At 37.4% G+C, this 72,089-nt stretch overlaps 1 long non-coding RNA gene across 1 annotated transcript; it reads right to left on the bottom strand.

Moving 5' to 3' along the window:
- Nucleotides 1-47,535: 47,535 nt before the first annotated feature.
- Nucleotides 47,536-69,608, bottom strand: LOC136768102 (uncharacterized). The gene is made up of 3 exons (XR_010821941.1): nucleotides 69,497-69,608; nucleotides 47,841-47,936; nucleotides 47,536-47,651 (listed from the first exon to the last, which is right to left on the bottom strand). It is a non-coding gene; the product is annotated as an uncharacterized LOC136768102 (long non-coding RNA).
- Between the last annotated feature and the right edge of the window lie 2,481 nt (nucleotides 69,609-72,089).

Below are 72,089 nucleotides of genomic sequence, written 5' to 3'. Positions count from 1 at the left end.
GTAATTGTTTGGTGGCATAATAGCAGGTCTTGAGCTGGTTATTTTTAAGTTGTGAATTTGAATAATGATGTGATGAAAATGGAATGACCTACAAAATCCTCCCATTTATGCAAGAGAATTCCTCAGAGATGTAAAGCTGACAAATAGATGTCTATTTGACATGTTTATACTGCTCTGTTCAGTGTACCTGTTTTTATTGTTATTATTATTATTGTTGTTGTTTTTATTATTATTATTATTATTATTATTATTATTATTATTATTATTATTAATAATAATAATAATAATAATATGTATTTCAAAGCTGATGCCCTTATCCAGAGTGACTTACAGTTTACAGTTTACACAAGAGACATTTCAAAGCATTACAAGGTGCAGTATTACAATCAGTATAAAATACAATAAGCATATATCCTACAGACAATTGCTAACAAGTACAGACATAATATAGCAAAGTCCTAGGTATGCATAGAAGTTGCAGCAAAATGATAGATGTGCCAAGAATACAGAAGTAAGCAGGAGTATAAGGTAGGATAGTTAAAAAGTAAAGTGCATAAATGTAATTTGTTAGCAATTTGTTAGCCAACAAATAACTTTTACTTTTGTGTAGGAGTAAAACCTAAAGATTCCCATCATGTAGCCCACTCAAAAAGTGTCTAAAACAAAGGTATTTAAAAACCCACATGGTTACCTTTTCATATTTTAAAACTACGGTGTTTCTGCAGCTATCAGCTAAAGAGAGATGGAAGTTTTTGATGTCATGTTTTTATTGTGCTGAAAAAATAATAACTTTTCACTGGGGAAATGTCCTATTACCTTCGCAATAGTTCTTCATTTACAATTAATGTTTTGATTTAATATTGTCTTTATTTTAATATACAATATGGTAAATAATGGGCAATGATCAAGGGATCACTTAGGCCACTGTGAGCCGAAGGTTTACAAGAAAACCAAATGGTGTTTTGTTAAGTATTTTGATTCTTCTAATGTCACACAGTTGTATGAAGATAATTAAAACCAGTGACAACACATTAAGGCCAGATTTGATATGAATAAAATGAGAATGAATATACTTCTGAAAACATTAACATGTAGGCCCTACTTGATTAAGCATTACTTATATCAATGATGTCACAGGAGATGACAAGGGCTCAATTTACACCAATTGATTATTATTTATTATTATTACTATTATTATCACTTTTTATTATTGTTAGTGTTACTTTTTTATTTCTGCTTTTTCTTACACTGATTACTGTTATGTATTTATTTAGTTATTTTCTCTTTTTCCTTTTCTCATTTGTATTTGATAATTGAGTTTATTATTCATCCCTTGCATGTTTTGTCTCTCTTCAGCTCAGATTACTGACTGGACACTGCTAAGCTGAAACCGGGCATTGCCCTAGCTGATGCTGCAAAGGTTTCTACAGGTTTCCAATGAACTCCCCTGGAACAAATCAGATGTTTTGAAAAGGGAGCAGCTTAGATAGCCAGCAGGACACAGAGAAAGCTAGGTATTGTGCATTTTGACTAAAATTGAAAGCATCTGTGTGCCCCCATGTCTTTGAATGTAAACTAATATGTGGAGGTTAAGAGAAAAGCATTGATGCAGTAAAGTATTGGAGAGTGACTGTTACTGCTCTTTCTCTTCATGTATTTGTTCAGCAATTTTTCAGCTGTTGATACCTAGCGAAAGAGAGGAAGTATGAAAAGGTATACAAGAAAATAAACCAGTAAAGTTCTTACCTGCAGATTCTGGTGATTCACATGATCTATCTCTTTAGACAGCTTCGAGAAAAGGTAAATTCATACCCTTCCATTTTCATTATATTCTTATTTGTTTCAAAACGTGTCAAAAACAAAGGTATTACAAAACCCACAATGTTACCTTTTCACATTTTAAAAACTAAAACTAAACTATGCTATCAACTAAAAATAGATGGAAGTTTTAGATTCAATGTTGTTTTCATGCTGAAAAAATAATGACCTTTTATTGAGGAAATGTCATTACCTTCTTACTTATTTTTTCATTTTAAATTGGCCTTATCTTAAACAATATATTTATTCAATATGTTAACACCTCCTACAAACTTCAGCAATCATTCTTGGGAATTGAATTCATAGTTGTTTCTGTTGTAGCAAACCAGGAACTTCCGTCTGGGATATGTATCACTGAAAGCATTACTGCATTATAACACATTGTGAACAGGAACATACAAGGGGTTTACTCACACTTAGCCTAAACCTTTTATGTTGACTGTTCATTTCAGGAAATTGAAATCCCTCTGTGCCGTCTATATTCTCTTGTTGGGCAACTGAACTTCCCCGACTTTGCATTACTTACTTGATATTAATAGCAGTAGAAGGCAATGAAGGAAGCTTGAAGCAGTTTGTTTGCAAACAAAGCCATAATACAAAGATATGGTATGATGTATTTTACATAAAGGAGCTGCATTTGTAATTTTAACTACAAAATGAATTGGCCATTATAAAATGATGAGGTAGAAGAATCTTAAAAGTTTATCTTGTATAGGGTTATTAAAATGTTCTCTCCTATTGAGTTTCCAGAAATTAATATGCCCCTTAGATCTATAAATAATCCATGTATGTGTGTATTTTACACTGTGTATTTTGCCGTTTCTTTCTTTGAAGTACAACCAGCAGTAAGATTACTGCTCTCATGGATTCTCTGGAAGTCCCTAAAGGCTGACTAAAAGATCTGCAAGACAGACACTTGATTAATTTAGATGCCAATAAAAATCAGAGCATAATTAATTAATGTCGAATACAGATGTCAACTATGAGCCATTGGTTTACTTGTGCTTTGTCTTCAAGTTTGCTGCCTTTCAATTTCTTTTTTGTTCATTCATAATTATCCTGATACACTATAAGTCAAGTGCGTTGTATCCCTGCTATGAATTCTTATAGTACAAATATATAAAGCATTAGTTCTGCTTCCAATATGTGACTAGTTCGGTCAATGCTCATTTAATAAAGATTTTCTGTTTAACAGATGTTGAAGAATGGTAAAATGGGTTGTTCAAATTAAATAATAATATACCAACCGGTACATTTTCAGATTGCAGTTATTGTATTCTTGTTTTTTACAGAAGAACATTCTGAAGCTATCCAATCTTGCATGAATTCTAGCCATGGACGAGAAACAAACATCTGTATGATACTTTCTACCTTCTGCAGTAGAACAATTATTTCCTAAAAACAGCAGTAGGTGGCAGCATTATGAACAAGTGCAAAAGAATTGGAAACCCAAATACGCACTTGAAATACATAATGATGTGAGCAATAATTCTGGGAGCAAGTTAATACCACTTTATGATGAATGAACAAACAAAAAATGGATGAAGCTTACATGACTGTGCTATAGGCTGCATATAGAAAATTGATTGTTGTCGACAATGTAAATATACGAAACACTTGTTAGTCTTATTGCTCACAGCTCAGAACATAAACATATACTTATTCTGAGGATTCTTTCAAAACAATTGATTTTCATTGCCTTAGTTAATGGATGTACAACTCATTAAACAAACCCTGAAACGTACAGTTTGACTAACTGCAATTTGTCTATCTTCATAAAAGTTGCACACAGGGTAGCTGGAGGAATTGGAAGGTCCTACACCATTTTCAATGTATAAATATACCTATATTTCAAGCAATCTGTTTGGATATAAAGTCTCACAGCTGTCATTCAGACAGCATTGACTAGAGCTGTTAACAAACTAATGTCATAATAGACTAATAACAGTATTACCATAATTAATAAATAATAATAATAATAATAATAATAATAATAATAATAATAATAAAAATAATAATAATAATAATAACATTGCTTATGGGTCAGAGGTTAGAAAATGTGGTTTAGAAGACATTAATAACTTGGGAGGCAGGTCAAAGTACTACATTAAGAACATAAATATTTCCATTTTAGAGACAATTTGCTATAAACAAAAAGCACTATTTCAGCTCTTAACATGTAAATATAATGGTCATCTAAAGCACAATTGTATCCGCTCTTTGTGTGTGGTCCTGTAAGCCTCTTGCTCACATCCTATGACTAATAACTAGCTAAACAACACAGATATTAAAATATTTTCTTCCCTGAAAATCAATTTAGATAAATGGATTAATCTACAATAAGGGTTGTTTTTCATGTCTAAATATAATTGTTTAACAACTGATCGCCAAGTTACAGCTGTGTAGGAATCGGAAAAGATTATGCCCCATAATGTTTATTAAATACATCAATCAGTTAGCCAAACAACTACATTTATGTTCAAACAAACATGCTCAACAAATTATATTATATAACAGATTATATTAATATTTAGAAATATATATTTTAGCATTTTAGTTTCAGATTAGAGTAGTCACTTCAGAAACTACATTATTGGGATAGAAAGGTGGTCTGTCAGATATCTAAACTGCCTAGATTTAAAAACAGATTCACAAAGAACATATAGTATAATGTGCAATGGATGAAAATTAAAGATCGGAACATTTCAGACAATATACATTTCTTCTGTATTATTGCCAGTGTAGCCTGTTCTGGGATGCACCTGTGAAGTGGAAAGATGGCATCCCTGTGTTAGCCTGTGCAGTGTGAGAGTGGTCTGTGTAAATTACACAACGAGGTCACAGGATTTGGCCACACACCACTGCATGTAGAGGCACAGAGATAGCATCCCTTCTGTCAATAATGATATGTCATCAATAGGGGCATTTAACCCGGCACAGGTGATTTAAGGCTCACTTAGCCCTTGGCCTACTTTATTGTAGCAGAACTCATCCAATATCAGAAGCTTGATTCTCTCATTTGCTGTATTAAAGCAATTCCTCATTATTTCATATTTATTAAATATCTGTGCCCAACAGTTTATCATAAGATTCACATCACATGTATGAAACTGCTGGGTCAATTTGAGATTTCCCATAACTATATGGGTAAAAAGATGCCTGGACATAAAGACAGACTTTTACATTTGAGACTACTGCATTACTTAAGGAACAACCATATATTTCATACACTTTACAATAAGTCTCCCTAGTTACAGTGTATTTACATAGTAAGTACTCAGTAACTACATCTGTAGTTACTCATAAGTACAGGTTAATTATGCCTTATTACAATGTACTAAAAGTGGGTCATGCCCAGTATAACTCCAAAGGTAGCTTCCCAGTGGGCATCCTTACACATTAAGTACATTGTAATAATGCATAATGGCACTGTTCTTATGAGTAACTACATAAGTACATAAGTTACAATACACTGTAACTGGGAGACTTATTGTATAGTGTTACCAAAAATGTATTATAAAATGAACATTAAAAAATTAAAAATACAAATACATCAACAATTGATCTCACATGGGTTAAATATCCTGTGTGCAGTTGGAAGAATTTTCTTCTGGCAGGTTCATGTCATCTCAGAATGATTTCCTTGCATACCAATCAATCTTGTCTTTACCAGCAAAACAGATCTAGTCAATTTGCAGATACTGACAATATTATTATTGGAAACACAGAAGAGATATCCTGCTGGATTTCTTCAACTGCCGTGTGGACAAAAAAATTACACTAACCATTTCTGGCCTGTGGCTGGATTAAATCAAAACATTGACCCACCCGCTAATAGCAAACTATGTAAATCCTAGCAGTTACACTTATGATTAGAAGAAAGTAACATCTTACTAAAAATGAAGCCACAACTGAGTAGTTTTGTCGTTGTAGTGGGTGGGTCAAAGTTTTGATTCCCAGCCCTGCTCTAGGATATCCCTGAAGCTTAGAAAACCAAAGATCTACATAATGGATTCATTTCACAAACCCAGATTAGCACAAGTCATGGACTGCCAAATATTAATTTAGGTAGGGTAGTGCTAGACTTGAAATAGTAAGAACATTGTGTGGATTTTGTATTATTCCTTCTCTGATAATTTATTGGATCATAAAGTTTAGATGTCTGATCCTGAGGGAAGGGCACTAGGTTCACTGTTCTTCCTGGGTCATCTTTAGTATGTGTAGAGTGCTGTGATAGAGATCTCATTTTTAAGTATGTATCAGCTGTACTGAAATCTAGACAGAACTACTTTAAACTGTCCATTTTAATGCCTCTGGGACAAACTGATGACAGGGGACTTCACTATCCTAAATCACATCTTAAATATGTCCTGTAACAAAATACAATAATCTTTTTTTTCTCTCTCAAAGATTCCTGTCAGAAGACTAAACCAAAAAACATATGTATACATAAGCTAAATGACAAGAATTACACTACAAAATGTAAAATTCAATGTTAAAGGGATTACTCTCCTCATAAATAGGTATTTGAAGAGTATAGATAATCCAAGAAAATGAGTGAACTTTATGAGTCACTTTATGAGTTCACACACATATACAGTTGAAATGTTTGTATCACAGATGTGATGAGGCTCATTTACAATCACTAATCATTTCATTGCTTATTATGTACTTTTATTTTCCGTATTCATTGCATATATTTGGTTTGTTGTTATTATTATTACATTCATTATTATTGTCTTTTTCATTGCCTATTGTATGTACTATTATGGTTTGTGCTGTAGATGAATTATCTACATGTGTATTGTTTCCTTTGAGCCGAATCACTGCCAGACACACCTGCACCTAATTGGGCATCACAAGTGGGACTTTGGGCGCATTGACGTCCTGGAAATATCCACACAATGGCTTGGATACAGGGAAGAGGATTGATGGCTCTTTAAGAGTGATGAGAATGACAAGTAAATTGAGGCAACAAGGTTAAAAATGGTGAAAGATTTCTTTATTGTGCTGCCAGTATAGCTGAGGTATGTCGCTGCAGTCTCCCGAGTCTTCTCCCCAGCGTAGATCTCCTCCGCGCTTCCTGTAATGGAGAATAATTAAAGCAATAGCGAAAGCTACAGAACTTGTATACACACCGACCTGGTGATTCATGTGCTTGCAGCGTCCTCTCCCTGATGGCGTGCTGCGATCTGGCATGTCCTGTGCACCGTGGTACTCATGGTACTAAGTCTCTTAACTTTGCACACTGGCTTGGTGTGATTTTTGCCAATTTGTCAGATTTACTCAAGCTCTATCAAGGTGCTTAGGGATCATTTAAGGACAAGAGCTTTCCAGGCTTTCCACAGATTCTCCATAGGATAAAACAAAAAATCCAACTTGTCTTTTTGCAGCCTTTGTTGCAAACTCAAATTGGGGCTTTGAGATGGCTTATTATTTGTAATTGCTTCCTTCTTGCCACCCTGCCATTACAGGCTAGTTTTTTTAAGTGTTCTGGATATTGTTGACTGATGCACATCTTCTCCCATCTCAGCCCCGTGTAGACACCCAAACCCCCCACCCCCGGAAAGCACTTTGTCAGCATGCTGAATCACACTTTGGCAACCCACCCCGAGAGACCGCACTTTAACCGGCCGTCGCCCCCCTGTGTAAATGTCCAGGGCCGTTTTTTTGTACTGCAGTATACAGTGTTGAATCTAAAGTAAGATGTAGAAAAGCAAACTGAAATCATGTTAAAGCTTGAGGAGGTATAGTAAACCATGATACATATCTTTGGAAAACCATGGCAAAGCAAAGTAAATATGGAGCCAAAGCTTGTGAGCAGATGGCTTAATAAGGCAATTGGACAGGGAAGCATGAAGATTTTTTTTCCCATAAAAGATGTTTTGAAGGAATGCTTGTCTTATTTTTTAGAACTGAACATTGAACAGCTTACAACCAATCATTATTATTTCTCTTGTTGAAACTATGGTAAAACCATAATAATTTGTTTAAAAAAAATAAACATGCAAATGTACTGTGGTAAATACTCATAAGGCATATAAGTTTGGATTGAGTGACACGTTTATACAGGTCTCAATGAGCTGCACCTGTTTTCACTTAACTTCCAATTCTGTGTTCCTGAAGAGCTTGAATAAATCTGCAAAAATTATATAGTTAATCATACATATTGTAAAAAAAAAAAAGCCTTAACAAAAACATATACAGTGAGGGAAAAAAGTATTTGATCCCCTCCTGGTTTTGTACGTTTGCCCACTGACAAAGAAATGATCAGTCTATAATTTTAATGGTAGGTGTATTTTAACAGTGAGAGACAGAATAACAACAAAAAAATCCAGAAAAACGCATTTCAAAAAAGTTATAAATTGATTTGCATGTTAATGAGGGAAATAAGTATTTGACCCCTTCGACTTAGTACTTGGTGGCAAAACCCTTGTTGGCAATCACAGAGGTCAGACGTTTCTTGTAGTTGGCCACCAGGTTTGCACACATCTCAGGAGGGATTTTGTCCCACTCCTCTTTGCAGATCCTCTCCAAGTCATTAAGGTTTCGAGGCTGACGTTTGGCAACTCGAACCTTCAGCTCCCTCCACAGATTTTCTATGGGATTAAGGTCTGGAGACTGGCTAGGCCACTCCAGGACCTTAATGTGCTTCTTCTTGAGCCACTCCTTTGTTGCCTTGGCTTTGTGTTTTGGATCATTGTCATGCTGGAATACCCATCCACGACCCATTTTCAATGCCCTGGCTGAGGGAAGGAGGTTCTCACCCAAGATTTGACGGTACATGGCCCCGTCCATTGTCCCTTTGATGCGATGCAGTTGTCCTGTCCCCTTAGCAGAAAAACACCTCCAAAGCATAATGTTTCCACCTCCATGTTTGACGGTGGGGATGGTGTTCTTGGGGTCATTCCTCCTCCTCCAAACACGGCGAGTTGAGTTGATGCCAAAGAGCTCGATTTTGGTCTCATCTGACCACGACACTTTCACCCAGTTCTCCTCTGAATCATTCAGATGTTCATTGGCAAACTTCAGACGTGCCTGTACATGTGCTTTCTTGAGCAGGGGGACCTTGCGGGCGCTGCAGGATTTCAGTCCTTCACGGCGTAGTGTGTTACCAATTGTTTTCTTGGTGACTATGGTCCCAGCTGCCTTGAGATCAGTAACAAGATCCTCCCGTGTAGTTCTGGGCTGATTCCTCACCGTTCTCATGATCATTGAAACTCCACAAGGTGAGATCTTGCATGGAGCACCAGACCGAGGGAGACTGACAGTTATTTTGTGTTTCTTCCATTTGCGAATAATCGCACCAACTGTTGTCACCTCCTCACCAAGCTGCTTGGTGATGGTCTTGTAGCCCATTCCAGCCTTGTGTAGGTCTACAATCTTGTCCCTGATATCCTTGGACAGCTCTTTGGTCTTGGCCATGGTGGAGAGTTTGGAATTTGATTGATTGATTGCTTCTGTGGACAGGTGTCTTTTATACAGGTAACGAGCTGAGATTAGATTTAAGAGAGTGCTCCTAATCTCAGCTCGTTTCCTGTATAAAAGACACCTGGGAGCCAGAAATCTTGCTGATTGATAGGGGATCAAATACTTATTTCCTTCATTAACATGCAAATCAATGTATAACTTTTTTGAAATGCGTTTTTCAGGATTTTTTTGTTGTTATTCTGTCTCTCACCATTAAAATTATAGACTGATCATTTCTTTGTTAGTGGTTAAACGTACAAAATCAGCAGGGGATCAAATACATTTTCCCCTCACTGTATATCATGTGAATCTATTTAAGATTAAATAGACCTATAATGTTGTGAAAGAAATGGTACATGTTAGATGAGGAAGGTTGGAATTGTGCAGCTTTCGGGTTTCAGTGGTATGAAAAGCGTGTCTGGTTCTGTCCAGATTCAATTTCCAACAAAACATGTTCGATTCCCAGCTTGTTTGATTCTCTGTAACAGCCCCCTGGTGCTCTGTCATCTGCTGTAAAGATGGGACAATGCTTGCAGCAAATAAGTCAGATTAATCTTTTTTGTGTTTCTTCTCCTCTCTCAGTAATATAAGTATTTCTCTCAACACTGCATCATAAGCATCGTTCACCTTCCTCCACTTGCCCAAGGGAGGTCAAGCTACTGGTTTAAGCACAGAACCAGGTTTTGCTGGGGAGCACAGCTGTGATGAACTTCATTCATCACTCTCAATCTCACAACCTACCTGCTCCCGCTATTCATTTGTGTAGTGAAGGGTGTGGGATAGAAAGAAAGAAATATATTATATAGCTGATTGTATTTAAAACACGAAGTCATCAATCTCTATACCAGCACAAGGAAATGCATAACACTCATGTATGTCAAAGTCTTTGCTGATTTGGCTGCCTGTCCACTGCTATATTTGACACCTAGAGCAATATGATTGTCAGCCTTTCCAGTACAGTTTGCAATCAAAAACGGAAATAATAATAATAATAATAATAATAATAATAATAATAATAATAATAATAATAATAAAAACTGCATATCTTCTTGATATTACCAATTGGTTATTAATTTCTTACCATAATCTCATAACCTTTAGATATCAAGTAAGTAACAAGTAACAGTTGGAAAATTTGTCTCGGTAAAATGCATTACCATATGGGAAGTTCTACATCAGAAATACAAACCCATGCCAAGTGAATATGACTGAGAGGAGATGTCTGAAAATTCACCCAGATGTGTGATTTTTTCAGTTTTTAGCGAACGTTTCCAATCATTTTCCCTGCTCTGGTGGATGCAGAATATAAATGTAGAGCTATTGATGTGGGATCTTATGACAGGAACAGTGATGGAGATGTTTTTGCAACATGAGTCCTGAGATATTCAATTGACAGCAAAACTCTGCACATCCCTCCTCATAAAGGACTACCTGGAGCACCACAACTGGGAGCAATGCTCCATTTAATAGTAGGCAATGAGGCTTTCCCACTGCATTACAGTTTAATAAAGTCATACCCTGGAAGGAATATGTCCATGGAGAAACAACAGATATACAACTACAGTGCTACAAGTAAACCATGTAATCTTGTAAATTAACATTTGCCTGTTCAAAACTCTAATCAAATGTAACACTTTTATATGTTAAGGAGGTTGAATGTCACCAAATCCTTTACGGATTGTAAAAGTATTCAGCTCACCTAAGTCTGTTCTTGGTGGAGGCACCTTTGTCAGCAATTATTGCCTGCAGTGAGTCTTTTTGGATAGGTTTCTACCAGCTTTGCATTGTGGGATCATGCAATTTGTGACCATTCTTCCTCACAAAATTGCTCCAGTTCTGATACGTTCATTGGAGATCATTGATGGACTGCAATCTTCAAGGCTTATCATACATTTTCTATTGGATTAAAGATTGGACTTTTTCTAGGTCACTCAAGGACAATCACTTTCTCCATTTCAGACCATTCCAGTGTGGCTTTGGCCCTGTACTTTGGGTTACTGTACTGCTGAAATGTGATTTGTTCAACCCAGTATTGATTCTTGGCTGACTCAAGAATGGATATCATCTTCCAGAAGGATCGAGTATGGATAACTGGCCTGCCCACCATTATGCACATCTAAATGAATAAAACAGAGCTGGAGAGATTTTTCAGAGATGCAACTAGCATATCTCACAATACCATTGGACAAAATGGTTTTGATGTTTAAGCTCAAAGATTATGAGCATCATGTGATGAAACAATTTTTGTAGACCACAGTCTTAACAGCTAGTAGCTCTTTAATTAGATTAGATCTATGTACTGTACAGATGTCACCTGGCATGTGTTAAATGTAATTATACTGTAATTAAAACTGATCTATATACTTTAGGAAGCTTTTAGGTTACCAGCTGGGGTTTTCTGTACACATTTCCACTCATGATTAATGTGTTTATTTATGCTACATATCAGCCATCTTGGATGTTGGGTCAAATCTGAGAGGGCTTCTTGTCTAGAATTAGTTATTAGGACAAAATAGATCCACTTTCAAAATAGATATTAAACTGGTACCAATAACATCAAAAATAAAAACTCTAAATCGACTGATTATATATCCTTAAACTCTGCTCAGCTTAGGAGTGATGACATGATTGGTAATAAGTATTCCAACATGAGTCAAACTACTGATACAAACCAATACAATGGTAACTAGATGAATGTTAGACTGTCAGAATGTGTAAAGCTTCTGAAACACCTTCAGCACTCCCATCTACATAGTGTGCGATTAAACTGCTTAAACTGAACTTGACAGATTTGTTGTAGGCAACACACAGATGGATCCATAGCATATTTTCATTAACCTCTCTGCATATATGTGTATAAGACAAGGAAATATATTTGGATGTATAACTGGCTGTGAAATAAACTGTCATTGTGAAATATGTTACATTGCCCACGTATGTACTACACAGCCAACATGAACTCTGCAAAATTATCCTATTTTATATGTTCTTTATTCATGATAGGTAGACAGACTGGCACGTAAAATTATGAATGACTGCAGTGTTATCATGATGATTTATATGTTAAACTACACAATATTACATAACCTCAGCAATTACATGGAATGAATATGTGTGAATTAGTAAACCATGTGCCATAACGATGCAAAAGAAATGTTATTATTCCATTCAATTGTTGAGAATTACATTGGATCCACCATCTAGATGTTTTCACTTGAAATAATACTATTCAGTTTGTAATAAGAATGAAGTTTGAAAAATGGATTCCATGAAGCACATGTAGGTAAACATGATAATTTTTGTATTAATTAATGAATTACCATAAAATAAATACATAATTGACAACTTAATATGTAATTCTAAGCAACCTTTTTTTTGCTTTCAATTAATTGATACTAAATTAGATAACTAAATGAGATATTTTATAATTCGATGAAATATATATTGTTTCAGAGATAACATGCACACATACTTATCGAGCGAGTGATGCACTATTTTTAATTCAGATTATTAATCAGCATAGTACAATCGTCCATATGTTTGCTTCAAATGTTGATAAATAAGCATATTACATTTTCACTTCACTTCCTTTTTCATGTCTAGTTTAAAATACATTTTTCAACAACTCTATATATCAAGTTGGTATTTCACTTTGTGTTCTGAATAGCAATACCCAAAAAATGTATTTTCTCTTCACTATGCCTGCACTTAATGCCTTGCTTCACTGTCTGCCATATTTCACTGTATTAAGATTAAACCACAGTGCATCAAAACTGACTTCTGCAGTCTGCAACATTCAAAATTAATTTACAAGTTATTAATAAACTTTCTCCATGCTTCAGTTTTTGATGAATTATTATTGGTATTGTAAGTGTTTTACCTAGCGCATTCAAAGATAATGGCAAAACACCTCTGCTCATATTAGATGTACTTCAGATTTTAATGAGTTGCTCTCAGATGTATAACATCTCATGAATAAATCACCATTGAGAAGAAATTTAAATATACTTTGTGAGACACAATCTGTTAATTCAAGTTTTCAAAATTGAAACTTTTACATTTTTAGACAGTTCTTGTGGCATCCGAATCTCCAAATGTGTGTCATGGCTGAGGGGGTTCAGTGTGAAACATGCAACCACTACGCCACCTCAATTGATGAATGAGAGAGGAACTCGCAATCCCCTTTGAATTCTCTCCCCGGGCAGGCTCGATCAGACCCCAAGACACAAAAGCAGGTGGTAAGTAATAATTATTTTATTTAAACAGTTTTGGTTTGACACGCACAGAGCATGAAGGCTGTGCAAAACAAATGGCAAATAAACACAATCAGGGAAGATAACAAAGGCAATAAATACACTAGATTAAACCTAACTAAAATCCGCCTTTAATAATTGGGGCGCATAAACTAAAATACCCTAGCCTAAAAAACATAAAGAAATAATAATGGATCTAATAAAACACTATATATCAATATAAAACTAATCTTCCCATGATGTCAGCATTCACAGTAAGCAGCAACAGATTCAGAGGTGTCTCTCCCAGAGATGTTCAAATATAGCGAAAGATACTCGCCGGTAGCCATTTTGGGCCAGGCATAAGCTCGGACCTGCTCGGCACCGGTTCCCCGGATTCTAGTAGAGATATGGGTCAGTTGTGTTCATACAAAAGCAGTCTGTGCAAAATAAGCAAATATGAATGTCTCTTCCTTTTTCTATTTCAGATTTTAAATCCTGGGACAGCCACCATAGAGGAGTGAGGGAAGATAGCAGCAGTTAAACAATGCAATTGCAATTCCAGTCTTGGTTCCAGGAGGACTCTGATCGTCCTTTGCCACTTTCTGTGGTATTTGAAATAAAGTGCTCTAAGTGCCGTGTTTTAAATCTATTATGGTCTTAATCACTTCTCCATACACAGGGAAACAAGGTACTTATCCACGCAGGGCAGCTCCGTCTTTCCCCCACGGCCTCCAAGCGTCACGTCTCTGATTCACTAACACTGTTAGTCGACTCTCACGGCTCTTCCTCCAATCCAAACGATAATTAAATAAAAGATTAAGGCCAGTCACACCCCACTCATGAGATGTGCAAATGAACCAAGCAAAGAATCAAGACTATAAATACATAATACATAAGTACGAAACAAATGACTCCTTTGTGTCAGACTCATTGGCATGCTTTGAAGTTCTGTGGCCAAGCTTTTAAATGAGAGTTTTGAACTGTATGTTGAGTAACAACCAATTTGTTCTCACATCCAGGCTATGCCTAAAAAAATTTCTTCTGCAAATCCTAGGCGTGAAGAAAGGAGGTAGCCAGTTCATGCAGTTCTGAGTTGATGAGCATTGCCTTAAATCAGTGTTGTGCAGACAATGGCCCCATTTTGATGCAGTCTTGTTTTAAATTGTATTCATTCATTGTTGTAATTCTTTGTACGTGGGGATATCAAATACATTATTATCACGTTTACAGTTAGTGCAAAATGCAGCAGCTAGACTTTTGACGGGCACTAGGAAGCACACAAGTATTTCTCCAATTTTAGTCTATTTGCATTGGCTTCCAGTTAAATACAGAGTTCAATGGTACCTTTAATGGTTTTTAAGGGTTTACATGGACTGGCACCAGATTATATTTTAGATCTCTTACATCAACATCAAACCGCTAGACTTTTAAGATCTTCACAGAGTTTGCTTTTAAGTGTCCCTAAATCCCGTTTGAAAACTAAAGGGGATCGTGCATTTTTTGTTGCAGCCCCTCGCCTTTGGAATAGTATGCCGGTTCATATTAGATCATGTGATAGTACTGAGTCTTTTTACTCTCAGTTGAAGACTCATTTTTATTCTATTGCGTATAATTGTTCTTAGATTTCCTGTTATTGTCTTGTTTTATATTGTGTATTTTTTAAATTGTGACTGTATCTTAAATTGTGTTAATGTAAAGCACTTTGGTCAACATGTGTTGTTTTTAAATGTGCTAGACAAATAAATTTGATTGATTGATTGATTGTTTATTTTTGTAATTTGTGTAGCAACCAGGCAGAAACTATGATCTCTGCTTAATTAAATGAAACCATCATCTCTACTCCAAAAAGAAGTTGGGCTAAATAATTGTTCAATGTATATGGTTTTAAAATACTTGAACATAATTAGAAAACAACTAAAAGTGACAAATCCACTTTTCAAGTGAGTTGTGGTTTGTTTGTTGTTGTTTTTTTAGCATGGAGTATTAAGTAAAACAAGAAACATCAGCCCTAATTATAACAGATTACAGATCTGTTAAATGCATTAAACAGACTTATTTCAAAAGCATTAATTATTTATTTTTATTAAAAGTTTTATGATGATGAATCAGACTGACAATCAGTGTCACCTTGTTGAATTCTTTATCCTTCAGTTCCCTTAGCAACAAATCGCTGCAGGAAGGAACAAGCATACAAAAGCATTGCGGCTAGGTCATTACTCTCTGAAGTTCAGGGAGGAATGCTCCAGGCAATGGTTTATCCAGAATTGATGAATTCTAGTGACTTTGTAAACCAATCTGTATCACAAGAACAGGACAAATAAGGGCATCATACTAAAAGTCAAGACACGATGTTTGTCCAAAATGAGGCCATGTGTTAGCTATCCTTCTAAAAAGTCTGGGAGATTTAACTGAAATAGTCCTTTTCAAATAAAAGTAGTATTTGCAATTGCAGTTTAGACCTTGTAAAGTAAATGAGGCATAATTAAGGTTTGCTGAGATCTGAGGAACTTAATTAAACACATTCTACAATAACTTTGGTTAAATAATTACATGTAGTTGGTCATATTTTTTTCCTTTAACTCAGAATTCCCTGAGTTGCATTTAGCAAATATGTTATGTGTTTGTTCTTTGTAATTAATAAAATACACAGAGATTTGGATAAGTAAGGGATATGTTATTAGAGTGGCTATTTTCTATTAATAGATATGTCCCTAATCAACAATGATATTAGCAAAGTGGAAAATAATAATAATTACAAAGTGTTCTCTTAATAATCTGAAATAAATGTTATATCTGTCCTCTTTGTTAATTTTCTTTTCATATTTTAATAATTACTTCACTGGAGCATCAAAGTGACTTTATATGTATTTTCCTATAAGTGGAGACCTACTTATCTTTACTTCTATTAATTGATGCAAAGTTGAGCATTCTTCTACAAAGCATTTTCACTTGTATCCAATTATGCAATGAGATTATTTTAGAGCTCTGGAAACATGCCCACATGGTAGCTGATTTCAAATTTTCAAAATATATTTAAAAAATCAATATAAACTTGCATGTTAAAATGAATAATGTCACTGTTAAAAATGACTTGTTAACCCAACTCCAGTTCAATTCTTCTGGCTGCAATTTTGTTTTGGGTGATAATAAAAAAAACATCCTGTGTAGATAATTGCCATTTTCTATCAGTTGATAATAAGTGTTTGCTCCACTGGCTTCATTAATACATATAGATGTATTAATCATGTGACACCTCATCACAAAGTGTTCAACAGAGTGTGTTGTTTACTTTCCAAACAATTATTTGGTGTTTCAAACCACTTGCCACAGTAAATGAAACCGGAAAAAAATATGGAATATAGTGTATAAAGCCAACATTGCATTTGTATACAAAATATTTATAGATTTTTTTTAATTGAACATATAAATATTTTTGGAATATGATAAGCACTTAAGGTTTAATTTGAAAAGCTTCCACTTTGTTCCACTTCACTTTAGATGTCAAAAATACATACCTGAGAGTATAAATACATGAACCATTGGTCAGGATACACTGTCGTTGGTTAAGACATTAGAACTCCAAAAAAGTAAGTCACAATGCTCACAAAAACAAAACTAAAACTGTCAGTGAGTGGGTCGAAGGTTTGATTTAATCTCATCTAAGGTTTCACATATACTGTACTCTCTTATTTTTCTAAACATGAGCATTTGGGATAATGTACATGAATGTGGTTTGTGATTTGAATGGCAATTGTTGATAAATACTATATTAAACTGAGAAACAAAACTACTTAATGATAATTATTAAAATATACAGTTTAACACTTAAGACAGGAATTTGTGTTTAATTTAGAATGTGATTTTTTTTTTCCATCTATGCAATTCTGTGAAACATGGTAATACATTATTTCTTGTTTTACATTGACTGGCTTGTTCAAATTGAATGTAAGAGCATTATTGTTTGATACGGAATGACAATAATATGTTTATGCATGGTTATTTCTTCAAACTTGTTAATCTGTTCAAATTAAACAGTAGCCTACCATTTATTAGCAGTAAAACATGGACACTTTGAAGCATAATTAATAGCAAGAAAGTAGAAAGAATTCATAAGGTTGCATAATTAAGGTATACAATCAACGTTGTTGGTTTGTAATTAAGAAACAGTAACAACGTAATAGAGATAAATGTATCTTGTAAAGGAGAGTTGAATAGTATGGAAAAGGTGAAAACCCCTTATTTACAGTATGGGCCAAAAGTGTGAAAGCAGTGTTTTAACATATTGTGGCACAGCGCTGGGCAGGGTGAGGAAAAGCCACCCAACCTGGCACTACATCCCCCAGAAGCCTCGTATTTGGAAGATGGATTTGGATTACGATTTTCATGCCTTTTCATGTTTGTGTTGTTTATTAGGTACGTGTTTAGTCAGGGATCTGTTGTATGTTTAGTTTAGCTCAAGAAGAGGCTACGGTTTTATTTGGTTTGTGTATGTCTCTTTGTTGTGCCCACTTCCTCACTGTATATAATAAACCTGCACTTCCTTCACCACACTCCCCTGCTTGTGTGTGCCTGTCCTGTTTCCTAGACCCCACCTATAGAGCCCCAAACAGCATGTCCAACCCCACACAGTGTAACAAGTTATAAACATTACTTCAAATATTTCCCTCTCTACTTTCAAACTTTTGGCCTGTATTAATTAGTAAATACTCTTGGGTATTTAATTGGGCATCAACCACATGGATGAATAGGTGCATGGATAAATACATAAAAATAAATCATAATACATGCATAATTAAATATCAACTGTAAAATAAATGCATTTATTAAACATATCATATCAAGGAGTGAGGGTATCTCGGAAGCAGAACTCTGACTGGCAGTGAAAGACTGCAATGTCACATTATTTTTTGAAAGATGTATTAGAGATGTTCTCCAGCATGTTTCTTCATATTGCACTTCATATGTTATTGTACACTGTTGGTATGGTGTATTTTCCTACCATTAAAAAAAATGTACTTGGATATACTGCTCAAAAAAATTAAGGGAACAGTTAACATTGATTTCTCAACTTGGAGTGTTCCCTTAATTTTTTTGAGCAGTATCGTTTGCTGGTGGTTAGGCCCTTGTTTCAAAGAAAGTCAGATTGCTATACTACTTCAATTGATAAATGCTTAATTCTTCTTGGTTATTCTTCTTTGATTTCTTGGGAAACTCAGAGTTTGACACTCCTAGATCCACATAAATTGTCCATAGTAGTCATATGTTGCAAATAGAATAGGGTGGAAGCTAGAACATCTAGGGCACTGTGGCAGGTAATGTATGGCATAGCAGCAATTAAAATTAGTGTAAGTACACAATATCAACTGATGCTCTGTCCACACATTTGAGTGTAAGATTTAAAAGCAGCAGGGTGCAAATTTGAACTATAGCTAAACAGAATGCAGGTCTTTGATGGCTACAACAAGTTCCATATAGGCATAGTGCAATGTTCAGCATCATAATCCCTGCTGGAACAAACAACAGTTGACCCGCTATGATTTTGTGAAGCTTCAGGGAGTTAGACTGTTCAAGTCCGTTCCTAGAGAAATTGCAGAACAATGCACCATTGAGACCATTGTTGGCAGAGGAACTTCAGGCTATGTATTACTTTGCTACTCTGCTTCATAAAGAAATATGAATTTGAAAAGCCAAACCGCTATCAAGCTTGTCAAAATAAACCTACTGGTCAAAAATGTGAAAACTAAATATGTGTATCTTGGCCTCGCTACAAAGCTATAGCTTAAGTACTTGGCTTCATTCAGGTCATGGTTCATGGTATGGGTTGGGCAGAATGCCACAACAAAATTAGAACGACTGTTCCAAATTGCATTTCATTATGTACTGCTACACAATGTGATGGGATGCATTTTTCCTCACCAAAATATATTCCGCAACGTTGGCCAAAATAATTCAGAACCTTCTAAAGCTGATTAATTATAATGATTCTGACAGCCCTACATTTTTTTTCAGATTGTGATTCATTTGTAGTTAAAGATGCATGTCCACCTGCATTTCTTTGATAAATCAGCTTAAGTTACACTTTATCAAGGTTATGAATACACTGTCCTCACACATGTATGTACACGTGTGTGTGTGTGTGCTTGTACATCTGTAGCCACAATAAAGCTGTAGACGGGGGTTGTAAAATTGGGACTGCCACTCCTTTTTTATTAATACATTTAAACATTTGTTTTTAAACCACATGATTCATAAATAAGAGTAGCTTATATCATATTTATTAAACTATTAATCACAGAAACATGTTTCAAATTAAGGCTGTGTTGGTTTGCACTATAACTACACAGACACACACAACTAAATGAGATTAAATTAAGGTATTTTAAAAACATTATTAAATCTAAAAAGAAAATGTACTGTATTATAGCAAATGAAGATGCATAATCAATTTCAGAAGTTTAGTTATTATTATTATTATTATTATTATTATTATTATTATTATTATTATTATTATTATTATTATTATCAACAACTCATGTATGAATGAAGGGCAGCCTAAAAATCATTCTTGAAGATTTCCAAGAGTTTTGCTATATATTTTGAGACAATTATATGTGTAAAAGGAGGACTCAATAGGTAAGCTTGTGGATCATTGAGAAATGCATCAGAAAAAGCTTCTAAACCAATAATTCACTTCAAATTCACTCAATGTAATAGTTTGACCTAATCATATTACCCTTATATAATTGTAACGTCTTCTGCCAAACTTTCTAAATTGTAGGATTTTATTTTATTTCAGAAATTAACCAGTGTTAATGCAAAGCAAATACCAAATAATATACCAAAATGTTAAAGAGGTTCAAGTTTGCATGTCAGAGTTCCTTGCGAGAATCTTTGCACGTCTTTTCATATTTCAACATAAGTAATTGAAAAAAGCTCACTAACTAACTGAAAATATATTTTGTAAGTTAACTTTTACCCAGATGTGCTATGAGTGTGCTTCATATCAAGTGTTGTGAAAAATATGTGTCCTTGTGATTTGTAGTGACGGTAAAATATCCTGTTAAAGTCATGCATTAGCAGTTCAGTAGAAACGGGCATATAAATTGTCCATCCCATGTTCCATAAAGGTTGACCTTGACTTCATTATTTGCATTATCATGAATTTTACTTTCTGGATCATCTGAACCAGAGAGTGGACAAGGTTAGTCAGACATTACAGCCAGTGGTCAACAATATTCAATTTTTCTGAGACATTGTACATGCTGTACTAATTAGAACTTCACCAGCCATAAATATGTGTAAGTAATTGGAATATGTATGTAATTTGAGTGTTACTAATTAAATTCATTATAAAGTACTGTATCTCAAATACTAAAGATTCTCCTCCTATTGGTCTGCATGTCTTTTAAAAGCATAGTGCTGCGGCAGAACAGGGGAGGAGGAAGTGACCTTTTGTGAAAATGTTACAGCACAGTCACAAAAACAGAGAAGAAGGTGGAATGGAGACTCTCACCTTTGACCTCTGAGAGACAAAGAGGACAATGATTGACCTACCTTTGTTGCTGAGTGTGGTGCCTTGGGGATTCTGCATCATGCTAGTGGAGAAAAGAGGTGACAAAGTTCAGCTGCCCTCTCCAAGCACGTGTTGGCTTAGTTCAGCTACACAAATTCAAACCTATTGTGAGCGGGGCCATCCTACACTCATGACATTAGCAGCACCACATGCACACACAGGTAAGGGATCTTTGTGGAGGGATACCTCCCTTCCTACCATGACTAATGCACCTAACTATATTTTCTCGAAGCAGAATAAATTGTTATTGTTTCTCTCTGTGGTTTCTAACTGCAACAGCCCACACAAAACTTCACTGCCATCAAAGAAGAAAAGAGAAGGAGGGATACAAAGGCAAAAAAAAAAAAACATTCCTTTCTCCTGTTGTCAATGAATGTCAATAAAAGTCATTGTAATTTGCTTTGTTTTCAGTCTCTCTTTTTGGTTATACCAGGAAAGAACAGAGTGCCACTCATTTACTAATATAATGCTGTTATTTTTAGTTCTCTTTGTTATTAGTTATTTCGGGGCTTCTCTTCTGATTCCCTCAATTCAGTGTTATATCAATCTTCCTCTCCTTTCTCCCCCAACTATTGTAAGAAAGAGGCATTTCTGAATATAGAGGAACAATTATATTCTCAATTGTTTTAAGAACACGACAGTTAAGCACAGCAGTATATTGTATGCTTCAAATATAATCACGCTGACTTCTTCTATAATGGTGTCTCCCCTGACCTCTGAACTCTAACATGCAAGCAGTGAATCCACACAACAGACCCTGTACAAGAAGCCCACTAGAAGGCACTATTTAACTAAGATAGTTAGCAACAAAATTCTAAGCTTCCACTATGTGCTAAAATGACCTGCCTACAGTAACAATTTAAAAAACTGTACAGCAACTGACCCTCAGCACCCGTTCCATCTTGTGTTCTGCATTGCTCTTCCTTAGCTGTGTCCTGATTTATCTCCCTGCTCTTCTACTCGGCACAAGGGCTACCTTTTTATAGACAGGTGAACAAATAGGAATACAGGTGTGCATATAGTTTATACAACAGGTCTATCAGGTGTGCATGGTATGTTATGTATATGTTATGATGTTTTTGCATCAAAAGAATAAAAGTGTTTTTTAACTCCAAAGAACTGATAAAATACAAAATAAATGTGAAACATATCAAATCCAAAAGGTAATTAAATAATATATGTAAGTTATATTTGTGAAAAACAAAGTAAATAAAAAAGGGTAAATAATACAACAAGAACTCTGTGATAATTAAACACTTAGTCACCATCTGTGACACGTACTTGTCTGGATCTAAGCCAAGCTGTTCAAAAAAGGATAATGGAAAAATGGCAAATAGCTCATCTGTTCATGGGAGGTATAACTAGAAGCTAAAATCCCAGACTGCAATGTGCCAGGTATGTTTTTCGAGGGACCTTGATATACAAGTTCAGTTAACTGTCTCAAAAGGGATATTAAGTCATTCAGTGCTGCAACTGTAACATTTCAAATACAAGAATATTAATGAATCTACTTCAAACAAACAAACAAATAAACAAAAACGAGGGCAAAATAAACAAGGTCTACAGGGATGAAAGTTACTACAGTCACAGCTATTATTAAAATTGGCTAAATAGCAGTGAACAATGAGAGATAGAATGACATGGCCAACATCCATTTAGACAAAGTCAAAAGGCATCAGGGAGGGCTTGTGTAACCTGGGAGCTTAATTCAAGATATTTATAATAGGAATTTCAATAATAACAATAGCTGCAGAAGACCAAACATGGCCTAGAGAGGATTTTGGAAAATTGCCAAATGAGGAATGAACTTGACATCACAACAACAGAATGATCAAAACAAGCTCATACTCAGCCTCTCTGGTAAGACACAGATTTCAATATGTGCAGATAAATAGCAACAACTAACCCTCATAGCTATCTGAATTTAAGTGAGGAGTGCCACAGGGCTCTGTCCTCGGACCAAACAATATGCTCCCACTAAACGACATTGGCACAATATCAACTGTCACACTGTTATGTTGACAATTCGCAACTGTTTTATCCATGAACCCTTATGACACTATAACTATAAATAACCTCTCCATGTCTCTCTGAAATAAAAATGTGGATCACAACATTTCTTTATGCTGACAAAGTCTGACAAAACATAATATATATATTAGGGCCATCAAGACCTGACAATGCAATATTGTTTGGCCTAAACATTGATGGTTTTAATCTCAGTCCTCAAACATTAGCATGTAACTTCAGCATAACTTGCGTTTTATCTTCAATCCAGACCTCTCTTTTGATACGCACATTAAAAATGTGACCAGAATGTCATTTTTTTCAGCTATGAAATCTAATTAAGACTTTCTCATTCTTTTCAGGATACAGAGAAATGAATACATTCTTTGTACATAATATATCTTAATTACTATAATTTAGTACTCATGGGCAGTCCTAACTGTATAATTCCTAATCTTCAGCTTGTCCAATATGCAGATGCCAGGATTTTAATAATAACTAATACACTGAGTAATAGTTTTCTTTTCTAGCACTTCTTCGATAAATGGATTAGCCCCTGAATACCTTAGCCAGCTAATAGCCCTAAATACACCTGACTGAACACTCCATTCCCAGGATACCGGCTACCTATTAGTCTCCAAAATTAGTTTACAAAATATATAGGAGGTAGAGCATTTAGTTATGGGGCTTCTAAGTTGTGGAATGAACTGCTGGCCAATATCAGGGATTTATTTAGACTCAGCCTTCATGTCCAGGCTGAAAACTTACTTCTGTAGTCTATCATTCCCTTCATAGTCTTTACTCACTTCCTGCCACCAATGTTTCTGGACATGTTGAAGGTTAATCTAGGCCGTATTTCCCAGCCCTCTGGCACACATCATTTATCCATCTTTTTGTTTCCTCCGCATGGATGGCCCCACTGGGTCGATGAGGCACCCACTCTGTTTAAGCATCACAATTTTGTTTTTCTCTCACCCGTGTCTAATGGTTCACTTTACTTTTTGTATTAATAACAGAAGCTTTGGTGAACTTCAATGTGTTGAGCATTCTGTGGCAATCCTGCAAAGGGGGGTATATCAAATATAGACTGATTGATTGATTGACTACGTATTCTACAACCCATCTTTCAGTATTAAAAAGACAATTTTAATTTGTGAAAGATCCTGATACATGTTGTCCGGTAAAGAAAATTCAGAAAAATAGAAAACGAATAAAGGTGGGACCATTCAGAAAAAAAACATTGATTTTATTCTGCTTTTAATTGGAGAATAAATAAAGTGTACTGTTTTAATCTATGGAGAGAGTGATTTATTTGCAATTTACTTAAAAGCAGTAGTTGCATTTCTCTTTCCTATACATAGTTTCTCAATACAATTATTTCTACTATTATGAACATATGTTTTAAGTGTGTGAATAGTTCCAAGAGGGGGAAAAATCTGATTAAATGTATGTAGGCAACACAATTATAATCAAAATATATTTTATAATCTCAGAGCTAATGTATCTCTTTAAGATTAAATACATACAAAAAGGAAAGAAAAGTTGCATTTGATGCTTCCCTTGTTAGTTTAATTAAAAGGTATATTTAATAAAAATATTGTGTAATGTTTCCCTTCAGAGGAAAACATGTTTGTTCCACCACACCTGCTGGATTTTTATCATTTTTTCGATCAAGTACAAAGCTGTAGCATTAACTAGAAATGTGCAGTCTGACTTGGCTTCCAAACTGAGGGAATGATAATATCTGTGGCTTTTGCATGGCCATGGCACACGTTTTACAGTAAGAAATGCCAGTACTATCACCCTCTCCAGTTCTAAACAGTGCGATCTTTGAGAGACATTCCCCGCTTGATCTATTATGCAGTTTTCTGGGATTCCAGTATTGAAAAAGTTGACACAAGATGGCTTTCTTGGCAGGTTACAATGTAAAACATTTAATTGGTTTCACTTGTAAATTCTGTGCTATCCTTTGAACCATCAGTTGTTTCTCATTGAATGACGGGTAAAGTCTGTCTTGGGTGGGACTGGGTCTCTTTATTTCCATGGTTACAGGGTAGAGTGGGGATTGAAATCTAAATTTAAAACAATACACCTCTGATGCTGTCAACTTTAATGAAGGATCATATGAACATTACGTTTACCTTGTGTATTGCTGACTCCCATGAGTGCACAAGCACAGATTGATACTTCACCACACTTTTCACTTTTGTTGGAAAGCTACCAATGCATCTTTGCTACAGGTGCTACATAAAAATGTGTTTGACTCATGACTGTGATTCAGTAATTTCAAAAAAAGTTAATTGTGTCAAGTGACAATACTATTTATGAAACTATTAATTTCAATCAAACACAAGCAATAATATATAAGTCTCACAAGTTGATGGCATGGGTGGCAAAGTAACCCCAGCTCCCGTTTAACCAACTACACCACCCCCATTAGTTTTGTGAGGGAAGGGGAACCTCAACTCCACCCAATTAATTCCTCGCAGTTGGCTCAGATCTCGGGATGAATGGTTTAAAAACAAATGTATGAAATCTGCAATCTCGCTTCAGCCCTGCTCATGTCACAAATGGTGGGGGTTCAGTGTGAACACGTTACCAACTATGCCACCTCAGTTGGTGAGTGAGAGAGGAACTCGCAACCCACTATTTATTTTCCCCCCGGGCACGCTCGATCAGACCCCAAGACACAACAGCAGGTTGATTTTCAAGTGCACGGGGGACAGACTGTGGTCAAACAATAATGAAGATGACCGAAATATAAATACACTAATAAAACCTACCTAAAACCGCCTTTAATGATCAGGGCACAGTAAAAGCTGAAATACCCTACCCAAACAAAAAAGAACAAAATAATAATAAGGAGCTAATAAAAGATAGTACTATAAAAGCTAAAACTAATCTTCCCAATATAGAACAATACACAAAAAGCTGCAGCAGATTCAGGAGCACCTTTCTTCCATGGTCTCCAAATGTTATGTCTTTCCTTCCTCAATCTTCTCTGTAGAATTTTGTATTGTATTATTGCACTTTTGTATTGCTCATGGAACCTGTAAGTCGCCCTGGATAAGGCCATCTGCCAATAAATAAATAATAATACTGAGTTATTTTGCAGTAGTTTTATTTTTAGTGCCATAAACTTTGTGAAGCTCTTACACAGTGGTGTCAAAGAAAACGGAAATCATAATAGGTCTCACCTTTCTAATTCAACTGCAGCCTGAACAGTATGTTTTGTTTACTGGAATTTTGAACCAACATCAATTTGCTGAGAATGATACGGGTGAAAGATCATTACACATTTTCTCAGGCACAGCATAATAATTGTATATAGTGTTGTTACTGTTAAGAAAAGCATAGGGGAGGCAAACCAAAAATTAAGCATGTCGCTCATTGGACATGCACATTGTGTGCACTTGAATTCACTTGAGAAATCTTAAATTTTCAAAACCAGACTGGGTCACTGATGTCTTCAGTGAAGGTTATAGTGTTATAAGCATGCTCCAAGTTGGATGTGGTAAGACATTTTATTGAAACAGATGGTAATCTGTACTTTTCTTGACCTCATTTTTATTCTGCTCTTTCCACATTAGAATATCGTTATGTCCTTGGTAAATAATTTTAATAATCAGTGGGTTTTCCCTGCAAGGGTGAAAATACAGGCAAATTATTGGGAGCATGGGTGACACCACAGTGACTAACAAACAGTCAGTAGACCATTTACATCACATGGCCTCATTATGCATCTTGTATCACTGCCATTTTTCAGCTGTTTTCGTGGCTGTTGTGTTTCTTTTTTAACAAGCCAATTACACTTCGCAGAGTAACTTCTGCCAAATTGATTTTTCAACATGAATGATAACATAAATAAACCAGGAATTATAAATCATTCATTTTTGTTTGTTATATATACAGGAGCGTCTTGCTCTCTTAGGTAGCTAAACTACAAAGCTAAATGATTTGTCAGAGTGATATAGTTATTTAACTTCTGTCTCGTCAGGTAGTAGTCACCCCACGAACCACCCACAGGTAAGTGAGCGGTCTACTCTGGGACGCAATTACTCTTCGGTGCCTTCCAAACCGGTAGCCCACTTGTTACGTCTTTCCTTCCTCAATCTTCTCTGTAGAATTTTGTATTGTATTATTGCACTTTTGTATTGCTCATGGAACCTGTAAGTCGCCCTGGATAAGGCCATTTGCCAATAAATAAATAATAATACTGAGCTATTTTGCAGTAGTTTTATTTTTAGTGCCATAAACTTTGTGAAGCTCTTACACAGTGGTGTCAAAGAAAACGGAAATCATAATAGGTCTCACCTTTGTAATTCAACTGCAGCCTGAACAGCATGTTTTGTTTACTGGAATTTTGACCCAACATCAATTTGCGGAGAATGATACGGGTGAAAGATCATTACACATTTTCTCAGGCACAGCATAATAATTGTATATAGTGTTGTTACTGTTCCCAGAGTCATGATTTTTCAACATGAATGATAACATAAATAATCCAGGAATTATAAAAAAATCCTTTTTGTTTGTTATGTATATATTTATGTTACTATTTCACTTATGCAAAAACTGTATATATATAGCTCTGTAAAAAAATTAAGAGACCACTTAACATTGATTTCTGAACTATTTTTTTCTAGAGCTGTATATATACATACATACAGTGAGGGAAAAAAGTATTTGATCCCCTGCTGATTTTGTACATTTGCCCACTGACAAAGAAATGATCAGTCTATAATTTTAATCATAGGTGTATTTTAACAGTGAGAGACAGAATAACAACAACAACAAAATCCAGAAAAACACATTTCAAAAAAAGTTATAAATTGATTTGCATGTTAATGAGGGAAATAAGTATTTGACCCCTTCGACTTAGTACTTGGTGGCAAAACCCTTGTTGGCAATCACAGAGGTCAGAGGTTTCTTGTAGTTGGTCACCAGGTTTGCACACATCTCAGGAGGGATTTTTGTCCCACTCCACTTTGCATGTGCTTCTTCTTGAGCCACTCCTTTGTTGCCTTGGCTGTGTGTTTTGGGTCATTGTCATGCTGGAATACCCATCCACGACCCATTTTCAATGCCCTGGCTGAGGGAAGGAGGTTCTCACCCAAGATTTGACGGTACATGGCCCCGTCCATCGTCCCTTTGATGCGGTGCAGTTGTCCTGTCCCCTTAGCAGAAATACACCCCCAAAGCACAATGTTTCCACCTCCATGTTTGACGGTGGGGATGGTGTTCTTGGGGTCATTCCTCCTCCTCCAAACACGGCGAGTTGAGTTGATGCCAAAGAGCTCAATTTTGGTCTCATCTGACCACAACACTTTCTCCCAGTTCTCCTCTGAATCATTCAGATGTTCATTGGCAAACTTCAGACGGGCCTGTACATGTGCTTTCTTGAGCAGGGGGACCTTGCGGGCGCTGCAGGATTTCAGTCCTTCATGGCGTAGTGTGTTACCAATTGTTTTCTTAGTGACTATGGTCACAGCTGCCTTGACATTAACAAGATCCTCCCGTGTAGTTCTGGGCTGATTCCTCACCGTTCTCATGATCATTGAAACTCCACGAGGTGAGATCTTGCACAGCTTTTGATCCTTGGACAGCTCTTTGGTCTTGGCCATGGTGGAGAGTTTGGAATCTGATTGATTGATTGCTTCTGTGGACAGGTGTCTTTTATACAGGTAACGAGCTGAGATTAGGAGCACTCCCTTTAAGAGAGTGCTCCTAATCTCAGCTCGTTACCTGTATAAAAGACACCTGGGAGCCCGAAATCTTGCTGATTGATAGGGGATCAAATACTTATTTCCCTCATTAACATGCAAATCAATGTATAACTTTTTTGAAATGCGTTTTTCTGGATTTTTTTGTTGTTATTCTGTCTCTCACTGTTAAAATACACCTACCATTAAAATTATAGACTGATCATTTCTTTGTCAGTGGGCAAACGTACAAAATCAGCAGGGGATCAAATACTTTTTCCCTCACTGTACATATTTATGTACACAATGGTGTAAAGACTAACAGTATTGAAATATCAGTTTCTCTAACCACAGAACAAAATAATAACCATATGCATATGCATACTGGTGTACAATTCTTGAGAGTATTGGAGCAGCTGAAACAGTATCCAAATAAAGATTAGTTCATTACCTAAACCTCTAAGATAATCACTGCCTCTGCAATTTAATGTTCCAGCATAATGAGTAATCGGTCACCTGATATATGACCACGTCCAAATTGATTCTTTTCAGAGTGTAATTAAATCTACAAGAAGTAAAAGTTGGATTGATTAGTTCTGTGCATTCATTAACAAATGAACAGAACACCATCACATGTTTCTGAGTATAATAAATAACAACAAAGACAGCAGCATTTTTTTAATTTTTCTTTATGATATTTTTATACATAGGCAAATCAAGGAGACATCATTCAGGCTTCTGTTGATGTGAGTGATTTGACCATCCATGTATGCAGTACAGTAATATAAGTACAGATACTAATGAAAGTTATTTATTTTTTGCATACAATTTACTGTTACTCAGAAATAGACTTACTGATACATTACATATTCATAAACATTTGTGTGTTGTGCTAAGAATTAAAGCATTTTTTATGATATTATAAAAAAATAAATAATATGGTAGTGACAATTTATGAATTTACTTTTTTTCTGTGGTTTGCCTCTATTAGTGGGGAACATGGTCCTATTTCAATTCTAATAAATGTGTATTGTACAGGAAAATGTACTGTCAGAAAAATCAGCAGAGCATGTTCCCTGCATCCTATGCAATCTATATCTAACTCCAACTCCTCATTTTTCTTAATCACCACATTAGCAGAGCCATGCTGTTATAGGCATTTTAGAGGAAGTTAAGATAAATTAAACTGTATAATTGGACATTGTGATGGCACACATAGTATAACAATTAAGAAACTGAAAAAAAATGTTTCAAGAATTTCAACAAAGCACTCTGTGATAGCTAATGGGAAATTAACTGTGTTTTTTTTTTCTTTCCTCATTACAAATATGTTAATTTATCTAATCGATGTGCATGTACAGGATGGTGCCCAACAAAACAAATGGTAATTAATTACTTTAATAATAAGCTCATGAGCTTCTTAGAAATTGCTGATGATGTTCACAAGGCTATTTAGCGATGTGCTGATAATTAATTATTTCAATTAGAGTTTATGGATAAAAGAGGTCTTGTAAAGAATTCATACTGGAGTCCAAAATGAAATTAGCATGCAGATTAGTTGCCACTAGCAAATATAAAATAAATGATATGTCCTTTATGAAAAACTGCTCATAAAACAAAGTATATTAACATCACAAAAGAAATTAAAGACAGTAATTAGAAATCAGATACAGCATTGCACTGACTGACAGCCCTAATTGACTTTGGGACAATTTTAGCTTCCTTTTATTAATGAAATAAATATACTGACAGTATTAAAAAGTAGTTCTGTAACTTTAACAATATTTCTTAGTTTTCCCTGACTTTTCTTAGTGTAATATTCTGTGATGGGCCAGGTTGGCTGCCCATCATTGACTACAGGGTTGGAGTGCTGTCTCCCAGGAGAACGTTGATTGGTTGAGTAACTGGCATGAGAATGCAGTTGCATGCCATGTGCTTTCATTGGTTGGTTAATCATCCAGTCAGACACAAGGGGGGCACCTTCAGCCTTATTAAATGCCAGGCCAAGGTGGGCTGTTTCAGAGAGTTTTCTGTTTGGAATGGTAGGTTAATGCTGAGTACTGACAGTGAAGCCAAAGTTTATGAAGGAAATAAGATCTCTTAATTATAATCTAAGATTCAAATTTCAGTATATTTTGTCTGTTCTTTTTGCTATGAAGAAGAAAGGTAAATAGTATGTGTTCTAATAATACTTGAGACATTCTGATAGACAAAAATGAAATGACTCTTTCCCTCTTGGGATTGAAAGGGGTAGTGTTTATTTTATCTGGGAAGGGCTGTGGTTAACCCAATGTCATACAAGGGAAGGTGAAAGGATGGAATATATGCAAAACACTTAAATGTACAGATTTTGTTGTAGTAGAAAACCTAGAAGGTTGCTTTCCATGTCACTGTTCTCTGTGCATGTATCTGATATTGAGATCCATGCTAGTCCTTTCACCTCTTTCCTCCTTAGAACCCACACTTGCTCTCTATTTTAAAGCTATAGGATGCAATTATAATCACACCTGAAATATGGGTGTACATGTGAAGATAGACATGGATTTTCTGTATTTGTCTTTTTAATGTACTGGTAACTTTGTGATTGACCCTGTCCTCTGTAGATTTTGGTAAATCAACCAGATTATCAGTTGTTGACCAATGGGTTTTTGATGCATGTGCCTCATCACTTCAGTAGCAAATGCAAGGAACAGGTGTAGTATGCACCTGCAAACCATCATTTTGTCAATTATATTCCATTTATTCAATCTTATTTTCAGTCTGAGGTTCTGTACCCACCAGGGGATCTTGCTTGCAATATTTATTTTAAATAGAACTTCTTTTTTTTTTTTTTTTTTTTTTTTTTTTTTTAGAAAAAAGTTGAGTCCTTTGTCTCTCAGAAATTGCAATGTGGAAAATGCTGTGATTCAATAGTTTTGGAAAGAAAAAAAAAATGGTTTATATAAGTGCAGCACATACAAGGTTTTCTAAATCCATTTTGCCTTCAAGGATGTTTTGTCTTTGTTGCATTCCATTTCATCACTGGTTGGATGTGGATGTTTTTGTAAATCAGTGATGGAAAGCCAGGTTGGGTTCTTCGTGTTGGCTGAGATAAAGGCAACACTGGAGTACATGCTATAAATTCTGTGGAGCATCTCCCCATAACATTTATAAGTAACAGGCACTGTGAAACTGCACCTTCAGAAGTGATGTCAGAAAGTATTTTCTTTATCCTGACAGTCTGAAAATGAAAATGTCAAAAACTGTTTCTAATGCATGCGTTTGAAATACAGAAAAGGAGAAAAAATTCAGTGTAATTTATGTATCTGTAGACATTTCACAACAAGTTGATGCTACCAACATACTGCATCAATTAATGTCCAGAGAACAGAAAAACTGAGAGCTCTCAACTTGGGGCAAGGTAATTAATGGAGTACCACAGGGATCAGTATTTGAAGTGTAGCTATGTCTAATTCAAATCAATTATATAGACTCCAGTATAATTAGCAAGCCTGTCAAATGTGCAGATACAAAATTTAGGAGGGTAGCAAACAATGATTACATAAGAAAGTGTACAAATGAGAGGGGGCCATTCAACCCATCATGCGCCTTTCGTGTCCGTTAATAATTAAGTGATCCAAGGATCATATCCTGTCTCTTTAAATGTTCCCACATTTTTTTGCTTTAACCACATTGCTGGGGAGTTTGTTCCAGATTGTGACAACTCTGTGTGAAGAAGTGTCTCCTGTTTTCCATCTTGAATGCCTTGAATTCCAATGTAGTCTCCTCTGTTCCAGGGTGAAAAGGTTCAGTTCCTCAGTCTCTCAGTAGGACATTCCCTTCAGACCTGGAATAAGTCTGGTTGCTCTCCTCTGAACTGCCTCTAGAGCAGCGATATCTTTCTTGAAGTGCGGAGCCCAGAACTGTCCACAGTATCCAGAGGAGCTCTAACTAGTGCATTGTACAGTCTGAACATTACTGCACTTGTTCTCAATTCTACACTTTTGTCAATATACCCTAACATCCTGTTTGCCTTTTTTATTGCTTCCCCACATTGTTTGGATGAGGAAAGTGAGTAGTCCACGTAGACTCCTAGGTCTTTCTCATGTGTTACTCATCTAGATCTGTACCTCCCATAGTGTAATTATAGTGGACATTTTTGTTACCTGCATGTAATACCTTGCACTTGTCCACATTGAATCCAGGTGTCAGCCCACAACTGAATATTATTAGAAATGTAACCGCTATGATGTACAGGTTTTAGTTTGCTATTACTGGGTGGGTCAAAGTTTTGATTTAATCTGGCCCTGTAACTATTTAGAAGTCAGATCTTTCATAACTACCTCCTTTTGGAATAATGTAATAGACATTGATATTGCCTTTTATTGACATGAATAATGATATCTGCAGAGACGACAATATAAATCAAGACAGTCAGGTATATTTTGATAAAAAAAAAGTGTCTTTCAGTTTCATAAATTGTCAATAAGTGCATTAGAGCATATATAAAAACAGTTGTTTTTTTCTCTCTGTCTGTTTTAGGACTGGCCACGATGTAAGTGTTATACCCTAGATTTAAAAAGTTCAACATATTCATCTGAACAAATTAATGAAAATGTAAAGTGATGGGTATCATACTCTTAATTTGTGTACTGCCAAGCTTACTTTATAAGACATCCGTTAAATATCTGTACTATAGTTATCGGTTATCTAAACAAGTACAGTATTTGACTATTACATTCTTAATATTAAAAATTTAATAACTAATGAAAAATGTGTATTGGTGTATAAACAATGTTGATAAAAATCATCAGGACAAATAATAATTAATATATATAGCAGATATTGTTTCTGTTGTAAAATAACTAACCATCCAATAGATAAGCATGTCCACCACATTGTCTTTTTATGGTATAAAATGGTGAGAAATATGTGTGCTGGTAATATACCATATATACCTAAATCTATGCATTGCATGGATTGGAAAAGACAAGCAAGGCAGTTTGCTAAATTTAAAAATATAAAAAGACTGTTGGCTGTTAGGGACAGACTGGCCTGAGATAATTTTATGACCACAGGTTGCCAGTGGTGAGGTATGTATCCAGTTGAGAAGCACTAAAGAGGCAATATATTTGGCAACTGATCTGGAGATGATGAGAGATTTAGAGTTTGGTGGCAAGGCACTAAAGAACCGTTGAGAAGGGTTATCTGACAGGGCTGTTTCAGCAACAGGATGGAGCTTTGGATGCAATCATCACCATGCTTACACAACTGCACAAAGAAGTACAGCACTTAAAAGTTAATGATGAGCAACTGTGAAGTTTGCATACATCACCTAAGTATACCTGATACTTAATGTATGCAAGGGAGACTTCACACTGTATTTAGAGGACATAATAAAATGTTCTTAGACTGTAGTTTCTGTATAACAAACAATTGAGAAGAGAGTCCCTTTATTTACAAGGAAGCTAAACTTGGTGGACGAGAGGGGCAGTGTCAAGGAGAACTCATTGGTCAACTGAATTTGGGGAAATGGTGAAGTGTACTGATGGCGAGAAAATGTCTCCCTCAATAGATAGGCGGAGAAGAAACACTCGGGGCCCTATTGATGTAGATTAAACCAAACGGTTTATTCAGCTATAACAAAGCGTTACGAGACGGCCAGTTGGGAAGGCTCATCTGTAGTTTTCTAAAGAACATGCTATCATATGGGAGATTTCTCCCTTTGGTTGCCGAGCAACCCTGTGACGTCAACGAGGTGCCACATTCTTAAATCAATCATTATATCACATTCTTCTTCGTCATTTGACCTCTATATGAACTTAAAAGTTAGGTTTATTCTAAAACCTGGTACACAGTCAGTAAAATGAGCCTGGCCTACCTGGAGCAATACAAAAAACTGAAATGCACACAATTTACACAAGCTTGCTTCAACTGTAATAGAAATAATATATTTGCCATTTAGACCGTGCACATCAGTATTGTAAGAGGAGAAAAGTGTTTTAAATATAGGAACTCAAGAAATTTGGGAAGATTACTAACAAATGGACAAGTGCAAAGCACCTGCCATATAATTATTATATTACAGACGCTAATGGTGATAAAAGGCTGGTTTTAAGAACCTGGGAGATACAGAACCGATAGACGCCTGCCCAACAGCCTTTGAGATGCTGAAGGGTCTAGGTAAAAACTTGTCCCAGATCAAATCTGTGCTGGTCGTCCCTGCGATAGGTGACTTGGGCTTAGATCTGGGACTGAGTGACTTGGTTACTGTTGGGGATGTCGATTTGAAATGAATGTCAATGCTAGTCTATGGATGAACATGGACTTTCAGAATTGGTATTGATGATCTCCACAATATGTAGTTTATATGTTCAGTATTTTAATGTGTAACTTTAAAGATTAATCATAACCTATTGTACTCCTGTGCTGGGTGAGATGCGGGGACCACCTTTGGCCTGGGGAGGGATTGCCCTTCCACATGCAAAATACTGGGGGGGGGTTTGGCTGTTTCCCCCATGAGTGGATCTCTGACTCAGTAAAGCGATCTGCTTCCTGTTGTGGAGAGGAGTGAAGTGGAGTAGAGTGAAGAAAAATGTAATTATTATAGTAACAAACTCTGATTTACAGAATAGGTTTACGAACTTGAATCATGAATATGGATTGGTAGCTACATGTGCTTGTCGATCACTATTAGTTACTTGTGTAGACGGGGACCTGTTTCACGTTTGGTTAGGCTTGGTGAGAGTGAGGTTTTGATTGATGTTTTTGACAATTTCTCTTGTGCATGGAGCACTGTATAAATAAATCACCATTTACTTTCACCCTTCCTTGCCTATGTGTGTGTCTGTTGAATAATATCTGCACCATTTTTTTCAGAGTTAATTTCACAGGTGCTGACAAAAGTGTTTAATTAGTATAAGTGTTTGTATTATTATTTTCTAGTGCATACATTTTTCATGAATATTTATTATGATTATTTTGTATTAGTTATTCATGTATGTATTTTAAAACCGTCACAAAGAACTAAAATGATATTAAAACGTTGGTTACTTGAATGCTATACTAACACTTATAATACATAATAAACCATTTTCACAGCAATATATGCATTTCTAATTTCAAGTAAAAAATAATAAGAAGAATGCATGCATAGTATATGGTCTATATTTTTCCAAACACATTTTGTGAAAGTTTCAATACAGAACTCTAATTGAAACCATTTTGACAGCAGCTTTTTATCTCAGTTGCTGTGCTTTTCCTTTTCATAACCTCTAATCACCTGGGTGTCTTCAAAGAACTTCTAGTTCTCTCTGTTTGCACTCGCTGGAATACATCCAAAGCACTGTTTGTTTCAGCATGTATCTTCCACAAAGTAACAAGGAATATAGCAATAATGAAACACTGAAACATCTGCTTTGTCCCAGAGTGTACAGTACCTTCCCTTCCTGTTTCCCTGGACATGGGAATATGATACAAAAACAAAATGTCTGCTCAAATAAATGCTGATAATACTGATATATATACAGACATGCTCAGATTTGTTGTTACCCTTACAGCTCATTGAAATAATGCTTCATCCCTCCTAAAAAGTTATGAAATTAAAAGCTATTGGATCATGCATACTTGCATGCCTTTGGTATGTCATAGAATAAAGCAAAGAAGCTGTGAAAAGATTAATTATTGCTCATTCTACAAAGGATGTTGGTACCCCTTAAAAAAGATAATAAATAATTGGATTATAGTGATATTCCAAACTAATTAGTTTCTTTAATTAGTATCACACGTCTCCAATCTTGTAATCAGTCATTCAGCCTATTTAACTGGAGGAAAGTAGTCACTGTGCCGTCTGGTATCATTGTGTGCACCACACTGAACATGGACCAGAGAAAGCAAAGGAGAGAGTTGTCTGAGGAGATCAGACAGAATAATAGACAAGCATGGTAAAAGTAAAGGCTACAAGACCATCTCCAAGCAGCTTGATGTTCCTGTGACAACAGTTGAACATATTATTAAGAAGTTCAAGGTCCATGGAACTGTAGTCAACCTCCCTGGGCGCGGCCACAAGAGGACAATTGACCCCAGATTGAACAGAATGATAGTGCGAATGGCAGAAAAAGAACCAAGGACAACTGCCAAAGAGATACAAGCTGAACTCCAAGGTGAAGGTACGTCAGTTTCTGATCGCACCATCTGTCACTTTTTGAGCGAAAGTGGCCTCCATGGAAGAAGACCCAGGAGGACTCCACTTTTGAAAGAAAAACAAAAAAGCCAGACTGGAATTTGCTAAAATGCATATTGACAAGCCACAATCCTTCTGGGAGAATTTCCTTTGGATAGATGAGTCAAAACTGCTCTATGTTCGCAGATGAAAAAATGAAGCTTTCAAAGAAAAGAACGCCATACCTACAGTGAAACATGGAGGAGGCTCGGTTATGTTTTGGGGCTGCTTTGCTGCGCCTGGCACAGGGTGCCTTGAATCTGTGCAGGGCACAATTAAATCTTAAGACTATCAAGGCATTGTAGAGCAAAACGTACTGCCCAGTGTCATAAAGCTCTGTCTCAGTCTCAGGTCATGGGTCCTCCAACAGGATAGTGACCCAAAACACACAGCTAAAAGCACCCAAGAATGTATAAGAACAAAACATTGGACTGTTCTGAAGTGGCCTTCTATGAGTCCTGATCTGAATCCTATCGAACATCTATGGAAAGAGCTGAAACTTGCAGTCTGGAGAAGCACCCATCAAACCTGAGACAGCTGGAGCAGTTTGCTCAGGAGGAGTCGGCCAAACTACCTGTTAACAGCTGCAGAAGTCTCACTGAGAGCTACAGAAAACATCTGATTTCAGTGATTGCCTCTAAAGGTTGTGCAACAAAATATTAGGTTGAGGGTCCCATCATTTTTGTCCATGCCATTTTCATTTGTTTTATTATTTATAATATTATGTTGACAAACAACATTTAAGTCTGATTTCTATTAAATATGGAATAAACAATGATGGATGCCAATTACTTTTGTCAGTTTTTAGTTATTTCAGAGGAAAGTGTGAATTCTTTGTTTTTGTGGAAGGGTACCAAAAAAATTGAGCACATCTGTATATATAAAAGTCATCCTATGAATCCACTAAGACAAAAAAGATGTACCTGACAAACCCAAGTAAAATATTGATGTATCCATGGTATAAAACCTAAAAGTCTTTAAAGCTGCTACAAAGGTTAAAGGGGGATTTTTCTATTTGATTGTTTTATTTTGCTGATTACCTGATTCATATTTTATTGTTTTTTTGTCATAAAAGAAGCCATGCTTGAAGAAATGTATTTTTCCAAACTGATATCTCTCCTGTTCCTGCAAGCAGCAAGTGACAATGGACAGACAGACAGACAGACAGATAGATAACAAACACCTGCAAGAATACAAGTTAAATCTTGGAACATCAAATAATTAGTAAAATGGCAAAAGTATGTGTTTTAGATCAGATTTAGAAAATCATTTCAAATAGCTCTATAATGAATTAAAGGAAAAAATAAAAACAAAATAGGAAGTGCAAATCAAACACCCAGCTTTGCAGGTTGTTCAATACTAAGTTATCTTTGTAAAATGCAATGATCATAAAAATGCCAGACATTTTAAAATCCAGGTATACCACAGGAACCCTTGAATAAGGATATTTTCCTTTCTTTAGACAAAACAGTTTACTTCAGACAAGTTATTCTCACAAAATACATCATTTCAATCAGCTCTTGGCACACACTCAGTATGCACAACTCCTGGCAATTCATCACTATTATTGCTATAACATCTGTATAGACACCTCCTTAACAAGCCTAAAGGGGGAGTTTTGTATAGTTAAAGCAATTAAGTTTCTCAATTTCTCAGTTTGGGACTCCAGAGAGAGATGGAGAATGCAACAACCCTGTATCAACAATGGTTAGCCTAGACTGTCATCAACCAAGCATTTTCTTTTTTATATGGCCTTTAGAACTGAACGTAAAACATTTAATTGACCACTGTAATGAACTGTTATGTTCATAACCTACCAAACACTTTAATGTGATTTTAAGTGCTCAAGTTATGATGCTTGAGATGAGTGAAATGAAGCCGACTATCAGATTAGAGTCACTATAGGTAATGTTTATATGTGTAAATGTATTTAGAAACAAACGTCAGAATATCAACCTGTGGTGCAAGGATTAATAATTATAATCATCTTATTTTTAAATGTGGGCTGAACAGCTTGTCTGAAAGCTGGTTCAGATCATACATAATAGAGATACAGGTTTTTATATGTGTAGTATATATCTGAAGAAGTAGTAATTGGACACTAACTGTGCTGTTATTGCAAGCTATTTAATTTTAGACTGCTAAGACAGCTTTGATTTATTTCTATCCATAGTCAATACCATTTTTGGTTAACTTTTGTGTATTCATTTGAATTTGCCTAATCTGTTTCTTCCTTTCACCCTAGCCAAGCTCACAAAACAATATCTAGTTAACTGACAACCATAATTATATAGCCATCAAGTTGAAAGAAAAATATTTAAAACCGAATAAGCTGTAGATTAAGAAACCTCTTCACGTTCATTCCGGCAACATGATATTGATGATTATGAAAAGTGGTGAAATACATCTGAGGCCTTATTCCCCAAACACTCTCAGAAATGGTGAGGATAGGCAGATGGCGCTGATGAAGAGGTTTGAATCCTGAAGTGTCATCATGGTTCCTCTGGATGAGGAAGTTCTTCACAATTACTGGATTACTTTAAATTCCAGAAGTGTCTGTTTGACTTCAGGGTATACAACCACAGAGATTTTCAGATCCTCCCTGATTTTTTTAGACATGTGATTATGTTCTTCACCTAATCTTCACATGGCTCTGTGACTCTCTGTGCAGGTCACCATGAGCTACATTATAATATATGAATGCAACAAACCTAAAATGGGCAGTCTAAAAAGGGCAGAGCAGCATTGATGTCTCTTAATAGCAGGGATTAGCACTTCTAGCTCATAACATAAACATAGATACCAAAATCCTATGGCTAGGATGGCCTTTGATCGAAAATTTGCAGGACAAGCATGATTTATTCTTATTAATATTCAAACGGGAAGAACTGGGTCAGGAAAACAGCTGGGTCAATGCTAAACTTTTTAAATACTTTATTTTTTGGTTTAGTGAACGAATTAAAAATCCAACTTGGTGGCAGCCGACAGTTCAAGATTCAGATCAGATAAATTATACAAGTACGGCTGACATAGAATGTTATCAAAAACTGTGATGCGTTCCATTTATCCAAATCAATTACTCAGATTAGCATTCATTAAAAACAGTAATTAGAGACAACAGTGGTGTTTTAGCATGCTGTGATTTTGGCATTACTTCTAGCAGTGTGTGTGACCCAGAATGAAAGCACCTACTAATATTATCTCATGCTGTACAGTCACATCAGAATTTGGATCTGAAGAGAAATAAAACACACAAATAACCAAAGAATAACAAAAGATGTTGTTTCAAGTTCATTATGCTGTTATGGATGTGTTTTTTTCACATTTTTGGACAGCTATACATTGCCAGCAACTAATTAAAAAATACAAAAGCTAAAGATTATATATTGTTAAATGTTTGTTTATAACAGTACTATCTTGCATCATGATTTGTGCATTGTGAATGGAGTGAAGTACATCAAAAAGCTGCCATTATAGTAAAATATATCTTTCTTAAAAATTGTATTACTTGAATTAAACTTCAAACTTTGTACGGTTTCCTGTCTTGTAATATATAAGGATCTACTATGTAATGACAAGTTAAATATTAGAAACACTATAATATACAATACAGATGTATCCTTCCCTTTGTCCTAAAATATAATTTAATGACAAAATGTAAGATTTGAAGAGACATATATATATATATATATACTATTCAGATAAATCCTGGGCACTGTACCCATTTCACCTGTCTTTGAAACTATAGTCTGAAAGTGCAGTGTAGCCACAGCAGCCACCATCGGGGGTTATTTCTGCAATTCAGAGGAACGACTCAGCCGTATAGGGCCATCAACCTTGAGCAAATATCTGTGATTCCAGCAGAAAGCCATACTTGAGTAATCGCCAGGAAATAGCTGAGCTGAGGAGAGCATGTGAACTGAAATTTAATCTGAGCTCATTACTTGACACCAGTCAACTTTATTTACTAGTTCATTTACCTTTAAACGGTTTGAGACTGTGACTGTATTGCAGTTGCTTCGGCACTGCTGTCTCCTGTAATTGGCTCTCAGCACACACTATGATTCAATTCATGGAGCACACCTTCTGGCATAGTTAGCATGCACCCTCATTGGGTTGCAGCCAACTAGCCATCTCTTGCATCACTGTTCTTTGAAGCAGGAACACCTCACTTTGCCACAGTGCATCATTGGATTTCATGTATCGGATAAGTATATAAAAGGATACTTGCTGCTACAAGTATTTTTTTGCCACATTTCAGTACAGACCCAAACTAAGCTTTCTTAATATGTAATGCATTGACACTATTTGCCTTTGCTATTCATATATTGCATTGTAAGAAATGTACTCATCCACTCTTCCTGAAAATAATTGAAGGTTAATAAGGGATAATTGTTTCTCCAGGCCTAGATTCATGCCGTTTGGTTGTTTCCCGGTCTCTGACTGCAACAGAGACAATCTCGTTGTGACCTTGTCTAGTATGCAACTGAGCTGACAAAGCTGAGAGAGAGGGAGAGAGTGCTGGAGACACAGGAAATCAGTGACTCAGAACCTACCTTCATGTTTAAGTGACTCCACGTATTTCAAGTTTATTCAAATACCTCTTGAAAAAGGCATTGCTCAATAAATTACCACAGTTGTTTAGCTAAACCCAAATAAGTTATATCCAGTTGTTTTGTTAATAATCTAATTTGGACAACTGCCTTCTTATATTTTGTATTATCTTTTACCAGCACACTTTTTACATACAATGTAGGGTACTACACTGCATAAAGTGCAAATGATTTGTGTTTGGTTTCACCTTGTTCAATTTAACTAATGATACATAATCTATTATAAATGAAACTTTGATATTCAATTGATACATTATTAGCAGAGTCTAAATGGATCTGTCATTGCATTTATCATATACCAGGTTGACAAAGCTATTCAGACAGGGTGTAGCTATTTATTTTAATGTGTTTTTTTCAATACATGATACGTCTTAACTGTCATCCTTCTATGTACTTCATGAATATCCATCACAATAGAAGAGGATTGGTCTTTTTTTGAAGGCCTGTTCATTACAACAGATGATAATGTAATGTCTTTTTTTATTATATATACATTTTAACTGAAGGAAGAATGTATTCAGTTATACGTATGCAGTGAAATATAAATGTATGAAAGGTGTAGAGCATTATTTTGGGTAGTATAATATTTTGGATATTTCCATATTTGTCATCCAGGACACCCAGAAGGCTTTTCCATCTTTTTGCAACAAACAGAATCACAGTACCTGGTTTGCAGCACATGCTGTTTGGAATTCATGAAACACCACTCTATTGCCTCCAAGTCATTTTATGGTAAGGTTTTCATGTTTTACTTTTGAATAATGCCCCACAAAATAAAACTGCAAATATTTTAAAACACAATACTACTTAGAATTTTGAAATAATTAATCTCAGAACATGATGTATTTATCAAAATAGCCTACTGGCCAAAGCAATTAGGCATTTTGTAGTTCTTAACATGAATGTCCATGTTTGCATGGAATTTACCTTTTATAGAACCATTGATATGTATTAGAAAACTTTAAACCTGAATGTGAAGCTTGGAACATTCAGTTGATGAAAAAAAAACATTGACATGCCACATATATCACCCCCCCCACCCCAATAATCTTGAAATGCTTGGGATAGCGCCCTGCCCAAAATCATGTTTAAATAAATCTGTTGGCTGCACTTAACTATAGCTGTACAACTGTACAACTATAATATAAATCTATATTTTAACTCATGAGCTAGCCTAAGCAGTTCAGCATCAGAGTAGACAGCTTTTATATTCTATGTACATACAGTATATAGTCATGCAGCTGATCTTTCATGCCTGCACTTTTTTTCATCAATTATTAAATATGCTGATATATTCTTTAATATTCTTCTTAGACTTTTCAATTGTATTTGTGCAGACAGAGCACAGAGTACAGTTGTTTGTGCAAGGGACATATCCACAGAAAAGTTGTGTTCATTTATATGTAGGCTAGCGTTGAACTTAGTGAATATACATACATTTACCTGCTGCCCCTAGCAGTCAAAACTAGGACAACTGAAACCAGCTTCCTTTACAAACTATCCAGACCCCTTGTAATGATGTCAATTTCACAATGACCATAACTTTTGCCTGCCCTAGGTATAGCACACAATTGTATATCATGGGCGTATGGGGAGATGTGGTGTTAATGTTTAATGATTAGTATAAATATATATTTTGTATGGTGCAGGCGGGAACAGTACTAGGGGGTATCCATGGCAAACAGACCAGGTGTTGATAACAATAATTATAATAAAACTCAAGCATTTAACCCAAAAAACTGTACAGAAATAAAATGTAACATGAATTGTGTAAACAAATGTGTAGCCCTCTACTGTGACAAGGGCAGTTATTTTGATTGGGATAATAATACATTAAAAAAGTGAACAATGTCAAAGGAATGGCCTCTGCTGTGTTGATGCAGTAAAGATCAGCCTCCCTTATAATAACTACATCTCACTACAGCAGATCCGCCTCTTTTGCTCTCAGTTTGAAAGTGGTCACTTACAGCAGGGGCACAATGTACCATAGCTGTCATAGAGGGAGATTAGAGCAGCGACTACAAAACATGCGGAGGGCGTCTCCGGCTTCGAGGTTCAGTAAACATGAAAATTAAACACCCCCTCATGCATTAGAAAAGCATCAAATAATCCACCTTCCACGTTTAAGCAGTAGAATCACATACATATGTGCAGCATTGCCCAGCCAGCTTCAGTAGAGATGTCCAACAACAGGGTCACCATGGTCATAGGCCAAGGTTGCAGTGTCCACAATGCAGTGGGACATCTGCTGTTTGGAAAGGGTCTGACAAAGGGTACTAGAGCCATGACAAAGACATAACTATCCATCTGATGCACAGCCATCTAAATAATATAAATAATAACTTGTCTGTGGGACCAGCTGTCTTAAAGCTTATAGCTACTTTAGAATGGATTCATTCCATTACTGAAAAAGAGTGAGACATCTCCTGAACTTCTGTCTGAGGGACCAGCGGTCTTAAAGCTGTGGAACTGCAACATTACCTCTGCTCAGCACTATTGCTATTATGCACTTTATTAACTTAGACTGCCTTATGCTCCTGCATACTTATGTATTATTAGCATTTATATTATGAACTATCTTATGTTCATGCATACTTATGTGTTATATTATTATTCTATTGTGCTACTCTGCCGCCTCTCCGATGCCAACCCCACCCTTTAGCACATACCTAGGACTTCACTTTATTATATACTTAACTTGTTACCTTGTTGTACTAGAATGTATGCTTACATGAAAACAGTCTAATTTCCTAAACAGGGACACACACACTAAAAAGTGTTTCTCTCATAATTGTGTGAATGGAGAATGGAAACACACTCCACCTTGTCATGAGCAAGTGAAAGATGCGGATCTGCTGGAGCGAGAGGGTTATTCTCAAGGGAGGCCACTATCCTATTGAAAAGGGAACCAGTAAAAACATTGGGAAGGTAGGGCATTTGAATGTAAATTGCAGAAAAACTGATTCAGCCTGATTCAACTTCAGTTTTTAAACTGGATTTGATAACATTTCTTTATTTTTTCCCCCAGTGATACAACTGAATATATTGGCCAAGTCATACAAGAAGGTCACTGCATTTTTTCATTTAAGAATTTTAAAATGTTATCTTGCTGTAATAATACAAATAAAAAAAAAAACTTTCTAGAGTCTCAAAACTGAAGTCACCAGGGAGTTGAAAGTCAAAGCATGTTTTTAATTAAGTTGACATAGGGTTCCTCAGCTCTAGGCTTTCTAAAGGTTTTTGTTTTTGTTTTGTTTTTCCCATTTTATTTTAATAATTAGTATGAACCTTAGTTTGCCACCTATAAAGGGTGTGAATCAGTGCCAGATTTGTTTAAAAAGATTTTTTAGTTTTTTTTTTAAATTCAAATATTTTAATTTCAATAGCTTTTAAATCAGTGTTTTCTTAATCAAAATGTTAGAGGAAGCAATTACTCATCATTATCAAGTTCCCTTTTTCTGAAAGACTGTAATTTAAGTCTTTTAAGATTGATTCTCAAATAAATCATCTGATTCAGGTGTTGGGAAAAGACATCTGTGCTACTGATGATTTGAATCGGTCATTTTTAGGTTTTATCAGATGTATTCTAAAAAGAAAATGTAAAATTATCTGTTAAGTCTGTTACAATAATATTTTAGATCCTGTTTGATACAGAAAACAAACATAAAAAAGCATGGTTGTGTCACGTAAGGTGCCAGAGCACTGGTCTCATTTCACTTTAATTATTTTTGGTTTTCACTTATTGGTGTGTTTAAATGAATTTGAAGTATTTTTTTCTTTATTATGTTTGGTATGATTATTTATTTGATTGATTTCCACGTGTTTCTTTATTTGCAAGAGTTTTCTTTGTTTGAGCTCAGTCTTTGTCTTATGCTGGGGTCACATTACACAATTTTAAGCCCGATTTGAGTCCGATTTGGCCCTCATGACAAATCTGCACTGATCGTGATGACACGAAGCCTCTGGTCAGGGCGCGTCACTGTTGCTCACCTCCAGCTCTCACACAGAGTATACAGGCTATTGCCCTCGCCTCCTCAGCCATGTCTTCACCCACATCTTTTCTCTAAAATGTTTTGTGATTTTCCACACAGATGAACACACACAGCAACAGCGGCGAGCTTATTAGTGTCCAGGTCCATGTTTGTTTACTTTTTCACTGGGTTGATCATGCGTTTTTTTGCAAGATTTTGGGAGTTTCGAGTCGGGGGTCCCAACGACGAAGGATTTCAGATCAGTCATTTTGTGTGTGACCCCCTGTACTTAAACGGTCGTGTAGTGTGCACTCCTTCACGACGCAAAAGACATACATTAAGTGTGTCATTAAGTGTTGTGACGGTCAGAAATTCTTCCTGTCACTTTAAAGAAATACCAAATGCGCTTTTGCCCAATTCTTAAAATGGCTCTCCAGAGGATCCGTAGGGAGGAGGAGAGAATAGGGGAAAGGTCACAGTCAGTGAGAGACACAGCTCTTTAAGCAGACGAAGGACTATAACTTAAATACTTGAATTATTTGTTTCTTCATCTTTGGTTATTTTTCATGCATAAACATGTTTTTTGTGCACTTTTAAACTGAAACGGAGAGATCAACTAAAGCCGTCGAAAGGCAGATACAACCCTTGAAACAGCGTGGGGGCTTGTCCACGGAAGTCAGTCGTCTACATTACATGGAAGACGCCTGAAGAGCGTATTGTCAGCAGAGAGACCTGGGACACGGTTTGATTCAGACTTTCTTTTAACTTTTCTTATGCCACACGGAAAGAAAAGACTTTACACTACAGCGAGTACAAATCAACATTTTTAATAATTTGTTTTAATAGTGGTCACGAATCTGATGGACATTTTGTGTTTTGAACTTTGGAAGGACTCAAAAAACGACTTTTGACCACCTGTGTACTATCTGTACATAATTGATTATTTCCCATTGCCAAACATAGCAGGTGGTTGTGTATGTGCATTTATTTTGATTGAGTTGTTTTCCATATTCATTTTTGTATTTCTACATTTTATTCTGTAACCATTTATATTCTGTCTCTCTCTCTCACAATACACAATCTCTAATGTCTTCCATTGTCAGTGGCAAGCAACAGGGTACAGGGCAGGAGATGGGCATTTTGTTCCATGTTTCAACCTGTGTCCTGGTGACAGCCTTGAATGACTTGTTTTCTTTATTTTGTACAGTATATACCCCTGATTTGGTAGGGTTATCCCTCCTGGCACCCCACAATCTACTCGGAGCCGTCGCAGTGTTCTCAAAATCGATTCGGATTGTAGAAATTGTGTAGTGTGAGCCTAGCATTAGTTAATCATGCAACACATTCTGGGAATGTTAACTGAATAACTAACTTCAACTGAATATCTATGCTAGTTATTGAAAGATAATACTGAAAAATATACATTTTGGTAGAAAAGATGAAACTTGAATTAATGCACTCATACAACTAAACAAATGAGATACAGTTTGGGGTGTTGAATGTGTATGTCTAGGAATCAGGGTTGAAAGACACTGGGAAAAGTGAGGGGATCCTTTAGAAAAGCTCTCAAAATAAATCACAAAATAAATCCTAGCCCAGATCAGGCACTAACTAAACAGGACTTGTTCTCCCTAACTAGCCTTGGGCCACTACACAGTGGAATGTGTGGGTTTTCATTTTCCAGTCCAGGTCAGGTGATTAAATCGGGGTCTCAGTCAAGCCTTGTTCGGTACCTGGGTTGACAATCTATTAGTTGTAATCTCTCTCTCTGTGCTGTAAGGCTCTCATCACGCCCTCCTTGTACTCTGCATCTTTCTGCAGGAGGAAGGCCATTTTTAGGCTCCTGTTAATCAGCACTGGCACCTGTCACCCTGCAAAGGTTTAGACTTAGTCTAATGTAGTTTGGTTTAGACTAATCTAATATACTTGTATGCTACCAGCCCCTGGAGAATAGAAGGAAGGTCTGCTGAGGGGTGCTGCCCGGAGGAGTCTGGAAGCGACTGGAGTCAGGGACACTAGCCTGCTGTGTAGTGGAGGAGCTTGGGTCCTATCCTGGGTCGACCTGAGAAGAAGAAGCCAAGAGACTAATAAGTATTATTGCACTTTCTTTTTATAAGCCTGTTTAGTTGGATTGCTGTTGTTTTCTTTTGTACTAGGGGAATCGCATGCATTTTTAGATTAGGTTTGAGTTTAATTTAGTTTTGCTTTAGTTATTGTTCCATTAGATTAGGCTTTAGGTAGTTTAACTCACCCTGTTTTTATTAAAGGCGATTTTAGCAGAGTTTTCCCCTTTTCCCTGGGTGTTATAGTATTGCAGACGTCATGCCCTGCATGCTTGTTGAAGTTCCTGTATAGGGTAATGAAGATAAATACTTTTCACTTACAGTGAGGTGAAAAAAGTATTTGATCCCCTGCTGATTTTGTACGTTTGCCCACTGACAAAGAAATGATCAGTCTATAATTTTAATGGTAGGACCAATGGACCAAAGAGCTGTCCAAGGATGTCAGGGACAAGATTGTAGATCTACACCAGGCTGGAATGGGCTACAAGACCATCGCCAGGTAGCTTGGTGAGAAGGTGACAACAGTTGGTGCGATTATTTGCAAATGGAAGAAACACAAAATAACTGTCAGTCTCCCTCGGTCTGGGGCTCCATGCAAGATCTCACCTCGTGGAGTTTCAATGATCATGAGAACGGTGAGGAATCAGCCCAGAACTACACGGGAGGATCTTGTTAATGATCTCAAGGCATCTGGGACCATAGTCGCCAAGAAAACAATTGGTAACACACTATGCCGTGAAGGACTGAAATCCTGCTGCGCCCGCAAGGTCCCCCTGCTCAAGAAAGCACAGGTACAGGCCCGTCTGAAGTTTGCCCACATCTGAATGATTCAGAGGAGAACTGGGTGAAAGTGTTGTGGTCAGATGAGACCAAAATCGAGCTCTTTGGCATCAACTCAACTTGCTGTGTTTGGAGGAGGAGGAATGACCCCAAGAACACCATCCCCACCGTCAAACATGGAGGTGGAAACATTGTGCTTTGGGGGTGTATTTCTGCTAAGGGGACAGGACAACTGCACCGCATCAAAGGGACGATGGACGGGGTCATATACCGTCAAATCTTGGGTGAGAACCTCCTTCCCTTATCCAGGGCATTGAAAATGGGTCGTGGATGGGTATTCCAGCATGACAATAACCCAAAACACACAGCCAAGGCAACAAAGGAGTGGCTGAAGAAGATGCATATTAAGGTCCTGGAGTGGCCTAGCCAGTCTCCAGACCTTAATCCCATAGAAAATCTGTGGAGGGAGCTGAAGGTTCGAGTTGCCAAACGTCAGCCTCGAAACCTTAATGACTTGGAGAGGATCTGCAAAGAGGAGTTGGACAAAATCCCTCCTGAGATGTGTGCAAACCTGGTGGCCAACTACAAGAAACGTCTGACCTCTGTGACTGCCAACAAGGGTTTTGCCACCAAGTACTAAGTCGAAGGGGTCAAATACTTATTTCCCTCATTAACATGCAAATCAAGTTATAACTTTTTTGAAATGCGTTTTTCTGGATTTTTTTGCTGTTATTCTGTCTCTCACTGTTAAAATACACCTACCATTAAAATTATAGACTGATCATTTCTTTGTCAGTGGGCAAACGTACAAAATCAGCAGGGGATCAAATACTTCTTTCCATCACTGTACCCGAGCCTGTAGTATGTTCTGGGACCCAGATGTGTACAGGGAAGGGTGCTTGTGAGGTTCCCCATGTTCATTAGTTAATGAGTGGCATAGTCATGATATATTGATGTTATGGTGCTGTCCAACCCATGACAATTCATTACAGTGTTAAAGCCACATTAATCAGCAACAAATAAAAGTCACATCTTGAAAGCCCTAGCAGTGCATTCAAAGGGGCATTAAGTATTTGTATATTTTGAAATTATCTGTCTTTCAAACTCACTGTTTCAAATTGAAAAAGACAAAGTATATGCAGTGCCTCAATCCCTTTGTTCATTGCCAGTAAAAGTTAATTAATCACGGCATCTGTAAAGGACATATAACTGTCTTGATTTTTGATTCTTCATGGCAGACACTACTAATTTTCTGACTAGGGTCTTTCCTACTGATTAGTACTCTGTCTTCCTATGTTAATAGGCAGTGAGTATTTCAATATCACAGTGCCTGGAATATCAATGTAAATTGGTAGGGAACTGTTAAAAGTTTTATTTTTTTTCCTTGCTTTGAATATTTAGTTTCTAATCTCAGAATATACACTGACTTCCCAAAAATATATGTATAGCACATAAATAAAGTAGAAGAAATATTGTTCAGTTTCACTGAAAGTGGCTTGCTTGTATTTCTCAGTTTTATTAATATACCTTCTCTGCTTTAGAACTTTATAATTATAATTGATAAAATATGACATACAAACTATTGTCTTAAAAAAAAAAAAAAACATAAAGGTAAACATTTAAAGAGTATGTCAGGATATAAATAGAAAAACTTAGCTTGCCCAGTGGGCAATTTCTGTTGTGACAATGTTATGGCAATTCTCTGACAGCTTTGGAGTACAACTTGAAAGCGGGTTTTAGAAACGTTGGGGTCAAAAGCAGAAACAATGTGTGAATGTTGCTACACTGTTAAAAAAGCCTCTTTTCTACAACCTATTTTCAACGTTCTTGTATTGCATTTCAATTTAACAAGTACAGTAAATAGATGCATACTTTATTACTAATAATAATTTAGATTAGATTGACATATCCAACAACCTTAAAAACATTGGGAAATGTATAAAATAAGTATTTTATCATTGTTATGTCAGCATGGTGAAGTAATTTGATGTATAATCTGTTCACTTGGATACCTCCCCCCCCAACCACCACCACCACCACTTCCAAAAAGGTGCCTAGGTTAAGTATCTACTGTAAATAAGTTTGTGAATGTGTATGCATGCAAGTGTACTGTGAATATAATCATATAGCAGACACATTCATCCAGGATGATGTATGATATAATACAAAATACAGTGAACATTTTAAAAGTTCTCAACATTACAACAAAAACTGTTATACACCCTGCCAACAGCAGATATGGAGAGAAGTTCAACATCATAAGGTGACTGTACTCTAAGTTTCTGTTGTCATCCAGTTGACATGGCAATTGTTCTTTTTAACTAACAATTTATTAATTAATACATTAATTGAATTATTAATATTGCAGGTGTTAATTTCCCTCTTGCCTCCCCTACTGTGGCATGGTTCTGTGGCAGAAGAAAAGTACAGTGATTAGGGAATTGGGGCGAAGGAGCCTATTATATTACATATATATATACATATACAGTACTGTGCAAAAGTTTTAGGCAGGTGTAGTAAAGTAAGAATGCTTTCAATAATAGACATGTTAATAGATTATATTTATTAATTAACTAAATGCAAAGTGAGGGAACAAGAAAAATCTACATCAAATCCATATTTGGTGTGACCACCCTTTGCCTTCAAAACAGCATCAGTTCTTCTAGGTACACTTGCACACAGTTTTTGAAGGAACTCGGCAGGTAGGTTGGCCCAAACATCTTGGAGAACTAACGATAGGTTGCGTATGCAACCCCGGTTATCTGAAAAAGGAAGCACTGCCTAACGGGGAGGGGTTTCTGCGCACTTCCGTAGGAACCTAGTCGAAACGTCACTCTATCAAAGCTGCCATTGGCCCCCTGCTCGCGTCACTCAGAACAGGTCTCTTCCCACTTCCTGTTCTATAAAACGTGATGTCCGCGCAGGTTCGTCCTCTTTTGCTGGGAGCCAGGACTCCCGTGCGACCTTGCAAGCCTTGGGCAGTGCTTCCTTTTTCAGATAACCGGGGTTGCATAAGCAGTCTATTATTATCTTTCAAGTCGGAAGCATTGCCCAAGGGGGGGGGGGGTTACTGTATAACAAAACCATCGCAAGGGAGGAGGCTGATAAGGGAGCCTGCCCCGAGGTGCAGCGCTAGGGGGTCTCGGCAACACAACTCCAGACAGTAACCTCAGGGGTCCCGTACGGCCACACCTGCGCTGTCCAGGAGCGAGGACCGTAGTCACGCTCTACTGGGAACTGTCTGCAATCAGCATATACAAAGCGTGGCTACAGAGGTTAACTCTTACGCCCTCTGCTTACAAGAGCAAGGCCAGCTGCTCTACTAGTGCAGCTAGGAGCGAGGCCGTAATCTACTTGCACAATGTCTGGTGCGGGCAATCAAGCACTTGTGTGGCCTCCACGCAATATCATGGCAGTGGACCCCTGATCCAATAGGAGCGGGGCCACAGACCCAATGAGAAAAATACAATATAATACATAGCTGGCTAGTCAACAGAGTAGCCTAGCTGAACAATGTACAATATATATATATATATACACTCACCTAAAGGATTATTAGGAACACCTGTTCAATTTCTCATTAATGCAATTATCTAACCAACCAATCACATGGCAGTTGCTTCAATGCATTTAGGGGTGTGGTCCTGGTCAAGACAATCTCCTGAACTCCAAACTGAATGTCTGAATGGGAAAGAAAGGTGATTTAAGCAATTTTGAGCGTGGCATGGTTGTTGGTGCCAGACGGGCCGGTCTGAGTATTTCACAATCTGCTCAGTTACTGGGATTTTCACGCACAACCATTTCTAGGGTTTACAAAGAATGGTGTGAAAAGGGAAAAACATCCAGTATGCAGCAGTCCTGTGGGCGAAAATGCCTTGTTGATGCTAGAGGTCAGAGGAGAATGGGCCGACTGATTCAAGCTGATAGAAGAGCAACTTTGACTGAAATAACCACTCATTACAACCGAGGTATGCAGCAAAGCATTTGTGAAGCCACAACACGTACAACCTTGAGGCGGATGGGCTACAACAGCAGAAGACCCCACCGGGTACCACTCATCTCCACTACAAATAGGAAAAAGAGGCTACAATTTGCACAAGCTCACCAAAATTGGACAGTTGAAGACTGGAAAAATGTTGCCTGGTCTGATGAGTCTCGATTTCTGTTGAGACATTCAGATGGTAGAGTCAGAATTTGGCGTAAACAGAATGAGAACATGGATCCATCATGCCTTGTTACCACTGTGCAGGCTGGTGGTGGTGGTGTAATGGTGTGGGGGATGTTTTCTTGGCACACTTTAGGCCCCTTAGTGCCAATTGGGCATCGTTTAAATGCCACGGCCTACCTGAGCATTGTTTCTGACCATGTCCATCCCTTTATGACCACCATGTACCCATCCTCTGATGGCTACTTCCAGCAGGATAATGCACCATGTCACAAAGGTCGAATCATTTCAAATTGGTTTCTTGAACATGACAATGAGTTCACTGTACTAAACTGGCCCCCACAGTCACCAGATCTCAACCCAATAGAGCATCTTTGGGATGTGGTGGAACGGGAGCTTCGTGCCCTGGATGTGCATCCCACAAATCTCCATCAACTGCAAGATGCTATCCTATCAATATGGGCCAACATTTCTAAAGAATGCTTTCAGCACCTTGTTGAATCAATGCCACATAGAATTAAGGCAGTTCTGAAGGCGAAAGGGGGTCAAACACAGTATTAGTATGGTGTTCCTAATAATCCTTTAGGTGAGTGTATATCGCGTGACAGCAAGACCTTCATGCTGTCGGCGCGCAGCACAATCGCATCCAACTCGACTAAACACTACAGAGTGGAAGAGCTCCATTGTGCTGACAATTTAGATTTCGTACAAACGAACTATATACACCACGGGGTGCAGGACCAAACTCATGCGCCGCCCATGGAACACAGGAGCAGTTGACGCCTGCTGGTTAGACCGGCTAACGCAGGGCAACATTAGCTCTACTGTGTTAACAAAAGAACTATATACACAGCGAGGCAGTGCAACTCAAGAGCCATCAGCTGGGAACAGCGGCAGTGAACTCCATTCTACAATTTTAGAATGGAGCCACAGTCTTGCTGTTTAACACATAATACATATATACACATATTTACATCACGGGGTGCAGGAGCTGGCTCATGCGCCACACGTGGAACACAGGAGTAGTTGACACCTGTCGAATAGCGCAGCTAACGCAGGGCAACTACAGCTCTTACTGTGTGAATAAATTAACTATGTACACAGCGGGGCACTGGAGGACTCAAGTGCCCTCCGCTGGAGGACAACAGCAGCGGTCCCCTGCTCCATGGCATACAACAGCCAGAGTGGGCCACAGACCTGCTCACCAATATACAGAGCGGGGTACAGGCCAACAAGTATAATGAACGAACTATATACAGGGGGGCCTCGTAAGGCAACATGCCTGTAGGCCGCATGACAAGCCCTGGGAACACATCGACAGGGCTGTCTGTACATCCACGAGCAGCTCGCGTGGGTGCTCGCCTGGAAGGCATAGTCTGGTGGAAGGGAAAGACACGGTTCACTAGTTCCCTCAGGATTCACTTACAGGGGCAGACTGGGAGAGGAAAGGCAGGAGCCAGAGCCTGTAGGCTACTGGGGCTCGACTGCAGCCAACACCGGGTTCCCAATTGAAGGGACCAGTCCCGTCACATCCAACCTATAGAACGGGCAAAGGTAAGCGGCGAGGCCCAAGCTGCAGCCGCACAAATGTCTGCCAAGGGGGCACCTTGAAAAAGGGCCCACGATGTGGCAACACCTCGAGTCTAGTGGGCCACCAGGTGATAAGGGACTGAGGTCCCAGTAGACTCATAGGCCATGGTAATGGTGTCCACAATCCAATGCGAGAGGCGCTGCTTTGAAAGTGCCTGGCCCTGTGTCCGTGCTCCATAAGATACACAAACAGTTGGTCTGAGCGCCGAATGTCCTTAGTGCGTTCCAAATAGCACCTGAGGGCCCGCACAGGGCAGAGCAGGTGAAGCCGACTCTCTTGCTCTGAAGCGAAGGGAGGAGGATGAAAATCCATCAACTCAATAGGCCTGTTGACATGAAATGGAGATGGCACTTTCGGGAGGAACGCAGGGTTAGGCCGTAGCGTGACCATGGAGCCATCTCCCACAAGACGGACACACGATGGGTGTACGGACAGGGCGTGTAACTCGCTCATGGGTTTTGCAGAGGTGATTGCCAGCAAAAACGCAGTCTTAAGTGACGCCAGCTTAAGCTCAGCTGAGTTCAGTGGCTCCAATGGAGCTTGGGAAAGTGTGTCCAGCACTACATCAAGGTGCCATGCGGGCAGTGAAAGGTTTCAAGGAGGCCGTAGCCGTCGAGCTCCCTTTAAAAACTGTGCAGCCGGAAAATGAGACCCAGGAGGCTCGCCATCAATCCGAACATGACCTGAGGAGATGGCCGCCAGATACACTTTGAACGTGGACGGGGACTTGCCCTCGTCCAACAGCTCTTGAAGAAATTGCGCCATTCCGAGACCAGGGGGCCTCCCCAAGAGAGGAGATCCGCCGTCGTGTTGGACAGGCCTGGGAGGTGAACTGATCTGATGGAGCAGAACCATGGCTGCGCCCACAGAAGCAGACGGCATGCTAGACAGTACAGTCTGCGTGACCGGAGACCTCCTTGCCTGTTGATATAGGCAACCACCGCTGTGTTGTCTGTCCAAACCAGCACATATCTGTCCCGCAGGACCAGCAGGAAATGACACAGTCCAAGGAGTACTGCTTGTAACTCCAGGATGTTGATATGGAGGGCCTGTGCTGGCTCCGTCCATCTGCCTCGGACTCCATGTCCATCGCAGACTGCTCCCCAACCATGCTTGGAGGTGTTTGTCGTCATGACTGCTCGGTGGTAGTCTGTCCCCAGGGGCACATTGAGGGTCAAATTGTGGTGGCTGTGGCCTGGGCTGCAGGCTGTAGTACGGGCGCAAGCCGGCAGAGGAGCACCTCACGCGGGCAAGATCTCTTGTGACACACAAGATTTTACTGCCGCTACTAGCGCTCCTGGAGGAAAAAGCCCTGTGGACAAAAAACCAACACAGCAAGCAGTCGGAATATATATAGCACTATATAACCATGACTATTATTTTTAGAAGGCTCTTCTTGTGAACGAAACTGAAACCGAAAGCGCAGCCGGACCTCCGGTGCGCGGACGGGACAGAATCGGGATTAGCTATCAATAATAACTAAACGCACACAAGACGGAGACGATGTGTAGCGAAAAAAACGTTGGTGAACAACGAAATACGCAGTTTTTAAGGTCTAATGCAACACACAGACGCAGAGAGCTTACGTTCCTGGGTCCAGCGAAGAGGCAAAAGAGGACGAACCTGCGCTGACGTCACGTTTTATAGAACAGGAAGTGGAAAGGGACTTGTTCTGAGTGACGAGCGCAGGGGCCAACGGCAGCTTTGATAGTGACGTTTCGATCGGGTTCCTACGGAAGTGCGCATAAACCCCTCCCCCTTGGGCAGTGCTTCCGACCTGAAAGATAACCACAGTTCTTCTGTGGATTTAGGCAGCCTCAGTTGCTTCTCTCTCTTCATGTAATCCCAGACAGACTCGATGATGTTGAGATCAGGGCTCTGTGGGGGCCGTACCATCACTTCCAGGACTCCTTGTTCTTCTTTACGCTGAAGATAGTTCTTAATGACTGTTGCTGTATGTTTGGGGTCGTTGTCATGCTGCAGAATATATTTGGGGCCAATCAGATGCCTCCCTGATGGTATTGCATGATGGATAAGTATCTGCCTGTACTTCTCAGCATTCAGGAGATCATTAATTCTGACCAAATCCCCAACTCCATTTGCAGAAATGCAGCCCCAAACTTCCAAGGAACCTCCACCGTGCTTCACTGTTGCCTGCAGACATTCATTCATGTACCGCTGTCCAACCCTTCGGCGAACAAACTGCCTTCTGCTACAGCCAAATATTTCAAATTTTGACTCATCAGTCCAGAGCACCTGCTGCAGTTTTTTCTGCACCCCAGTTCCTGTGTTTTCATGCATAGTTGAGTCGCTTGGCCTTGTTGCCACGTCAAAGGTATGGCTTTTTGGCCGCAAGTCTTCCATGAAGGCCACTTCTGACCAGACTTCTCTGGACAGTAGATGGGTGTACCATGGTCCCACTGTTTTCTGCCAATTCTGAGGTGATGGCACTGCTGGACATCTTCCGATTGCGAAGGGAAGTAAGCATGATGTGTCTTTCATCTGCTGCAGTAAGTGTCCTTGGCCGACCACTGCATCTACGGTCCTCAATGTTGCCCGTTTCTTTGTGCTTCTTAAAAAGAGCTTGGACAGCACATCTGGAAACCCCTGTCTACCTTGAAATGTCTGCCTGGGAGAGACCTTGCTGATGCAGTATAACTACCTTGTGTCTTGTTGCTGTGCTCAGTCTTGTCATGGTGTATGACTTTTGACAGTAAACTGTCTTCAGCAACCTCACCTTGTTAGCTGAGTTTGGCTGTTCTTCACCCAGTTTTATTCCTCCTACACAGCTGCTTCTGTTTCAGTTAATGATTGTGTTTCAACCTACATATTGAATTGATGATCATTAGCACCTGTTTGGTATAATTGTTTAATCATACACTTGACTATTTGCCTACAAAATCCCTGACATTGTGTAAGTGTACCTAGAAGAATTGATGCTGTTTTGAAGGCAAAGGGTGGTCACACCAAATATGGATTTGATGTAGATTTTTTTTTCCTGTTTATTCACTTCGCATTTTGTTAATTGATAAATATAATCTATTAACATGTCTATTTTTGAAAGCATTCTTACTTTACAGCATTTTTTCACACGTGCCTAAACTTTTTGCACAGTACTGTATACCTAGTGTATTTGTATATAGTGTGGCTTGTATTATAGATGTAGGCCTATGTTATTCCCATGGTTAGGTATGATACCCTTTCTGAAAACACTTGTGTGCAGTTGTGACATAAAAACATGTTTTTACCCATTAGTTATCGTCTCCAGTCACACTGAAATCTAACAGTCACTGTGGAAATCCTTTTAACACAACCTGACCAATCACTTACCAAACAATACAATATTAAACAAAATATTTAATGTTCAAAAACAAAACACAATAGCTGATATCCTCTTGTGGTCGAACACAATTAGTCTGTATGGAAATAAATGTACCTTACAAGTAGTTAATATATTAAACAAAAACCATGATTTGAAATGTCATGTAGACATGTACTTTAAAGGACACATTTTTAGAGAAAATGATTATAAATTATGAATTTTAAAAATATGTATTCCACACTGAAGCAGCTGGCAGCTTGCAGTGTCACATTATTTTCAATTTAATTAGCTATCCTTACAATACAACAAAACATAACAAAAACATTTCTGAACAAAATAGTTTCTTGAGGATAGTGCTTTATAAAAAAATAAAAAAATAGGGTTTTCAATCTATGAATCACTGCTGATAATTCCAGCAGGTTTTCACAGTTGTAGTAATATTGTAACAACATCCTATGTTAACATCAAAGATGTAACGTCAGCTTCAGGTAGAACAATGTGGTGACCTTTTTGCGACCCACGTTCCATGTTGTACAAGCGTTGAGTGATGTTGAGGTTCCTCTGTTAAGAGATGCATAATACTGTTGCCAAAAATATATATTCTTGAACTGATACTTATTTCTGATTGAGCTTTGATGAGTCCAGAAGCTATTTTGATTGAAATATGACGTTATGCAAGGGACCAAAGAAAAATAATTTTAAGATATGGATTAAGAGAGACATTAAAAAAGCAATGTATTTGGGTCAGAACTGGAAAATCCTGTATAAGATTCATTGGAGTTAAACATTTGTAGGAATAAGTATTTGAAGTAAAAAACCCATCTCAAGACCAAATGCTTTCATAAAGACAACCGAGTGTACCAATTAAAGTACCAAGAAAAGCAGTGGTATTTTTAGATAGCAGTAACCTTCAGATGTTAAAGCCTTGAAAAATGTACTTCATGGCAGGACTTTCAACACTTTCCAATCTTTCATCACTCCAGTTCATCCATGGTATTTATCTTCTGGAACCAACACATTAATGTTCATTGTTGCTTTAAATTCAATATGTATTGATTTGAAATACTTGAATGATTCAAGGCACCCTGTCAATTCATTTTAAGGAAGTAGAAATCGGTAGTTTGATTTTATAAGCCTGCAATCACAGAGTCAGTGACTTGTGTATGCATGTATGTACAATATACTTTTATGTTCCCACTGTTAAATATTTTACTTGTAGATGCGTAATGATCTTGACAAGTGTAGCATGAGCTCTGTCACTTGAGTTCACTTTTGACACAAGAATAGTCTATTCTGGTGAATGATCTCCCTCTTCCTTTTCTATACCACTAAACCTGGGAGACTGGCTTGATGGACACTTTCATTAGATCAGCCAGGTCCTTGAGGAATAGTCATAGTACATGTTCTGTATGGAGTCACTTACATTCATTTGCTTACTTATATCGTGGAGTGAGTGATGTACAACAGAAGTTCCTATATCGGGGGTAGTCAATAGGCGGCCCGCGGGCCAAATCCGGACTGCTAGACTATTTTGACTGCAAGAATAATTTTAATTAACTTTTTATCATATATATCTATATATACGTGTGTGTATATATAATATATATATACACACACATATATATATAATATATAATATATATACATTGGGGGAAAAAAGTATTTGATCCCCTCCTGATTTTGTATGTTTGCCCACTGACAAAGAAATGATCAGTCTATAATTTTAATGGTAGGTGTATTTTAACAGTGAGAGACAGAAAAACAACAAAAAAAATCAGAAAAACTAAATTGATTTGCATGTTAATGAGGGAAATAAGTATTTGACCCCTTCGACTTAGTACTTGGTGGCAAAACCCTTGTTGGCAATCACAGAGGTCAGACGTTTCTTGTAGTTGGCCACCAGGTTTGCACACATCTCAGGAGGGATTTTGTCCCACTCCTCTTTGCAGATCCTCTCCAAGTCATTCAGGTTTGGAGGCTGACGTTTGGCAACTCGAACCTTCAGCTCCCTCCACAGATTTTCTATGGGATTAAGGTCTGGAGACTGGCTAGGCCACTCCAGGACCTTAATATGCTTCTTCTTCAGCCACTCCTTTGTTGCCTTGGCTGTGTGTTTTGGGTCATTGTAATGCTGGAATACCCATCCACGACCCATTTTCAATGCCCTGGCTGAGGGAAGGAGGTTCTCACTCAAGATTTGATGGTACGTGGCCCCGTCCATCGTCCCTTTGATGCGGTGCAGTTGTCTTGTCCCCTTAGCAGAAATACACCCCCAAAGCATAATGTTTCCACCTCCATGTTTGACGGTGGGGATGGTGTTCTTGGGGTCATTCCTCCTCCTCCAAATACGGCGAGTTGAGTTGATGCCAAAGAGCTCAATTTTGGTCTCATCTGACCACAACACTTTCACCCAGTTCTCCTCTGAATCATTCAGATGTTCATTGGCAAACTTCAGATGGGCCTGTACATGTGCTTTCTTGAGCAGGGGAGCCTTGCGGGTGCTGCAGGATTTCAGTCCTTCATGGCGTAGTGTGTTACCAATTGTTTTCTTGGCGACTATGGTCCCAGATGCCTTGAGATCATTAACAAGATCCTCCCGTGTAGTTCTGGGCTGATTCCTCACCGTTCTCATGATCATTGAAGCTCCACGAGGTGAGATCTTGCATGGAGTCCCAGACCGAGGGAGACTGACAGTTATTTTGTGTTTCTTCCATTTGCGAATAATCGCACCAACTGTTGTCACCTTCTCACCAAGCTGCTTGGCAATGGTCTTGTAGCCCATTCCAGCCTTGTGTAGGTCTACAATCTTGTCCCTGACATCCTTGGACAGCCCTTTGGTCTTGGCCATGGTGGAGAGTTTGGAATCTGATTGATTGATTGATTGCTTCTGTGGACAGGTGTCTTTTATACAGGTAACGAGCTGAGATTAGGAGCACTGCCTTTAAGAGAGTGCTCCTAATCTCAGCTCGTTACCTGTATAAAAGACACCTGGGAGCCTGAATTCTTGCTGATTGATAGGGGATAAAATACTTATTTCCCTCATTAACATGCAAATCAATGTATTACTTTTTTGAAATGCGTTTTTCTGGATTTTTTTGCTGTTATTCTGTCTCTCACTGTTGAAATACACCTACCATTAAAATTACAGACTGATAATTTCTTTGTCAGTGGGCAAACGTACAAAATCAGCAGGGGATCAAATACTTTTTTCCCTCACTGTATAATATGTGTGTGTGTGTGTGTGTGTATATATATATATAATGTATATATGTGTGTGGGTATATACGTATATATAATATATGTACACTCACCTAAAGGATTATTAGGAACACCATACTAATACTGTGTTTGACCTCCTTTCGCCTTCAGAACTGCCTTAATTCTACGTGGCATTGATTCAACAAGGTGCTGAAAGCATTCTTTAGAAATGTTGGGCCATATTGATAGGATAGCATCTTGCAGTTGATGGAGATTTGTGGGATGCACATCCAGGGCACGAAGCTCCCGTTCCACCACATCCCAAAGATGCTCTATTGGGTTGAGATCTGGTGACTGTGGGGGCCAGTTTAGTACAGTGAACTCATTGTCATGTTCAAGAAACCAATTTGAAATGATTCGACCTTTGTGACATGGTGCATTATCCTACTGGAAGTAGCCATCAGAGGATGGGTACATGGTGGTCATAAAGGGATGGACATGGTCAGAAACAATGCTCAGGTAGGCCGTGGCATTTAAACGATGCCCAATTGGCACTAAGGGGCCTAAAGTGTGCCAAGAAAACATCCCCCACACAATTACACCACCACCACCAGCCTGCACAGTGGTAACAAGGCATGATGGATCCATGTTCTCATTCTGTTTACGCCAAATTCTGACTCTACCATCTGAATGTCTCAACAGAAATCGAGACTCATCAGACCAGGCAACATTTTTCCAGTCTTCAACTGTCCAATTTTGGTGAGCTTGTGCAAGTTGTAGCCTCTTTTTCCTATTTGTAGTGGAGATGAGTGGTACCCGGTGGGGTCTTCTGCTGTTGTAGCCCATCCGCCTCAAGGTTGTACGTGTTGTGGCTTCACAAATGCTTTGCTGCATACCTCAGTTGTAACGAGTGGTTATTTCAGTCAAAGTTGCTCTTCTATCAGCTTGAATCAGTCGGCACATTCTCCTCTGACCTCTAGCATCAACAAGGCATTTTCGACCCCACAGGACTGCCGCATACTGGATGTTTTTCCCTTTTCACACCATTCTTTGTAAACCCTAGAAATGGTTGTGCGTAAAAATCCCAGTAACTGAGCAGATTGTGAAATACTCCAACCGGCCCGTCTGGCACCAACAACCATGCCACGCTCAAAATTGCTTAAATCACCTTTCTTTCCCATTCAGACATTCAGTTTGGAGTTCAGGAGATTGTCTTGGCCAGGACCACACCCCTTAATGCATTGAAGCAACTGCCATGTGATTGGTTGATTAGAAAATTGCATTAATGAGAAATTGAACAGGTGTTCCTAATAATCCTTTAGTTGAGTGTATATACGTATATATATAATTTTTCTTAATGTAATGTTACGGAGGTTTGTTGCACTCAGTGCTTATTATTATGTGGAACCTAGTAGCAGCAATTCCTGGTTATTAGCCAATAGGATGTGACGTATTAATATAGATGTCCTATATAGAGCTAGTGTTCCCTTTAGTTAGTCAGTGAGTTGATTGCTGCTCGCAGATTCCCTGTTCGGTGTCTCTGTACACATTCTGGACTGGGGCAAGAGCGGCACTTTGTACTCCTCAAAAAACAAAACAGGTATTCGGTTTTCCTGATTTCTTTAAATAAGCAGCTAAAATGTGCATCATTTGTCGTGTGGACATATGTCAACCTCGCTTGTAAAATATAAAAGTGCACACACATGACCGAGGGGTGCACAGTGCCATAGCTTGTGTTCACCTAGAAACTCCTACATCAGGGGTGGAAACAAATGATTTCCAAAGCAGACGCATATTTCTAGCAGCGCACACATTGGGAATTGTGCATCCTCACCCGTTTCAATCACAGAGACCCACCGACAGATCTGTGATTGACTAGCACCAGAAGTTTGCATATATAATGTTGGTTGATATGGGATTTTCCGCTGGTGATGTGTGGTTGTGAAGCAAAGATATGTTTGATTCCAAATCTGCCTGATTTCATGGAGATTTTGAGCACCCCCAGACCCCCCGCCCTGAATGACCCAATCGTCTTTGCCCTCATTTTTCAACACTAATTTTGTGCAGTGCACAGTGGGACAAGGGGAAATGGTAAATACTTGAATCTAATAAGACACAAAATGCTTCAAATTTTATATTATGTTTATCTATATGACTACAATAATCTTTAACAAATTAGAATTTAAGTGGTCTGAAACCATTTTAATACTAATATATACATTTATTTTAACATTTTATTTTGTACTTTGTCAAATTAATGTACTAAATATAAGCAACAGGGTAAATTACTAATTCACAGAATTGTGTGTGTGTGTGTTGGAAAGGGTCATTTGAAGGTGTGAACCCCCGCCGATGTCTGGATCTTGACTATACCTTGACCAAGAAATGTGGACACTGACACAAAATAATTGACTACCTCTGTCGTATATCATATGTCACAGCCATGGTTGCTACAGATCCAAATGTACTTGCAAATCATTTTATTTTTAATTGACTTAAAAAATTCACTTATTTATTTTCACCAATTAAATCAAATAATATTAATACTAATAAATAATGTAATGCCTCACCATTAACTGTTTCAAGTATTGCTTGTACTGAATGCAAATGTATACAAAACAACCATGTTATATATAATGTACACCAAGTTCATAACTCTAAATATATTATCAATGTTAGTATTAGAGAAATATATTCACATATCACAATTTATCCTAAGGGCAGGTTCTACCATATATTCCCTGGTACAGAGGATCCAGAGCAACTCAATTTAATCAATCCAAGTTTGCTTCAAGGAATAATTGCATTTTGGTGCAACTAACAAACTAATGCAGTTATTATAACTAAGGAGTAACTAAATATATTACAATTCCTTTTGTCCATCTCAGGCAAATTATTTATGGATTTTAATAACCCCAACAGCACACAGGAACATGTCGACCGCTAATATGTGTAAATCTGAATTTATTTTCTGGTTTTAATAAGTGCAGGATTTTGTATATTTTTTCTAATGTATTTTTTCATATCGATATTTGAATGTCTTCTGAATTAATGCAATAGTAATGATGATGATGAAAAGTATAAAGATATATTGTTTTCTGGCTTGTTACATAATGTTTGGCAAAATATGTATTTCCCTCATGAGTATTGTCAAGTGTTTGTGTTTTCATTTTAGTTTTACAGGTATGCAAATGAGTATAACTAACACCTCAAGGGAACATGTCCTCAGAATCTGAGATATAACTGATTAACATCACTTTCACACAGCCACCTGAGTACAAGAGGTCATGGGCTTTTAAATGAGGCTTCTGTTCACAACCTCAGAGCTGCTTCAATTACAGTCACTTCAGTTGTTTGTTTTTTTTCTATTTTGAAAGGCAGATTATTATACCTGTTTGGAAAAGGTGGAACAACTTAAGCATGTTCATCGAATAGGCTAATAAAGAAAACAATAATAGAAATCATGGGGGGTAAGCAATGAGTTTTTCATTACAGTAGAGTCAGGTGTTCTCATAAACAGATGTTTATACAAAGCTCTTGTAAGCCCTTGACCTTTTATATGTAAGGCTACAAATACAAAAATCACTATTTGGAATGAATGTGTCTACATCTTATGACAAGCTCCATTGATGAATTTGGTGTAAATCTTATCTGTAAAGTACTACAAAATATGTATTGACAGTGAAAGTAAATGAAGGAGCATAGTGGATTATGGAATCAAATTAGAGAACAAATCATAAGCAAAACATTTAGTTTTTTTGTGAATCTGGCCATTTGACTTTTAAATACATTATTAAGAAACACGTGTGTAAATGTATGTATTTAACGTTGTGGAATACATTAGCTTATATTGTGGTGCCAGGAATATTCTCATATGTCCATGCACAACAATTTCCAACCTGTAATTATAGATTATAGAATTTAACATTAAACGGCAAACATTTATATGCAAATATAAAAAGTATTGTAAACTCATTCCAAAATAGTTCAATTATTTGCACACAATTGTCTATCCAGTAAAGGACTTTTCTTCATCAGAATACGAAATTGACTTAACATTGTATCACAATCGAGAGAAACATTATACCTGTAGTCACCCTATGAACAATAGACGATTCTGTGGAATGTATTGTGCACTGCAATGCATTCATTTAAAACCGAAAGGCAAATCCAGTTAAGACTATATTATGGTGTCATTAAGAAATGATTGGTAAATACTTATAATTCCATTTACAAATGATCAATAAACCTTTATAATATATCTTTCATCATTTATCATTAAGTAAATACACAAAATATGGTTTTGGGATCAGATCTTATAACGGTTTATTGATCATTTTTATAAATTGAATTATTAATGGTTCATAACTGTTTTATAACCTATTTACCAATCATTTATTATTGACACCATAATAGACAGTGTTACCAAAAATCCTTCTTCCTGTCTTCAATTGTCTTTTCATCCATATAAGTTCTCATAATTAAAATAGAAGAATTCTCTCAGCACTGCCATCTACTGAATGATATACATTTTGCTAGAATCTCCCTTGTGGGCATTGTCTACTACAGATTAGCTTGGAGCTGTAAAACCTTTGAAAAACTTATTTTGTTTTCTTGTACATTTCCCATTGCCTGTTCACTGATGAAAATCACCCCCTGTTGAGCAATATCAAGATTTCAAATCTCTGCCTTGCACACTGTCCAATCATTCATGCTATTTAAATTAAACTATGAGATTGTATATAATAACGCCCATACAGGAAGGTCATAACATTCTCTTATAGTGGATTTAGAATAATTTTAAATAAGAATTATGATACCCTTCTTAATTACCATTGTTCTTCTTGGAAATAATAACAACTCCTGAAATAGCAAACAACAGTCAGAAAATATGGTTTAGGGACATACCTATGCAAATTAATCAACTTCTGAGGTTTTCGTCTGAGGTTATTAATGAGAAAGGAATATGCTAAGGGAATTGGTATGTGTTTGAAATGCTAATTAGAAATGTAAGTGAAAATTATAGATAGGTCACATGAAAGTCTAAATAATGGATTGGAACATACTATTCTTCATATAAATACAAACATTAAAAACTATGAAAGAAAACAAGAAACAAAAATGTATGTCCCATCTCCTAAGACATGAAACGGATAAGTAAGCACAAGGTTCTGTGAAGGGCAGTGCTATGAAGGGTGGTACTATAGAGAAGAACAAGGAGCTCAAGCCTAGATGCCTGGGACCTGTTTTAAGTATGCATGTCAAAAAGTAATTTCAGGTGCTCCTAAGAGAAGCCCAATCTCAAATACAGACCATTCAGAACCCCTTTCAACATTTGATCATTTTTTTTGTCTTTACTATTATGAAGATCAAGTGTAGTTAAATGCACTGTGAATGATTGTTTGTTTTACCTTTTTATCATGTTTGTTTCTTCTATTGACAACACGTGATCTTGGAAATGTTAGTAGACATTATGTAACGGGGGCCATAGTGTGTGAGCTTGTTACAGTGACGTTATCCCTCTCGGGATCATAGTACGGAGCAAAAATCACCCCCTGTCAAGGGCCCAGTTTGTCACTCTGCTGGTCACACTGTGTGGAGTGGTGCGCTCGGATTTGTGCCTGAAAGTCGACAGTTCAAACCCAAGCTCTGACTGCACATTTTGATGTGATGTCATTCAGTCACTGAGGTTGCAGAGGAGGAGTTTAGAGGGGGAGAGTGTAATGGGCTCAAAGTATATCAACTTGTTACAATGATGTAATCCCTTTCTGAATGTTGTGGAGTGTACAACCCCCCCTGTCAGGGGAACGGTCCTTTAACATAGTGGGTTTGTTGCTCTGTGGGTGAGGCTTTGTTAAGTGGGGACACCCTAAAATTATACTACGCTATCCATTTTAATCTTAAATCTGTATTTTTATTTATTTTGTGAAAAAAGTTCCTCTTGTCTACTATTTAATCTGTCTGTCTGTTTCAATCCCACACAAGCCTGAAGCGCCTATGTAACAATAAATATTGATTTCCACATGCTTTTTCTGGTGTACTGAGGATATAATTATACTTAGATTTTCCTTAAGCTGAACCTACATATTACTTATTTTAATACCTGAAACTAAATGTAAAATGCTAGAGGTATATTAACACTGTGTAGTAGTAGATTTATTAACAAGGCCATAACACAACTTATTTTTTTATTTTCCTTGAATAACCTTAGGCAAGGCTTGTCTGCTAAAAGGACCTTTAATGATTTTAAATATCTAAAAGGCTAGATAAACCAAAGGTTTTGGTTCTCTGAAGATATTATTTCACAATTCCCCATATTCTGTTTCCGCTGGGTGGTGAATGGTAATGGGTGGGTGTTTAAAACCTCTGAACAAATCCCCATGCACAGCAATCCACCTTTTAAAGGCAGCTTCAACTTTGTTTAAATCTTTAGTCATTTGAAAAAGCCACATATAAAACTAATTTTTAGTTAATAGTTTAGAGAAGTGCATTTGTTGATTTAAGTTATCAATAAATCAGCCTAGTTTAATGAAAGTAACATTATTAAAACTGTCTGGCAAATGTCATAATGTCATAATACTCAGCATTAGCTGAGTGATGGGTAGAGTGAGTCTTCTGGCGCAGGAGGACCAGAGTGGTCTGGACAATGGTAGCAAAAAGCCAAAGTCTTGAACTGAACACAAGCTGAAATTTGGAGCCAGTGAAGGAAATGGAGTAGCATGTGTGAATCGAAGCAGAGAGAACACCAGACAAGCACCCTGGTTCTGGATAAATTGGAGCGGGTGGGTAGCAATTGCAGGCAGGCCAGCCAGGAGGGAGTTGCAGGCAGGAGAGAACCAGGGTCTGGATGAGCAGTTGACTTGAGTAGTTGATGAGGAAAGGACGGATTCTGTGTATGTTGCTCAAGAAGAATCCGCAAGAGATCAGATGGAGAGATCAGTAAACGGTGAGGAAGATGAGGGTGAGGGAAAGAAGAGGCAATCAGGATTGGGAAGGTTAATCTTGAGATGATGTAACTGCATCCAAGAGATAGCAGGGAGACAGGAAGAGATGAGAGGGGATGAGGGGTCAGAAGAAGGAAAATAAAGTAAGACCTGTAAAGAAGGGGTAAGAGAACCCATGGGATGCGATGAAGGGGCCCAGAGAGCAGGTGTAAATAGAGAACAGGAGGGGGCCCAGGACAGAGCCTTGGGGCACACCTGTGAGGAGAGGTTGCAGTTGCACCTGATAGGTGTAGCCATTGAGGTAGGAGGAGAACCAGGGAAGAGCAGAGATTGCAAGGAGATACAATACAGAGGGGAGGGAGAACAAACTGATTACATTTTTAAAAATAGCAGATATTGACAGTTCAACAGTTCCAGTGTGAAAATTAACATCTGCTTCTGTTAACACATTGATTAAAATTAATAGCTGCAGAAAACAAGTCTTTGTACATATAAGTTTGTTAATCACATGCGCTTTACCATATTCAGGCATGAATCTGTTCCCACTAGATGTTCAGTGAGAAGGTCATGTACAGTCAATTTCACTGGGACTGCAAAGAGTAATACATGAAAGATGTGTTTTCTTTTTGTTTCTAATCACTGCTTAAATTTATATTCGAGTAGAACTCAGCTGACATATGAAACGGCATCAGAAAAAAAGTTTTCTTAAAGCAGACAGGAGGCTTGTATGTGGCTCTCGTGGCGGGGAGGGGGGCATTACCTTTCAACTAGCTTTATGATTAACAACTCAACACATTGGATTATTTTCCTATTGTGATGAGTTGTTTGAAGTGCAGTCCACAGCAAGCAGCCATTTTACTCTCTCTGTCATGTATCAAGTTACATCTAAGCAAATAGAGTTCGTAATAACTAGCAGTATTGTCTGCCTTGCGGGAACTCTACCAAGAGAATAAGATCTCTCTCTAAGGGGAATAACAAAACAGAATGTGGTTATATAGCACTGCAGGAGATCATTAATAAGCCCCTGAAGAATACTCTTGTTTTTTTATTATATATAATCTTAATTTGTGCATGGTACTTCTTTTCTTTTATCTATTTGCATTGCTTATATGATGTTATGACAGATACAATTAGTCGCAGTAGCTGCAGCGTAATTTATTGTGAGACTGAGGTTTAATTATTCTTATTTTTAAGCTTTAAATTGAAAGCTCTTGTATACACAGGGTTTGATTTATATTTGAATTCCAGAAAGAGAAGAGAAAGTGCTGCGTTTCCAAAAATACATTCAAAGTTTCCAAATTTGAGTTTTCAGAAGCACCACTTAGATACAGGCTATAGCAACAGTACATTAATTCTAACTCCGTAAGAACCACTGAAAATGTACAGTTCTATATCTAAGCTTTATCTTTTTTAAGTTCAAGGATGAGCTGTTACAAGGAGGAGACTGATTGCACACACCGGGGAATTAGAACAATAGAGATACAGGACACATAACTGTTGAACACGGTATAGTGATAGGAAGATGGAACATTTGGACATGCAACTAATGTGACTTACAGAACATTCTAGAAGCCTGACAATGGTTTCAAAGGTTTATATGTAATGATGTAATGTAATGTCTTTGCCTACGTCATTCTCTAAGCAATTTAATCACGCACTTTCGCATTTAAACTACCCATATCCAAACTTCAAATGAAAACAACCTATTAACTTGGACCCAAGTCAGCATGTACTTCCAGCTTAAACAAAGCATACTAATTTCTCATTCAAGGATTACACAAAGGTTAACAATATTTATAACTTCTGAAGCATTCGTGAAATATAATCATTGCTAGAATAGTCACCCATCTGTTGCAGAGAGAAGATCTGGCACACAATCTTCTATTTTTCCACTCAGGACTCAGCTGCAGCACATGTATAAATGGTACATAAATACCATGTCATGGCCTAGTCCAGGCTGGCACAGGCTTCTAAATGAAGCAAAGTTCCGCACACTATGTGATTCTGTTTGATAATTGGTCTTCTGAGATTATATGGGTGAAGGTGGGGGGGTAAAGGATCTGCCAATTATGCGTCTACTTCATTCTAGGATAAAGGTCACTCTTATTTACAGCTAATGAAAGTCTGACTGTGTCAGTTTTTAAACACTGGAAACCAGTGTGATATCCAACAATTCAGTGGCAAAAAATGCACATTTAAAAGTACTCTCACAAATACTAAATCAAATGTTGCAATTATAAGCTATCTTGTATTACGATTGAATCTTGTTGCCGACTAAGGATTAAAACTGAATAACTTTGTTTTTGTGTTAAATTGTTTCAGTCCAAAATCTGATATCAAACTCAGTTAATCCTAAATCGAAACAGACCTTTTATTTCCCACTAAACTGAATGCAAATTACACCCGATAAAGTTATTATAAAACCTCACATATGTATAATTGTTTGGGTTCAATGATTTAGTATCCTCAAGCAGAAATGATGGGTCAGTTGCTATGTACAATATTCATTTCAATAAACAGTCTACTGACTCCTAATTTCACATTGCATACAACAGCCAAATAAAGAGGGAGGTGACTTTACTGTTTTGCAGACATTACATTTTTTTTTGTACTTCATGTTAATGTAATTAATGAGGTGAAATGTGCATTTTAATATAAAGACTCACACCTCCGCTTTGATATTGTTTTTATGACACCGTGTATTTTGACAAAGAATGCCTATTATAAGAAGCTTTAAGGCACAAAAGTGTCTCATTAGTGTCTCAAATCGAAATCATAGAAGGAATTAAAAAATATATATTATTACTACTATACCTGTTGTCTGCATACTAAACATCCAATGGCAGAATATGGTAAATACAATAGTTGTATAAAAGCAAATAAAATGTTTGCTTTTATCTTTATTTTCAAACTGATTTCCTGCTTATTTCTTGTTTTTAATAACATGCATGAAATGATCTCTGGGGAAAAGACCCTGTGTCTGTATTGATAATTGTTATGTAAATGTGCCTACTTCATTACTGCATTGCCCTGCATGTTTATTTAACAGAAGCATGTTTCAGCTACTTTGAACTCAATTCACCCTTTTGATATTTATCTAGTTCAAATACTCATGGCTAGATCTACCAAAGTGTTGTACCTCTTTCAACTGTTGCAGACAACATGCAAACGAGTCAGAAGTCTAGTGTGAACTGTACTAGTCTACAAGCACTGTTAGCATCGTTTTAACGAATGCTTTGCAGACGCAGGTTTCAGTGGGTGGACAGTAAGAGGACAGAATTTTAATAACCATTTGCTCATTTAAATAAAATATACAATTTTATCAACCTATTAAGAATTGAATACATGAGGATCACAAAGAATAACTGTGACAACATACATGCTGTGAGTAATGCTCTTGAAAGCTGTTTTCCCCTTGATTTATAAATCTCCAGAGAAAGTGTGCAAAGCACCCGAGTGTTGTACACCATCCCTGGCTGTCCAATTTTAATGTGTAAGACATGACTGCTTGGGTCACAACTGAATAGTAGCTTAGGCGGTTGTAGCATTATGCAGCATTGAATATGAAAGTTTAATCAATTTATTGTATCAATATTGCCAGAATCTCGTAAGCCCCACTCTCTTAGGGGGATGTCTTCTATAATGTTTATTATGTCAAAACTGAACACCTCTAGTCAGCAATGTGTTGACAATGATTTTGTAAACATCAATAACAATTTGCCCCAAAATAGAGCAGCACACTCCAACAGATAAGAGTTCAATACTCCATATGTGGTGCTAACTACCACAGAGTTAGTAGCACTTTCTTTTCCATACCGATTAGGATAGGAGGTTGTTTGTGACCACTGCTGTGTGACAGCTCTGCATGCAATGTCTGGCTGGTCATTTACAATCCTTAAGAAGAAAATTTTCCACCACTTTCTTGTTTTTGATGTAACCAAATTGGATTGTTCACCTTATACCAAGAAAATTGGTTGTATCCAAGTTGTTTTTCCTTAATCATCTAATTAAGTAGTTAGTATTGTTTTTTTTTTTTTTTTGCAGGCTAATTTAATTGAGTACCTTTATTTTTTTTTCCATAAATAACATCATGTATTACACAGTAATGTTAATTTGAAATAAACAATTAAGTGAAGGTTAATTTAATGATTAAGGAACCAGTTACCTTAATTTTCTAACAAATTAGAAAGGCTTGCAAGATACATAAATGTCACACTTCGAATGATGGAAAGCTTTGGTATTCAATTAATCCCACTTTTATGAATTTCGATTTTGTAAGGAGAACTTCACGTGGCTTAAAAGAAACCATAAAATGCTAATGAGATGAAATGTTCTAACTTTGTTTTGTAATAATGACTGAAATACTGCAAGCACTTAAAATGCCAGAAAAGGCGAAAATATGTTTGTCCTTGCCAAGTCTGCTAAATCCAGTAACAA

This window comes from Amia ocellicauda, chromosome 2 (genome assembly GCF_036373705.1).
Source record: "Amia ocellicauda isolate fAmiCal2 chromosome 2, fAmiCal2.hap1, whole genome shotgun sequence".
Taxonomy (NCBI): Eukaryota; Metazoa; Chordata; class Actinopteri; order Amiiformes; family Amiidae; genus Amia; species Amia ocellicauda.
Note: the sequence above shows the minus strand (reverse complement) of the source record. Positions and strands in the feature narration are given on the sequence as shown.